The sequence below is a fragment of the Tamandua tetradactyla genome, chromosome 20 (genome assembly GCF_023851605.1).
Source record: "Tamandua tetradactyla isolate mTamTet1 chromosome 20, mTamTet1.pri, whole genome shotgun sequence".
NCBI classification, from domain to species: domain Eukaryota; kingdom Metazoa; phylum Chordata; class Mammalia; order Pilosa; family Myrmecophagidae; genus Tamandua; species Tamandua tetradactyla.
Window position 1 is genome coordinate 21123715 of NC_135346.1, and position 51669 is coordinate 21175383.

The window sequence follows — 51669 nt, forward strand, 5'->3', positions numbered from 1 at the left end:
ACATTAGTGAATGAAGTTGGACAATTTCAGTTGGTAACAGAGACCCTCAGGAGATAGAAATAGGGTAGATATTGAGTAATTGGAGCAGAAGGGATACAGATTGTGCAACAGGACTGATTGTAAAAATTCATAAATGAATAGCACAATATTACCTAACTGTAATACAATAATGTTAGAACACTGAATGAAACTTAATGAGAATGATAGAGGGAGGAGGCCTGGGGGCACGAGTGAAATCAGAAGGAAAGATAGACGATAGAGACTGAGATGGTATAATCTAGGAATGCCTAGAGTGTATAATGATAGTGACTAAATGTACAAATTAAAAAATGTTTTTGCATGAGGAAGAAGAAAGGAATGTCAATACTCCAGGGTGTTGAAAATAGATGGTAATTAATATTTTAAAACTTTAACTTATGTGTGAGACTAAAGCAAAAAATGTTTATTTGGTACAAAATTTATATTTTGACTTGTGAATTCCTAATATAACTTATATGGACAGCTTAACTGAACACCATACTACGGAACCTTGAGTAGGGCATGAGATTTTGTAGGTTTGTACAGAGTGATGCCTCGATAAATCCCAGTGATTTAAACAGTGAATAAAAAGTTTTTGCAAAGTCCCCTTGGGGGAATGGTGAGAAAGGGGGAAAATTCAACTTCTCCAAGTGGAGAATTCTTGATATTCTCACAAGCAGTGGGGACAACCAAAGCAATAGTCTGAGCCCCCCAATCTTGGGGTTTGTTTATAAAAACAACCCCACAAAGGATCGGCTAAGCCTACTTAAAATTAGGCCCAAGAGTCACCCCCAAGAGAACCTCTTCTGTTGCTCAGATGTGGCCTCTCTTGCTCAGCCAACATGACAAGCAAACTCACTGCCCTCCCCCTCTCTACGTGGGACATGACTCCCGGGGGTGTGGATCTTCCTGGCAATTTGGGACAGAAATCCTAGAATGAGCTGGGACTCAGCATCAAGGGATTGAGAAAACCTTCTCAACCAAAAAGGAGAAGAGAGAAATGAGTGTCAATGGCTGAGAGATTCCAAACAGAGCCAAGAGGTTATCCTGGAGGTTATTCTTATGCATTAAATAGATATCACCTGTTTAGTTAAAGTGTAATGAGAGGCTGGAGGGAAGTGCCTGAAAATGTAGAGCTGTGTTCCAGTAGCCATTTTTCTTGATGATGATTGCATAATGATATAGCTTTCGCAATGTGACTGTGTGATTGTGAAAACCTTGTGTCTGATGCTCCTTTTATCTACCTTATCGACAGACGAGTAAAACATATGGATTAAAAATAAATAAATAATAGGGGGAACAAATGTTAAAATAAATCTGGTAGATTGAAATGCTAGTGATCAATGAAAGGCAGGGGTAAAGGGTATGGTATGTATGATTTTTTTCTGTTTTCTTTTTATTTCTTTTTCTGAATTGATGCAAATGTTCTAAGAAATTATCATGATGATGAATATATGATTATGTGATGAAATTGTGAGTTATTGATTATATAACAAGAATGGAATGATCATATGGTAAGAATGTTTGTGTTTGTATGTGTATATGTTTCATAAGTAAATTTTTAAAAGGCAAAATAATATTGAAGGAAAAAAATTGCATTTAAAAAATACTGCTCTAGAAACGAGGACTAATTAGACCAGAGGAGGAGGGAGTGTCTACGAGAGACACTAAGGTCAAGTAGGCTATGGCATTCCCTAACAGTACACGAGAGGGTCCATTTGCAGCTATCTTTTATTCAACTTCTCTCCTATGTGGCAGTCTTCGTAATTCTTGGAAATCATACTCAATTCTGTTCCTGTAAGCATGATGTATGAAATGTTTATTACAAAAGTGATAAAAAATAAACATGTTCTATATACATACCGGAAGTCCTTAGAAAGTATCTCTTCCTGGCCGTCACACAAAATATTAGCATCTTAGGTTGACCAGAATGATTTTTCAAATTTACCTAAAGTGTAGTCTCCTTTAGTATGTTATTCAATGTGTATGTAAATAGGTTGCTCTTGTGGGCTGTAAAATACTAGTGACTCAGCAAATGGCTACTGAAGCAGTTTCCACATCCTGATATAGTAAAAAATTATAATTAAATGTTTTTATATGCTTGTGATTTGCCATTTCTTTTAAATTCTTTACTGGAAACATTTCTAAGAATTGTGTTAGTTAAGAGATGTACTTACTGTGCACTCTTTCGTACTACAGGAAAAAAAATTAGCACCACGCTTTTTTTAAGTGGAAAAACCTAAATACCACAAAAACTGTTTGAACAAAAATTAACTTGATAAAAATATTCTGCACTCTTCGTCTGTGCTTTCCCACTGAGATCATCCAGATTTCTTTTCCAGAGGGACTTATATTTGAGTTTTGAGTTTTTAACTGAATTATCTATTCCTTGTTTCCAAGAATCAATGCCAACACACAAATCTCACCTCTTTGAGTACACATTTTAAAAGAAAAAAAGTCTGCAAAAGTTTGTTTGAATAGATTAAACTTTCCTCATATTAGAATGCTAAAATCCAGTGATTATTAAATCATACTTTATTTTATATTTGAAGGTAGACATCACAATACTATCTCCCATTTATGTACTGCATTTTAAACTGTAAAGAAATGATTGGTGATATGTTCCGCATCAGAATGAAATTTTTTATTCATTCTTTAGACGTTTCAAACACGTTAGTTCACTATTTTAATAAAACGCACTAACACATGTTAGGCAGAATGGAGCCACATTTGGAACATAAAATACCATCCCAAGTCTCCATGTGAGGGAAAAAGCAATATTGTTTAATCTAACTAACTGTTTTACTTTCTTTAGCTGCTCGAGCAAATGCCATGCAACAGGTTAGCTTAAATGACAGGAATTTATTAGCTCACAGTTTTGAGGCTAAGGGAAATTCCAGATCAAAGCACCATCACCTTGATGCTTTCTTCCTGGAGGCTGGCGTTCTGGGGATGGCTGCTGGTGACCTCTGGCCATTGGCTCCTGTGTCACAAACCAATGCACATGTCGGTCTCTCCTGACTTCTCCATCTTTTTCTGGATTCCGTTGTGAATTTGTCTTGTTTCCTGTGGCTTTCTTTATAAGCAGAGTTTCATTCTGCTTATAAAGGAGTCCAGTAATAGGATTACAACCCATCCTAATGGAGGTGGGCCATACTTTAACGGAAGTAACCTCATCAAAAGGTCCTACTTTACTATGGGTACACACCCACAGGAATGGATTAACTTTAATAACATGCTTTTTCCGTGATAATTACCGCTAAGACACCACATTAGCCTGCCTGTGTTTAACTTCCGTAAGATTAACAGCAAATAAAAATAATTTTAAAAACTTATTAGTTCAAAAGAACAATAATGAATTCCCATTCATGCATCTGGAGGTCAGCAGATTGAGGCTGAGATCAGCTGTGCTTGGCTTCAATAAGCAGGTTGTGTCCTGTGCTGCTCCACATATCTTTTTCATTATTCTTGGGTTAGTGGGCTACACAGCAAATGTTCATAACATGAAGATAGCAGAAGAGCAAGAAGACACATTCAATTATGCAAGCACAATTCAAGTCTCAATTTGCTTCCTTCTGCTCATATTCTGTTGGCCAAAACAACTCACATGGCCAAGCCCAAAGTCAAGAGGTGGGGAATACACTAAACCCAATGTTAGGTCTAAGCAAATCATGTTGTGATTAAACTCAACATGAATGACAGAGAACAAAAACTTTCATAGAATTGAGGGGAAAAGTGACTAGCTTTAAATAAGTGTGTAAGTGTGTGCTGCTTTGAAGATGTTATGTACCCCAGAAAAGACCATGTTATTTTAATCCATTCCTGTGGGGGCAGAACAATTGTGGGTGGGACCATTTTGTTAGGTTGTTTCAACTGAAATGTGACCCACTCAATTCAAGGTGGGTCTTAATTCTTTTTACTGGAGTCCTTTATGAGAGAATGAAGGACAGGAAAAATATGAGAGAGCTGAGAGAGAGAAACACCCCAGAGATGCTAAGAGAGGACCCACAGAAGCTCAGACAGGAGAGCACTGGACCTGATACCTGAAGGCAACTGAACCAAGGGTGAAAGAGCAGCAGACGCTGGCCATATGCCTTCCCACGGAACAGAGGTATCCCAGATGCCAGCAGCCTTTCTTCAGAGTCTAGGTATTATCCTGTTAATGCCTTAATTGGGACATTTCCACAGTCTAAGAACTGTACATTTTAAGTTAATAAAACCCCATTGTGAAGGCCAAACCATTTCCGGTGTATCACATTTTGACAACTTTAGCAAACCAAACCATTGTGTATGTGTATATATGAAAAAGAAAGAGATTGCACAAAATGTAGCCAAGTTGGTGAATTTAGGTGAAGGGAACATGGTCATTTATTTTTGTTTATTTTGTTAAATAAAAGCAAATTCAGATTTAGGGAAGGAAGGCTTTATTCAAAAAGAGCACTGCAATATAAGGAGAACACTCTGACCACAGAATCTGCAAACACCTCAAAATCAAACCCTCAAAAAGCTTCAATTATTTTTTTTAAGGGAGAAGTAAACAGGGTTAGCAGAAACTTTGTGCGAGAGTTGGGCAGTCAGGTAGAGTCAGCAGATGGCATAATCAAGGTGCTTTAGCAGGACAGTTTTTCCTGAGCTGTCCAACTGGTTGGCCAATTCTCAGAATGAGCCATTTAAGTGGGGATGTTTTGCATTTTAGGGGCAAGCTAAAGTTTTAGGGTCTATGGGGAGAAAAGAAAACTGACTAAAATTTGGTTAAGACGAATCAGTGGTTAATAGGCAATTGTGAGCATAACTCTTCTGAAGGATTGAAATATTTCAGAGCAAGATTTCTAAAAGTTTAAAAGCTGGTACTTAGATATAATTTTGGAATGGATTTTTGTACTGCCAATGCTTCATGATATCCCACCAGCTGTGGCTTGTCCCTCTTTCCAGTATCTAGGTTTTGAGAAAGACCCTGATATTACAATTTAAGAGTTTCTAGATTTATTCTGTGTGCATCTAATTCTGCCTCCAGTGGAAAGAATAAAATCTTAAAAAAAAAAAACCCGCAATTTTTAAACGCCCCAAGGTTTTCAGGGGAAAAAAAAACATTTTAGAATTTAACCTTATCAATGTGATACTAATCATATCCCGGGAGCTAACCAAGCAGAATAAAATTCAGCAGAATTCAGTTGAAGTGCGGCATTTCTTGTACTTCAACCTGTAAATACATAAACAGTAACTTATGAATTTTTTGGAAATCGATTGCACTGAAGCATTCTAAGGTATGAGAAGCTTCTGTATGTGTGAATCCCTAAGAGAAATATCTCATTTAAAAAAATAAAAGTTCAAGATAGCTTTTTTGATGATGCTAAGTGACAACAGTGTGTCCTATTTCTATTTTCTCTACCAAAGTTATCAAAACTCGTCTTTATAGACATATATTGACCAAGGATAAACTTTCTTTTTCTTACTTATAAAGAGCTACTCTGGACTGATATTCAGACTATATAAAAAAATCACATAACAATAAAAAAGACAAACACTCAATGTAAAAAATGGTCAATAGAATTGAACAAAAAGCTACTAAGAAAGGAAATCCAAATGACTAAAATTATACTAAATATTGCCTTACCTCATCAATAACTAATGATCAGAGAAATGCAAATTAAAACCAGAATAGGATATCAATACAAACTTGCCAGAATGGCTAAAATTAAAAAAACTAATGTGCCAGTTTGAAAGTCTTGTGTCCTCCAGAAAAGCCAATATTCTTTAATCCTGATTCAATATTGTTGGGTGGTATGCTGGTTTGAAGGTATTATGTACCCCAGAAGAGCCATGTTTTAATCCTGACCCACTCATGTGGGGGCAGCCATTTCTTTTAATCCTGATTCAATACTGTAGGGTGGAAACTTTTGGTTAGATTATTTCCATGGAGATGTGGCATGCCCAATTGTGGGTGTGACCTTTTGATTAGATGGAGATGTGACTCCACCTATTCCAGGTGGGTCTTAACTAGTTTTCTGGAGTCCTCTAAAAGAGGAAACAGTTTGGGGAGAATTCAGAGCTGAGCAGAGTCGATTAAGACGTCTGGATATTGAGACAGAAATAGCCTAGGTGCTAAGCAAGGACTCATAGAAATAGCCAGAACCTGAAGAGAAGAAATTTCTTGCCCCAGCAGATGCTAAGAGATGAAACCCAGACTTTTGTTCTGGACCTGCTAAGAGAATGCCCACAGATGCTTAGAGATGAAACCACTGGCATCAGAAGCTGGAAGCAATGGAACCAGTAAGAAGAACCAGCAGATGCCAGCCATGTGCCTTCCCAGATCACCCTTCCTTGAGCTAAGGTATTTTCTCTCTGGATGTCTTAGTTAGGACATATTTATGTCCTTAGAACTATAAACTTGTAACTTATTAAATTCCCTTTTTAAAAACCATTCTATTTCTGGTATATTGCATTCTGGCAGCTTAACAAACTAATACAGGTGGGATATTTTTATTAAGTTGTTTCGATGGAGATCTGTCCGACCCAGCTGTGGGTGGGATCTTTTGATTGGGTAGTTTCCATGGAGATGTGTCTCCACCCATTCAAGGTGGGGTCACTTATTGGAGTCCTTTAAGAGGAAACCATTTTGGAAAAAGCTTTAGAGCTGACACAGAGGGAGACTTTTGGAGATGCAGAAAGAAAATGCCCCTAGGGAATTCATTTTGAAATGAGGAACCAGGAGAGAAAGCTAGCAGACATTGCCATGTGCCTTCCCAGCTGACAAAGAAGCCCTGAAAGTCATCAGCCCTTTCCTGAGTCAAGGTGTCTTTCACTGGATGCCTTAGTTTGGACATTTTTAGGGCCTTAGAACTGTATACTTGTAATCTAACAAACTCCCTTTATAAAAGCTGTTCAATTTCTGATATATTGCATTCCAGCAGTGTTTCATACCTAATAATGCTATGGATTGGAAAGAATTTGAACAACTAGAAGTCATGCTGTTATTGAGAGTGTAACTTGGTAAAACCTCTTAAAAAGCACTTTGGCAATATCAGATAAAACTGAGAACAAACACACCCTGTGACATCTATACTACTGCAAGGTATATATAACACCCCAAATGTGCACGCACGTGTCGATAATATGCAGCTATGAACAACAAGAGCAATAAAAGGGGTTAATAAATTTTGATGCATTCGTACAGAGAAAGATAAAAGCAGTCCCTGAGAATTAGGAACTGGCTTGATACAGTTATACCATGGTGTTCTGTTGCACACACACAAAATGATTTCATGAACATGTACATTAAATGAGACCACTCTGTGACTGCAATGGATCAAGAGAAAAACAAGACCACTCTGTAATCTTGTCTGAATACAGTAAAAAAAGGACATTGTCCAATCCACAAAAATGGCCAAACATTACTCTACTGGTTAATATAAATGAATGATTGCTGCGTATTTGCCAATCCCATCTTTAGCCTCACACTGTTCTGGAAACCTTCTGCTTAAGAATGATAAGACATTCAATTATATAATTAACTGTGCTTCCTGACACTATCCAGTCTAGAACAAATCTCTGTTTCCTTAAACCTTCCCCAAATTACCTAACACAAGGCCAAATAATACAAGTCCTTTATAATATCCTGTTAATGAGATACCCCATGGTTCCCTGTGGTGTGTGGTCTCCCAGTTTCAATGAGTCAGTAAATCCAAATTAGTTCAATGACAAGTTCCTAATGGCCTTTGATAAAGGCATTGACAATACACTGGAATTCTATGCAGCAATGGACATGAATGAACTAAAACTAAATACAATAATGTGGATGAATCTCAAATTAAGCTAAATAATGAGAGAAAGAAGGTAGATATAAAGAATACCTATTATTAGGTAGATATAAGTTATTCACTACATTGTAAATCTCTCTTTACTATGTGCTAATACTGCTTTGCTACCTAGAGACTATAAACAAAAAATATTGTTATAGAATAAGTCACTTTGTTGTTATACTCCCTCTAAAGAATTGAGTTTGTTAGTGTCTGCTTTTTTAAAGCTGATCCAAATGTTTAATAAAGAATAATCTATCAAATTAGAGTTTTAGATGAAAAAAAATGAACAAAAATGTTAATGGCTTAGAGGGACCTATTTTTTTAAGGACAAATCTAAAAATAGATGGTAACAGTATTTTTGTGGGTTTACTAATGTCTGTTGATAAGAATTCCTTCACTGTGCTTGGATCATATCAAGACAACATGGTCATTCTTTTTTTTTATAACATTTTTAAAAATTGTATAATATAACATATATACAAAGCAAAGAAGGAAAAAAGCAATAGTTTTCAAAGCACTCTTCACCAAATAGTTACAGGTCAGATCCCAGAGTCTGTCATAGGCTACCATACCATCATCTCAGATTTCTCCGTCTAGCTGTTCCAGAACATTGGAGGCTAGAAGGAATGAATATTTTTTTAAATCATTACAATTGACTTTTTTTCTCTTTTGTGAAAAAAAAAAAGTATATACAAAAAAGCAATAAATTTCAAAGCACATCACAACAATTAGTTGTAGTACAGATTTCAGAATTTGGTATGGGTTACAATCCCACAATTTTAGTTTTTACTTCTAGCTACTTTAAGATACTAGAGGCTAAAAGCAATATCAATATAATGATTCAGCAGTCATACTCGTTTGTTAAACCCTACCTTCTCCGTGTAACTCCACCATCAACTTTTATCTTTCTCACACTCTTTAGGGGTATTTGAGCTTTGCCCATTCTAACTTTTTCATGTTGGAAAGGGTTGTCAATAATATGGGGTAAGGAGATGGATCTAGCTGACGTTCTGGAGAGGCTGGGCCCTCTATGTTTCAGGACTTATCTTGTCCAGGGACCCATTTGGAGGTTGTAGGGGTTTCCGGAAAGTTACCCTAGTGCATGGAACCTTTGTAGAATCTTATATATTGCTCTAGATGTTCTTTAGGATTGGCTGAAATGGTTTTGATTGGGGTTTCGCAAGTTCTGCTAGGTAGCAATGTCTAATTGAAGCTTGCATAAGAGTGACCTCCAGAATAGCCTCTCGACTCTATTTGAACTCTCTCAGCCACTGATACCTTGTTTGTTATACTTTTTTTCCCCTTTTGGTCAGGATAGCATTGTTGATGGTACCAGGGCCAGACTCATCCCTGGGGGTCATCTCCCACGCCACCAGGGAGACTTTCAACCCTGGACGTCGTGTCCCGCACAGCAGGGTGGGCAATGATCTCACTTGCTGAGTTGGGCTTTGAGAGAGTGAGGTCACATCTGAGCAACATATGAGGTCCTCCAGAAGTAACTTAGGCATACCTGTAGGTAGGCTAAGCTTCTCCACCACATACATAAGCTTCACAAGGGTAGGCCTCGAGATCAAGGGCTTGGCCTATAATGATATGGGTGTCTGTAATGTTTGACACAGTATCAGGGGTTTCCCTGGTGGCAAAGTTTAATGGTTTCACATTTTTTCTCCCAAGCCTCAAGGGTCTTTGCCAACTTTTTGATTATCTGCTTAATATGTTCTAGGATGTATACAGGCATTACATTAAGCTATACTGGATTAAAGGACCCCATTCTTATTCTGGGGTCCCCGTGTTTCGATTGTTAAAATGAGTTATCCAGACAGGTTGCGTTAGATTATATGCTACAGAAAATTTAGTTTCTGGACAAAATAAACCTTTCTTCCTTTGGTTTCAAAGAGTAGGAAAGGTTCTAAAATATAGACATGTCTTCCTTACCCCTGTGTTCTGAATTGCCTTAATCCCGACCTGATTGGCTTCATTCTTATTTCTAAATACTAGGTTATACATATATAAAAGAGCTCTCGAAATCCAGAAATAATAATTACCACTCTGTACTAAATGTGACTGCTATGAGAGCTTAGAATTTAGGCCCCTGTTTTCTTATAAGCATTTTCTAAAGGAGAGCATACAATAGTTGCTCTCTTTTTTTCTGGCTTATTTTGCCTCACCAAATGTCCCACACGTTCATTCACAATGTTGCATGCCTCAAAACTTCATTCCTTTTGTAGCAGCACAGTATTCGATCATATGTATACACCATCGTTTGCCAATCTACTTCTCAGTCAGTGCATCCTTCAGCCACCTGCATTCATCAAGCATCATGTATAATGTCCAAAGCCCACAGTTCATCAACACTCTCAATTTTAGATAATTTCATTGTTACCAAGAGAAAGATAACCAATAAACACACCCTCACTAAATAGGAAATCTAAACGTCCACTTAACTCTTGTCCTCCCCCCATTATTTACCCCTGGTGTTGCTGTGGTACTGCTGATGTTTCCCCGTTCAACATAGCCCATAGCATGCAATAGCAGTTTTCCCCCTATACCCTGAACTTAAACACTCTTTGTACAAGAATCATAAACATGGTCATTCTTATATGGTAAAGCTGAGCATGCACTGAGCTGCCATCATCAGGTGACTTGGACTGTGACCCCTGTGAACGGACAACCCTGCTGGCCTGGCAGAATTCAGCACACTGGAAGATCTGGGAGGAATTCTTTGAATTTAGGACAGAGTTCACGGGTTTTGTCAACTGTCAATGGAATGGTCTGGTTCCCTTTTTTGCCACGACAGCATCACTTTATGAAGTTGTTGGTTCTGTGATGGGGATGCTTAGTGTTCTGTTGTCTCTTGTACTGTTGCTGTGGAATATAGATACAATGTCTGTCTTATGGTCAACGCAAAATGCTGTGTGGGGGGTAGACTGTGGGAGCCCAGGGATCAGGAATGCCCTCTCATAGAGAAAAGGATGGACCCTTGACCACATAGCGACCCATGTGACCAGCACCCGTATGTCAAAGGTCACTGAGCCTAATCACTGTTAGTAATCAACTTTCACAATACTCAGCTGAGACTTCTTTGTGGCCAGGTCTCGCAAGCCTCTGCTATATAAGGCATTCCCCCTTCCTCTTCTTTTTTGCAGACCACTGATTTCCATTTCCCAACTGGCCCCCACCATTAACAGCCATCTCCTGTTAATACATACCAAATTAAACGCATGGGGAACGTTAAAAAAGAAAAAGAATATCTAGTATACATTTTATATAGTTTTTAAAAGAGGCAAAACTGAACTGTTAAGGGAGTTAAGGGAGGTACACTTAAACCACAGTTAAGTCAGATGTTAAGACATTGATGGAGATTGAGGGATTTGTTAACTCCTTCATATCAGTATGTCATTAATGTTATATACACTTTCTATTTTCATTCACCTCCCTTCCCCCTTTGAAAATATGGTTTAGACTTCTTTTAAGTGGCAGTAATTGTTTGCATAACATCTAGTATATACACTGCTGAGTACAAAGGGAAATCAACAAATGCTTTTGATGATGAGCATGGGATAGGGTGTCAAAGATACCTTCTAGTTTCTATACTGTCACGGGGTAGCTATGTGGCCTGAGCAAGTGACTTCATTTCTTTAAGACCCTAGTTTTTCCATCTTGTAAAAAAAAAAAAGGCAGTGTGAGTGAGATTGGACCTCATCTTTCTGAAGTAACTTATATCATTAAATGGTCTGTGATCGAAAAGGAAACTCTTAACATGTATTTCCTGTATTTCTATTTATGTGAGTAGTCTATTAGTTTTTCAAATATATGTGAGTAGTCTATTTTTTTTCTCTCTACATAACCAAACATTTATTTCACTTGATTTATCCATTGTATTATCTGGGAAGCAGAGTAATATACTGATGAGGACCATAAACTGGAGTTAGACAAAATTAAGTTTCATTTCAGATATTTACCAGTTAGGAGATTTTCAGGGAGTGACCTATCTCTGAAGTCTCAGTTTCCTCATCTGTAAAAAGAAGTAATAATAATGGTGTGTACCTCATAGGGTTGTTGTATGGATCAAATGAGATACTGCATGTAAATCACTTATCACAGTGCCCACACACAGAAATCACATCCAAAAAAATATTACTGCCATCAGAAACCAGCTGCCTCCTAAGCCCTGGAGCATTCTGGGGCAGAGAATGGATTTGTGCAAATCAAGAGACCAGTTGGCCAAGTCCCCTATCAGTATATACCCACTGGGCCCCACGTAACACAGGATGAAGTCTCCCTGTCTCTCCTTACTTTTCTTACCCAACACCTTCTCAAAGCACCCCCACACACACACCCCCACACATTTGGCTCGTGTTTCAGAAGACATTGCAGAGCTTTTTGCCTCTCACGGGGTCTCTGGGCGGACAGTAGAGTGTGCAGATGGAGTTTACTTCATCGCTTTTCACCCACTGCTGCAGCAGCCCCAGCCGGCTTGCAGATAAGATGACTTCAGCTTGAGCGAGTATCCTCATTGGCTTCTCAATTCCCAAGGACTTTTTTCTGAAAGGGAATTACGAGGCGAGTGTGCCGTTACTTTGGCAACAAACTTTCAACCTCTACCTAAGTCTCCGGAATGAGAACATATCTATTAATACTTTCGATAGACTGGGGAGTTGAATTGCTCAACGCAGATTGTCTAAGTGCAAAACACTTTGCGGAGCTGGGCTAAGCCGCTGGTGGCGCTGCGGCAAGAGTCTAGGAAAGCAGAGGGCAGTGGCTGCAGGAACCTGTTGCGGAAAAGTGAAAGCATATCCACAAACAGCCGGCGGCGGCCGCGCCGAGGGCACTTGAGAGACCCGATGGCGGTGGCGCGCAGGAAATTATTGCAAAGCAGGCAAGTGGGGTCTCTTCTCCTTCTTCTGTGCCTATCAGTGGGGGATGCGGCAACCATCCGGTATTCGGTGGCGGAGGAGATGGAGAGCGGTTCATTTGTGGCCAATGTGGCTAAGGACCTGGGGCTGGAGGTCGGGAAGCTGGCTGCGCGCGGGGCGCGGCTCGTGTCGGAGGGCAACAGACTGCACTTCCGGCTCCACCGCAAAACCGGGGACCTGTTCGTGAAGGAGAAACTGGATCGGGAGTCACTCTGCGGTAAAGCCGACCCGTGCGTCCTGCAATTTGAAATCGTCCTGGTGGAGCCGCTGCAGTCCTTCCGGGCTGAGGTCAGGGTATTTGATATCAATGACAATGCCCCCGTTTTCCTAAACAAGGAGCCGCTTTTAAAAATCCCGGAGAGCACCCCGCTGGGCTCTCGTTTTCCTCTGCAGGGCGCCCAGGACCTGGACGTGGGCCTCAACGGTCTCCAGAACTACACGCTGAGCGCCAACGCTTTTTTCCACCTGCACACCCGCTTCCGCAGCCACGGGCCCAAATATGCCGAGCTGGTGCTAGATAAACTCCTGGACAGAGAGGAGCAGCCTGAAGTCAACTTGACAATTACTGCGGTGGACGGCGGGTCCCCGCCCAAGTCCGGCGCCGCCCACATCCGCGTGCTGGTTCTGGACGTCAACGACCACGTGCCCCAGTTCTCGCGACTCGTGTACCGCGCCCAGGTCCCCGAGGACAGCGCCAGCGGTTCTCTGGTGGCTACGGTAACTGCCACGGACCTAGATGAGGGCACCAACAAGGAGATTACCTACTCTTTAGCGGAAAACCCAGATGCAGTTGTCCAGACGTTTCAGATTGATGCTCACACCGGGGAGGTTCGGCTCCGAGGGCCCCTGGATTTTGAAGCGGTTGAAACATACGACATTGACGTTCGAGCTACTGACGGAGGAGGTCTCTCCGCCCACAGCAAAGTCCTGGTGGAAGTGGTGGATGTGAACGACAATCCCCCTGAAGTGATGGTCTCCTCCGTCTCCAGCCCCCTCCCTGAGGACTCCCCTCTCCAGACTGTCGTGGCCCTTTTCACCGTCAGAGACCGTGACATTCGAGTGGGAGGAAAAATCACCTGTTTCCTCAGAGGGGACCTTCCCTTTGCCGTCAGACCTACCTTCCGGAATTCTTACTCACTGGTCACTGACAGAGGCCTGGATCGGGAGGAAGTTTCAGCCTACAACATCACCCTTGTTGCCATGGATACCGGACCACCCCACCTATCCACTGAGACTGTGATAGAGGTGTTAATATCTGACATTAATGACAATCCCCCGGTGTTTCCGGAAGATTCCTATGTCTTGACTGTTAGGGAAAACAACAGCCCAGCGGTTTTTATTGGCAAAGTCCATGCAGAGGATCTAGATTTGGGGGAGAATGCCCAAGTAACATATTCTCTGCTGCCTCCCAAAAGTGGAGATCTATCAGTCTTTGCTTACATCTCTATAAATTCAGATAATGGGAAGCTCTATGCGCTGAGAACCATGGATTATGAGGCCATCCAAGATTTTCAGTTTGTGGTGAGGGCAACTGATGGGGGCTTCCTGTCACTGAGTAGCCAAGTTACTGTCAGAGTGGTTGTCCTGGATGACAATGACAACCGTCCAATGATTTTGTACCCACTGCAGAACGGCACCTTGCCCTGCAATGACCTGGTGCCCAGGTCTGCAGAGGTCGGCTATTTGGTAACTAAGGTGGTGGCTGTGGATGGCGATTCAGGTCAGAATTCTTGGCTTTCATACCACCTACTTAAGTCCACTGACCCTGGTTTATTCTCTGTTCAAAGACAAAATGGGGAAATCCGTACGTTGAGGCAGATATCTGAGAGAGATCCTATGATGCAGAAACTGATCATTCTTGTTCAGGATCATGGTCAACCAGCCCTCTCCACTACTGCCTCACTCAACATCCTGCTGGTAGATGGCTTTTCAGAGCCCTACCTACAATTCCCGGATCCCTCTAAGCATCCTAGAAGGGTGAACACATCCACTAAATATTTGGTCATTTCTCTGGCTGTGCTTTCCTTTCTCTTTCTCTTCTCTGTCACAGTGATCTTCATTGTACACATCTACCAGAAGATTAAATACAGAGAAAAGTTCAGAATTCAAGAACATTTCTACGATGACTGTAATTTCCCTAACAACCTGGTACAAGTAGGAGGTAATGGATCCTTGTCCCAGCCTTGTCCGTATGAAATGTGCTCAGCCACCGGCACTGGTGCTAGTGAGTTTCGGTTTCTTAAGCGCTTTATGCCCAACTTCCCCTTCCCCCAGGGCACTGGAGAGGTAAAAACAGAGGCTGGTTCTAATTTACCTCCAGATTCTGATAGGAACAGCTCTCGGGGGCCGGAGGGCCATGCCCGGATACCTGATGAGTATATGTAAATTATATTAAAAACCAGAAGTGAGAGAAGTCCAATCTTATGACTAATTTGCAAGGATGTCTCACCCTTATTGAAATAAAAATGGTAGTGGATTGTAGCTTCAGTGGAGACAAAAGGATGCCTAGGTCAGTGAAAATGGGAAATCCAGAGTGATGCTTGGCCTACTTATTACAAAACAGTTATTCTGATCTCCAGAGCATATATCTGTAATCCTTTTTATGGTTGGGAGCCTACTTAAAGAAATGTCACCATCTATAAAGGGCGTATGTGGCAGAGGTAAGAACTCCTGTTTTTCCTTTTTTTCTGTGCTAGGCAAGTAATGTCTCCTGTAGAAGTTCATTAGTTCTCACCCTGAAATGCTTAGTTTCATAGAGATATCTTTTTATATTGCCTTTAAATTATTTGCCAGTAGCAAGTTATATATGCAAAGGTAAGAAAATGAGCCTCCAGTTTTGACAAATCAGGAAGCAGTTAGGTTTGACTAACAGAAATATAGTTTAATTTTATCATTATTCAGAAATTTCTAGACTTTATCCTTTGATGGTTCATGTTTGAGTGGAGATCAACTTTGAATGAATACCTTGTTATGTCAATATTCCTAATGATGGGAATGCCTGGTAAATGGTGATCCTCAGAGATAATCATGTTGGGAAGCAGAGTAAAAAAAAAAAAAAAAGGAAGGACTTGTTTGCATATCTGAGGAAGGGCAGGTATAAGGCTGAAAATATTTAGTTCAGGAAAGCTCTCCAAAATTAAGTTAGATGTAAATTTCTTGATGGTTGTTTGGGCCTTAGACAAGTCTCATGTCCTTCTCTTTCATGCCCAGATGTCTGCCCTTGTTTTATCAGGAAGTACTTGTTTGAATGTGGGGGATAAATGGTGGTTGAGGATAAAAATAAATTAGGCTTGCTGTAGTTATCAAGTGCTATAGACTCTCAAACAACTACAAAACAAAAAAGTATTAAAGGAAAAAGAGTTCATACCAATGAAGTGGCCTTAAGAAAAGACACATTTTCAGGTCATATGAGATTTGATTTTAAGCCATTTTCCCCTCTGTGCATTCTGATGATGACATGGAAACTGAGAAAAAGAGGTATTTCCTGGAAAAATTACTCATACAATTAAATGCAGAAGGGAAACAAGTTAGGCTTCTTTTGATCATGACTGTTTTTCCTTTAGAAGGTATTTTAGGTCCTCATTTTAACATTGAAGAAACCAATATAAAAGCATTAACATTTCAGGGATGCTATCAATGCTACTAACCATGCCTTAAAAGTTGAAGTTTGCTTTAATGAGGCTATATTGATATGCCTTATTTTATATGAATGTGTGTAATATTTGTTGATATAAGCCTCATTCTTGGTATTTATGATTGATCAGTAATGGGAAATCCTTCACCACCTTGTTGACTACCTGGTGGCCAGGAGAATGCTTTAAAAATTTAGTGCTAAGTTAGTTTTGAAGTATTGGAGATGGTTTGGGCAGAATTTGTGTAACCTATGGCTACCTTCAATATTTGCCTTAATATTTTGAGAATAGATGAGGTAATTGCAGAATATCAGCGAATTATCTTTCTCACTTATGTTGCATATTTTTCATAAACTGAACTATAATCCTGCTCATTCGAAGTAAAGTTTTCTTACTCAAAATATAGAAATATGTTCTAGTGCATTTGGACATGTTAACCAAATAGGGTTGGTTAAGCCTTGCTGAAATCAGAGGCTTCAGTTGAGAAAGGACATAGAATTAATGGGTAAGTAGTAATCAGTTAATCAAACATTAGCTAAAGACCACTAGATTAACTGTATTTGATTACATTACATAGTTTGTTGCTTAACTGTATTTGATTATATTTAGTGATGTGATCATGATTAATAGAGCATAACTTGATGTCAAGGACAAGGAAAGAAAATGGTGTAGAGCAGTAATTTTCAGACTTTGAATTTCAAACAGCAGTAAAATTCACATACATTCACAGCCACACACACACAGTTAGAAAATGGAGAGGCGGTGTAGGTTTTGCAACCTTTTGTTTTTCCATGTATTGGTATTAAATCAAAACAAAATAAAATCTATCATTTTCTATCACCATTATTTCATACAGGAAATACATTTTAATACAAAATGCAAGATAATATTCTCATAAAGGCAACTGCTTTTTAAATTAAAATATATTTAGTTTTATGAAAATTTTATTTTGCCACTTTTTTCTCATAATTACTTTAGATCAGTGAAAATTTATCACAGATTTGGGGTCCACTGGATTAAATGATGATTTAATCTTATTTTTGTACAGACTTCAAATTCCCAAGCAAATTCCAGTTGTAGTTGATGATTAAAAACTAACACCTCTGTATCAATTCTCTGAATATGAAGTAAGCCATTTGTATTTGAAGACAACTCGGTATACCATCTGAGATTATGTGCAGGTCTCCAATAGCAAATTAAATTGAGAACTGGAATGAATTAGGACGATTACTTTACCTGCAAAATGTCAAGTAATGTTACAACTGCTCAGATTTAGTCAAAGCTGTAACCCAAGTGCCTAGAATGTCTTATCTGAAAGACCCTGATAAATATTTTTAAAATTAAAACCATGGGTGGGCCACGGTGGCTCAGTGGCAGAGTTCTCGCCTGCCATGCTGGAGACCCCGGTTCAATTCCCGGTGCCTGCCCATGTGAAAAAACTATGTAGCTGATTTGGGCAAATTGCTTCAATTACCTATTTAAGTTGAATATGTAAATTTATATTTCTACTGGAAGTTTTATTGCTAGAGGATTTAATATCTTTTTAAACTTTTTATTATGAGATAACTTTAGACTTATAGAAGAACTGCAGAATAGCTACCCTGCAGCCTTTATTCAAACTTCATCAGTTTTCCTGTTCCAGGATCCACCCAGGACCCCAGCTTCTACTTAGTATTTCCCTGACACTCATGGCATTGAGACCTTTGAAGTTATTTTGTAAAATGTTCTTCAATTTGGGATTGTCTTTGTTTTCTCATCATTAGATTGAGATTATGCATTATTGGGAAAACACATTAGAAATGATGTTGTCTCTTCATTGCATCTTATCAGTACATGATGGCAATACATCATGTTATTGGTGATGCTAAATTTCATCATTAGGCTAGGTATCTTCCAGGTTTCTCCACTGTGCTGTTTTTCCCTTTGTAATTAATAAATACTTGGAGAGAGATACTTTGAAACTAAGCAAATATATTTCAACTTAAACTTTTGTCCACAAACTTTAGTATTCGTTCCTGTGGCAAATACTACTGTGGCATTCTAATGGTGATTTTTAATTTCCTTCATTCCGTGTACAGTTATTAGAATTCTTCTATAAGGACGACTTGCCACTTGTATTTGTTTATTTATTTAGTAAGTTAATTACATATGGACTCGTGGATATTTATTTTGTATTTGGATTATAATCCAATAATGTCATTATGTATTTTGTTGTTCGCTAAACCCTATTATCTGAGATGAAGAGCAAGTTTTTAAAACTGCAATTATCCATATAGAACACATTTTTATCAAAAGTAGCATTTCTTTGTAATCCTGTATGTTAGATTATTTTAAGCAAGCATAAATTTCTTTAATCTTGTTAAGGTTATTCACAATAAAGGTTTCAACTTAAAATGAAAATTATACTCACTTGATTTTAAATTTCAATTACAGTTATAAAACTATAAAATATATATTAAACCATGAAAATTTAAAATTTATTATGTAGACATGTTTATATGTTTATAAACTATGTATAATAGAGATGTCATTTAAAATAGATTTATATACTGATTTATAAGAAATGGAACTGGTCTGTTTGGTTTTATGGAATTCTCCTAAAAATAAATAAATAAATAGTTCTCTGTCATGTCTGGTTTTTTTTTTGGCTTGTTTCATTTTCTGCTTAAAAATGAATTTGCCTAATTCCTGGAAGCAGAATTTATCCATATAATTCTCCCATATAAATGTCTACTTTCTATAAAGTTGAGTATCATTAGTCAGAGTAAGTGACTGATCAGACATCACCCCAACCAAATATTTGACCTATTCCTAAATTTATGCAACTTTTAAATTACTTTAAAGTATTGGTTGCATTTATTTAACATTGAAATGAAATGTTTAAAAGTAAAAATAACTAGGGTTTTCTGGTTGAAAATGGAATAGAGACATAAAATAGTAAAGAGGACCAAAACCCTGTGGTTTTTGAGCTACGAAAGATGAGAAGCTGGCATTGACACACATTAGTGTGGCTCTTATGAGCTATCAGAAGCAAATTTTCTCCATGAAAGATGGAGAATTAAAGCCAACCTTATTGCTTAGAGCCAGCAGCTCGGACTGGTCTCTCTTGTTTATGAAAGGAGGTTGAAAAACCACAGAGAAGAGGTTCATGAAGCTATATGTGAAAGGTTGTTGCAGGCCTACAGAAGTTGAAAGACACAGATACAACATCGAGACTATATACTGAACCTTGCAGCCAACAAGCAAGATGGAATCATATCTACTATTTACGGTATCACATTTGGCAGGAAGCCCAAATCACAAATATAGGGCATGATTCTAGAACATGTGCAGGAGGTCTGGGAAATGAATATAGCCAGGGACAGGAAGAAAAAGAAGACATTTTTATAAGTACCATTCAAAACAAAACCATTTAAGATGCTTACAGAGATGAATTAAGTTGTTACATTTACAAAAAGGACAATGATTTATGCAACAAACAAAAATATGAGCCAGAAATAAAACAAAAATGGATATGAAATGAGCCAATTAGACATTTCAGAAGTGAAACACTCTGTGTTAGAAAACTTCAGCAGATGGGATAAATTGGTATATAACTAAGGAATTCATCAATAACAGAATAAAAAGATAAAAATTATGAGTAGTTAAAAAATGTTGTAGTTATCTATTATAACAAACCATTCCAAAACTTAATGGCGTAAAACATCTGGTCTACTGTGCTCACACTCTGTATGTAAGGGCTTCAGACAAGGCACAATGGGGATGGACTGTCTCTCCTGTATGACACCTGAGGTCTCAGCCAGATAGAAAGGCTCAAGGGCTGGGGATGACATGGTGACTATTGGCTTGTATCATCCCGAGGTGACTTCATTCACATGATTAATGCTGGAGGTCAACCATAACACTTGCATGTGACCTCTCTTTGTGGCCTGTGCTTCATTACAGCATGGTGACTGGGGTCCAAGAGCAAGCATCAACTTTATATTTTTTATCAGCCAAGAAGTCAGGTATCAAATTCGAGGGGAAGAAACAAAAGCCCTATTTCTTGAAAAGAGGAGTGTCAAAAATTTTTGGACCATGTGTTAAAACTGCCACAGAATACATGGAAGATAGATTACAAAACTCTAACATAGGCCTGATAGTAGTTCCAGAAGAAGAGAATGAAGGGAATGGCAGAGAAAAGATATATTGGTTCTGGTTCTCACAAGATGGCAAATTAGCATGGGTTTCACATACCCTACTCCAAGGTCAGTCCTGGAGGAACTATAGAACAAAACATTACGGAATCTCCAAAATAATGGAACAGTCCTAAGGAACTCCTGGGGAAGTGTGTTAAGGCAAAATCTCCCACCTTCGTCTTTGGACAATCAATGTCTCTCTGCTCACTGGAAATCAGTGGAAACAGTTTAGATTGCTGACGCGGTTGTCAGCAGAGGTAAAAATCAAAGCAATTAAGAACTCTGTTTGGGTCAAGAATTGCATTGCATAGTTGGGGATTGACTAGTCTTGGGCATTCACACCCACTCACCTCTGATGAAACCCCGTAGCTGGTGCATTTTAATTTATGGTAGCTCCTTTATGAAATGAAGTGAACAGAAGGTGTCATCCTGACCTGTAGAATTGCTTGATGAGGGGGCAAAAAATTGGAGTGATTAACTAAGGTTCTTTGGTTCTGGGATTTCCACCCTAGAGCTCATTCTTTTCCCTCTCCCTGATCTTATCCTGGCTAACAAAGACTAGATCTGACCCATAGCTGTTCCCAGTATGCATTATCAGGAAGAATAGCTGATAACATTGGCTCAAGAGAATAAGATATCTGAAAGCATACTTACTTGAAAAACAAAATAACAAACTATTAGTATCAGAAACTATTCTAGTTCACAAGCTGCCAGAATGCAATATACCAGAAATGGAACGACTTTTAAAAAGGGGAATTTATTAAGTTGCAAGTTTACATGTTCTAAGGCTATGAAAATGTCCAAATTAAAGCAACGCTATAGAAATGTCCAATCTAAGTCATCCAGGGAGAAACACCTTGGTTCAAGCAGGCCACTGAAGTTTAGGGTTTCTCTCTCAATTGGAAAGGCACATGGTGAACATGGTGACATCTGCTAACTTTCTCTCTAGGTTTCTTATTTCATGAAGCTCCCCCAGGGGTGTTTTCCTTCTTCATCTCCAAAGGTGTCTGGCTGCCTGGGCTCAGTGGCTCCTTCCAAAATGTTCCCTCGTAAAGGGCACCAGTAAGCAACACCACCTTGAATGGGTGGAGAGACCTCTTCATGGAAACTATTTAATCAAAAGTTATGACCCGCAATTGGGTGGGTCACATCTCCTTGGAAACAATCAGAAAGGTCCTGCCCAGGATTACTGAATGAGGATTAAGGGACATGGCTTTTCTGGGGTATACAAGATTCATTCTGGCACATTCTACCCTTTGGACCCTCCAAAGTACATGTTCTTTCCAAATGAAAAATGCATTCATTCCATCACAATATCAGAAAGCCTTAAACCATTTCAGTAACAATACAAATGCAATACAAACTCAGAAACAGTAAAAAATCTCATCAAAGTGAAATACAGTCAAGGCCTGTCCTAAGGCAAAATTCTCCTCTGGCTCTGGACTTGTAAAACTTAGAACAACTTTTTGCTGCCAACATACAAAGGAGGGACAGTTATAGGATAAATAACCCCATTTCCATAGGGAAAAATTGGAAGGAACCCAGGATCCACTGGACCCAAGCAGTCTAAAAAACCTGCAGGGCAAACTCCATTAGATTTCAAAGTCTGAGAGTCATTTATCTTCGGGACTTGTGTATTGCAAACTGGAGGGAAGATGATCTTTGTTTTAAAATAGCAGATAAGTTCCGGGTCAAGATGGCGGCTTAACAACGTGCATGTTTTAGTTCGTCCTCCAGAACAACTACTAAATAACCAGAAACAGTACAGAACAGCTCCTGGGGCCACGTCAGTGACCAGACACACAGCGTACCCCAGTCTGGACCAGCTGGACTGGCTGCGAGCACCCCCCAGAACCGTGAGTTCCCAAAGCTGTGGCGGCCAGCGCCCCTCCCCCACAGGCCTCTTCCAAGAGGGGAAAGGAAAGGACTTTACCAGCAGCAGGGACTGGGCACAATCAAGCACCAATTGTGGAACTAATCAACAAATTCTGACTACTAAAAATAGGCCCTCAGCTTAGGTGAACCTGATCAAAGCAGAGGTTGCTCATTTTTACCCCGGCACCAAGGGGGCAGGATTGACAGAAAAAGGGGGAAAAAAAGAAGGAAACAGAGGTTTTTGTGGCTGTGTATCTACAAAGGCTTGACTGCCTCTGGATACAGCAGCAGGACTTTTCAGGCTGCAACTGCCCCAGGCATAGGCAGAAGTGAAATTTTTGGGGGGCTTGTCTGGAGCCTGTGCCTTCTCCAGGGGAGGGGTAAAGCCCAACTCAGGCATAATCCCTCCCTCAAGGAATTCACACACCAGGGCTTGGTAATTTCAAGCCATTAAAACCAGCCTACAGCCTCTCCTCTGTCTCCACCATGCCCCCAGCAGGGAGAGTCTGCCAAAGTTAAAGGTACCACATCATCTTATGCTGGTGGGACCTGCAGTCAGACAAGCACCACACACAGGGCAGGATAAGAAAAACAGAGTCCAGAGATTTCACAGGAAAGTCTTTCAACCTGCTGGGTCTCACCCTCAGGGAACACCGACACAGGTGACTCTTTCCTTCTGATAGGAGGCCAGTTTGGCCTGGGAAAATCTGGCTGGGGTATATAATACCTAAGTAGAACATCCTAAGTGTGGGGTGGGGGGGAAGGCACCACACAAGCAGGGCAAGAAACAAGAAAACAAGAACTGAAAAATTCTCCTCTGTTAAACAAAACTTAAGCTAAAGGTCCAGATAAAGCTGAACAGAATGTCAAAGAACAGATAGACAACAAATTCATCCAGCAAGAAAACCCTAGATAAAAGAAGTGAAAGAAATCTCCAGAATAAACTAATTAAGGTAATTAAATGCCTAGACGCCAGCAAAAAAACAAATCACACTAGGAAAATTGAAGCTATGGCCCAGTCAAAGGAACAAATCAACAATTCAAATGACATACAGGAGCTGAAACAATTAATTCAGAATGTACGGACAGACATGGAAAACTTCATCAAAAACCCAATCAATGAATTGAGGGAGGATATAAAGAAGGCAAGGAAAGAACAAAAAGAAGAAACTGAAAGTCTGAAAAAACAAATCACAGAACTTATGGGAATGAAAGACACAGAAGAAGAGATGGAAAAACCAACGGAAACCTACAATGGTAGGTTTCAAGAGACAGAACATAGGATTTCAAAACTGGAGGACAGAACATCTGAAATCCAACAAGAAACAGAAACTATAGGAAAAAAAAAGGAAAAATATGAGCAGGGACTAAGGGAATTGAAAGACAATATGAAGCGCATGAATATATGTGTTGTGGGTGTCCCAGAAGGAGAAGTGAAGGGAAAAGGAGGAGAAAAATTAATGGAGGAAATTATCACTGAAAATTTCCCAACTCTCATGAAAGACTTAAAATTACAGATCCAAGAAGCACAGCGTACCCCAAAGAGAATAGATCCAAATAGACATATCCAAGACATTTAATAATCAGAATGTCAGAGGTCAAAGAGAAAGAGAGGATCTTGAAAGCAGCAAGAGAAAAGCAATCCATCACATTCAAGGGAAGCCCAATAAGACTATGCACAGCTCTCTCAGCAGAAACCATGGAGGCAAGAAAACAGTGGGATAATATATTTGAATTATTAAAAGAGAAAAACTGCCAACCAAGACTTCTATATCCAGCAAAACTGTCCTTCAAAAATGAGGGAGAAATTAAAACATTTTCAGACAAAAATTCACTGAGAGAATTTGTGACCAAGAGACCAGCTCTGCAAGAAATACTAAAGGGAACACTAGAGACAGATACGAAGACAGGAGAGAGATGTGGAGAAGAGTGTAGAAAGGAAGACTATGAGTAAAGGTAAAAAGAAGGAAAATTAGATATGACATATAAAATCCAGAAGGCAAAATAGTAGAAGAAAGTACTACCCATGCAGTAATAACACTGAATGTTATGGATTAGACTCTCCAATCAAAAGACATAGTCTGGCAGAATGGATTAAAAAACAGGACCCATCTATATGCTGTCTCTACTCAAAGGACATGAGGCCAAGGACACAAATGGACGTTTACACACCAATGTTTATAGCAGCATTATTTACAATTACCAAGAGATGGAAACAGCCAAAATGTCCATCAACAGACAGTTGACTAAACAAACTGTGACATTTACATAAGATGGAATATTATGCAGCTGTAAAACAGAATAAAGTTATGAAGTATGTAACAACATGAATGGACCTTAAGGACATTATGCTGAGAATATCAAGAATTCAACTACCCCAAGTTGAATTCTTGATATTCTCACAAGCAGTGTGGATGACCAAAGCTATAGGCTGAGCCCCCAGTCTTGGGGTTTGTTCATATGAAACTTAACCCCACAAAGGATAGTTCAAGTCTACTTAAAATTTAGGCCTAAGAGTCATCCCCAAGAGAGCCTCTTTTGTTGCTCAGATGTGGCCTCTGAGCAGTCTTACCACCCTCCCCCTCTCTGCGTGGGACATAACTCCCAGGGGTGTGGACCTTCCTGGCAACGTGGGACAGAGATTCTGGAATGAGCTGAGACTCAACATCAAGGGACTAAGAAAAACCCTAGAATGAGCTGAGAATTAACATCAAGGGATTGAGAGAATCTTCTCGAACAAAGGGGGAAGAGTGAAATGAGACTAAGTGTCAATGGCTGAGAGATTCCAAACAGTTGAGAGGTTATCCTGGAGGTTATTCTTATGCATTAAGTAGATATCACCTTGTTGTTCAAGACGTAGTGGAGAGGCTGGAGGGAACTGCCTGAAAATGTAGAGCTGTGTTCCAGTAGCCATGTTTCTTGATGATGATTGAACAATGATATAACTTTCACAATGAGACTCTGTGAATGTGAAACCTTGTGTCTGATGCTCCTTTTAGCTACTATATCAACAGAAGAGTAGAACATAGGGAATAAAAATAAATAATAGGGGGAACAAATGTTAAAATAAATTTAGTTTGAAATGCTAGTAGTAAATGAAAGCGAGGGGTAAGGGGTATGGTATGTATAATCTTTTTTTTCTCTGTTATCGTTTTATTTCTTTTTCTGTTGTCTTTTTATTTCTTTTTCTAAATCGATGCAAATGTTCTAAGAAATGATGAATATGCAACTATGTGATGATATTAAGAATTACTGATTGTATATGTAGAACGGAATGATATCTTAATGTTTTGTTAATTTTTTTAATTAATAAAAAAAGTTAAAAAATAGCAGATAATCTGGCAAAACTGACTAGTAGCTTTGGCTGGAAGGTAAATTTTAAGAGCCATGAACTTAGATATTTAGCACAAGAGATTTCCAAATTAAATGTGGAAAGTGCAGCCTGGTTTCTCTTTGTAGTTTATAGTGAAAAGCAACAGGAAAGAGATTGCTGAGCACTGAACTCTTTGGCGTAAAGAAACCAGAAACTGGTGGTCTGAAAAACTCTGGGCTTCCAGAAGGGGAGATCCAACAGAATAATGAGGATTTAAACAAACATGAAAGCAGTCAGATACTACAGAAAAAGCCAGGATTGGAGATGGAGTTACCCAGGAAGAACTTTGGAAACTACTTTTGTCTGATGGGCACAATCTGAGCATATTGCATAGAAAGCCAGCAAAAGTGTTGTGGGAGCTGTACAAAAGGAACTGCTGCCAGTCTGGACTAAAAGTCTCAGAAAAGAGATGAAGTGAAAGTAAAATGTCTTCAGAGGCAGAACCATGGAGTTAGTCTGAAAAATCAAGAAACCAAGACATCAGAACTGATAAACCAAGAATTTAAAATAAGCATAATAAACTTAAAGAAAGAAATAAACTATTTGAAAGAAGAACTGTAATAATGAAATGGAAATATTAGGCATTAAAATATACTTATTCAAATAAGGTATAAAATACATGGGATAATTAACAGAAAGGATAAAGCTGAAGAATTAATTAGTGAATCAGAGATAACATACAATACTCAAAAAAATAGGTGCCCCAGAAAAAAAGAAAAGTTAAAATAGAAAAATTTCTGAAGAAATAATTGGACAAGAATTAAAGAATGATGAAAGGCCTCTGATTGAAAGGGCCCTTAGAATGTAAAAGAGGAGAGAGAAGAAAAACCATACCTAGACAGATTGTGATGAAACTTGAGTGTCAAAGACAAAGAGAAAGAGCATATTATATACAAAGAAATAAGAATCAAACTGACAAGGGCTTCTCACTGGCAACTCTGAATGCTGGAAGCTTCTTCCACAAGATCGGATCAGGATTAAAACATGGCTTTTCTAGGGCACATGATCCTTTCAAGCCAGCACATTCCACCCTCTGGACCCTAAGTGTTCTAGTTTGCTAGCTGCTGGAATGCAATATACCAGAAACGGAATGGCTTTTAAAAGGGGGAATTTAATGAGTTACTAGTTCACAGTGTTAAGGCCAAGAAAATGTCCCAATTAAAACAAGTCTATAGAAATGTCCAATCTAAGGCATCCATCCAGGGAAAGATACCTTGGTTCAAGAAGGCCAGTGAAGTTCAGGGTTTCTCTCTCAAGTGAGAAGGCACATGGCAAACACAGTCAGGGCTTCTCTCTCACCTGGAAAGGCACATGCCAAATACAGCATCATCTGCTAGCTTTCTCTCCTGGCTTCTAGTTTCATGAAGCTCCCCGGGAGGCATTTTCCTTCTTCATCTCCAAAGGTCACTGGCTGGTGGACTCTCTGCTTTGTGGTACTACGGCATTCTCTGCTCTCTCTGAATCTCCCATTCTCCAAAATGTTTCCTCTTTTATAGGACTCCAATAAACCAATCAAGACCCACTTAAATGGGTGAAAACATGTCGTCACCTAATCCAGTTTAACAACCACTCTCGATTACATCACAGCTCCAGGGAGATGATCTAATTACAGTTTCAAACATAACAATTGAATAGGGATTAGAAGAAATGGCTGCCTTTACAAAATGGGATTAGGATTAAAGCATGGTTTATAAACCAAGTCTTTTATAGGACTCCAATAAACCAATCAAGACCCACTCAAATGGGTGAAGACATGTCATCACCTAATCCAGTTTAACAACCATTCTTGACTAAATCACATCATCCAGGGAAATGATCTGATTACAGTTTCAAACATACAGTATTGAATAGGGATTATTCTACCTTTATAAAATGAGATTTTGATTAAAACATGGATTTTCTAGGGGACATACTTCAAACCAGCACACTAAGAAAGACATGTTTTTCCCATATACAAAATACATTCATTCCATCACAATATCACAAAAGCCTTAAACCATTTCAGTAACAATACAAATACAATACAAGGTTGAAACCAGTACAAAGTCTCATCAAAGTCAGCTACAGGCATGGACAGTCCTAAGGCAAAAATTCTCCTCTGGCTCTGGACCTGTATAACTCAGAACAAGCTATTTGCTGCCAACACACAAAAGAGGGACAGTCATAGGATAAATATCCCCCATTTCCATAGAGAGAAATTAGAAGGAACACAGGGGTCACTGGGCCCAAGAAGTCTCGAAAACTTGCAGGGCAAACTCCATTAGATTTCAAAGTCTGAGAGTCATTTATCTTCGGGGCTTTAGAAAGCAGTAGTCCCACCTTTTCCAAGGGCCTATGCAGCAGCCCGCCTTTCTCCAAATGCAACCTTGGGGGACATTGGGGAAGCCACCTTTATCTTAGGTCCTCCCTCTTCAAGCATTGGGGCCACACCCAGGCTCTCTGCCATCTCTGGGACACATACTCAACCCTTTCATCACCTAATCCAGTTTAACAACCATTCTTGTGCTGGCAGCCAGGCTCTCCCTAGTCCCCAAGGGATGTGCTTCACCTCCTCCAAAGGCCTGAGGCAGCACAACTCTTCCATTGCAATGAGGTAGAAAGCCCATTCTCTGCCTTCGGGGCAAACTCACCCTCTCCAAGTTCTTGGGTGGGTCCACTCTTCTGGCCCATGGTTTCTTGACTTCAGACTTTAGCTTCCATAGTTCTGCCTCTGAGGTCATTTTTCCTCCAATGTGTCCCTTCTCTGTCCCTCTCAGTCCAGACTGGCAATAGTTCTATTTATACAGTTCCTGCAACACTCTTCTTGCCTTTCTATGCAGTAGCCTCAGATCATGCCCATCAGACAGAAGGAGTTTCCACAAATCCTTCCTAGATAACTCCATCTCCAATGCTGACCTTTTCTGAAATGGCTGACTGGTTCCACATTTGGTTGAATCCTCACATGCACTATTCTCTGGAGTCTCCCTTCCTGGAAGCCCAGAATTTTCAAGACCCATCAATTTCTGGTTTCTTTATACTCAAGAGTTCAGTTCTCAGCTTATCTCTTTCCTGTCACATTTCACTATAAGCTGCAAGGAGAAAGCAGGCTGCACTTTCCATATTTAATTTGGAAATCTCCTGTGCTAAATATCCAAGTTCATGGCTTTTAAAATCTACCTTCCAGCCAAAGTCACTAGTCAATTTTGCCAGATTATCTGCCATTTTAAAACAAGGATCACCTTCTTTCCAGTTTGCCATAACACATGCCTCATTTCTGTCTAGAGCCTCATCAGAGGTATGCTTAGAGGTCACATTTCTACTAACAGTCTTTTCAAAGACCTTTATCAAGCTCCTCATGACCCTTCTAGAATCTTCCCCCTATCTATCTAAAAGGCCGTTCCAATGTGTTTGGTATTTGCAAACCAGAGCAGCACCCCATTTCTCTGGTACCCAAATCTGTTCTAGTTTGCAAGTTTCCGGAGTGCAATATACCAGAACTGGAATGGCTTTTAAAAAGGGGAATTTAATAAATTACAAGTTTACATTTCTAAGGCCATGGAAATGTCCCAATTAAAGCAAGTCTTTAAAAATGTCCAAATTAAGGCACCAACAAAAGGTTACCTTCACTCAAGAAAGGCCAACAAAGTTCAGGGTTTCTCTCTCAACTGTAAAGGCACATTGCGACATCTTTAGCTTTCTCTCCAGGCTTCTTGTTTCATGACGCTCACCCCAGGGTCATTTTCCTTCTTCATCTCCAACGGTCTCTGGCTGTGTGGGCTCTCTTGGCTCTGTCTCTCTCCAAAATGCTTCCGATTTTAAAGAATTTTAAAGATTAGGTCTTGATTCTAAACTAATCATGACCCACCTGGAATGGGTGGAATCACATCTCCCTCTAATCAAACATTAATACCCACAATTTGCATGAGTTACATCTCTGTGGAGTTGATCTAATCAAACCTCCAACCTATAGTACTGATTAAAAGAAATGGCTGCTGCCACAAGATTGGATCAGGATTAAATGTGGTGTTTCTAAGGCACATTATCCTTTCAACCAGCAATGAGGGTTCCTATTTCTTCACATCCTTGCCAATACTTATTTTCCATATTTTAATAGCAGCCATCCTAATAGGTATGAGATGGTATCTCACTGTGATTTTGATTTCTATTTTCCTAATTGCCAATTATGTTGATCATCTTTTCATATACTGATTGGTCATTTCTCTTCTTTCAAAAATGTCTATTTAAGTCCTTTTTCCATTTTTAATTGAGCTGTTTGTCTTTTTATTGTTGAGTTGTAGGTATTCTTTACATATGCATCAGATATATGGCTTGCAACTTTTTCTCCCATTCTGTATGTTGTCTTTCCACTTTCTTGATAATGTCCTTGATGTGCAAAAGTTTTAAATTTTGATGAAGACCCATTTACTTACTTTGTTTTGTTGCTTGTGATTGGATAGTCTAAGAAACTATCGCCTGATAAAAAGTCCTGGAAATATTTCCCTATATTCTTTTGTAGGAGTTTTATAGTTTTAATTTTGATGGTAGTTTATTGCTACATTTTGAATTGATTTTTATGTATGTTATGAGGCATGGATCCACTTTACTCTTTTGCTTGTGGATATTGTTTTGCCTGCACCATTTGTTGAAGAGACTATTCCTTCCCTATTGAGTGAACTTGTCAAAAATAAATTGCCAAAGATGTAAGGATTTATTTATGAACTCTCAACTCTATTCCACTGGTCTGCATGTCTGTCCTTGTGCCAGTACCATCCTGTTTTTATTAGTGCAGCTTTGTAATAAGTTTTAAAACTGGGAAGTGTAAATCCTTCAAACTTGATCTTCTTTTTCAAGATGGTTTCAGCTATTTGGTGACCCTTACCCTTCCATACGAATTGATAATTGACTTTTCCATTTCTGCAAAGAATGCTGTTGGAATTTGATGGCAATTGCATTGAATCTGTAAGTCACTTTGGGTATAGAACAGTACTTTTAATAATAAAAATAGAATTCAAGACATATACACAAGGGAAAAAAGTGCAATAAGATTTAATAATAATGAAATTATATGTACCTAGTATAGCTTCAAGATACACAAAGGAACAACTGATAGATACTAGAACAAATAAATACATGAGCAATTAATATGGAGATTTAAAAACACTCCTTTGAGAAAAAGAGGTAAAAATAAATATAATTATCTGTAAATTTATTTTTAAAAAAGCACACGTGGAATGATTCCCCAGATTGGCCACACCTACTATTTAGGGTTTACATTTTAATTGTATTCTTCCATGGAGTTGTGACATACCCATTTGTGGGTGTGGCTTTTTGACTATATGGAGATGTGACTCCACCCATTCAGGGTGGGTTTTGATTAATTTACTAGAGTACTTTAAGAAGGGATGTTTTGAAGAATACTCAGATGCAGATACTTAGAGAACAGTTGTTTCAGAGCCGACAGAGACACAGATGTTTAGAGATGCTTGGAGTGCTAGCAGAGAGAGCAGATGCCTAGACATGGGCAGAGCCCAGCAGACGTCACCATGTGCCTTTCCATAAGATGCTAAGCCAGCCAGAACCCACAGTTGTGTTCCAGAGGAGCTAAGTGAAGGTTCAGAGATGCTTAGAGAGGAAATCACAGGGATTAGAAGTCAAAAGCAACAGAGCCCAGGAGAAAGGGACCAGCAGATGCCAGCCATATACCTTCCCAGGTGACAGAAGTGTTCTGGATGGCATCAGCCTTTCTTGAGTGAAGATAACCTCTCATTGGTGCCTTAATTTGGACATTTTCATGGACTTAGAACTGTAAACTTGTAACTTAGTAAATTCCCTTTTTAAAAGCCATTCCATTCATGGTATATTGCATTCTGGCAGCTCAACAAACATACGTTTGTCAAACTTTCAATAAACTATAAATTCCTAACTTATATCAGTTGTTCCAGAAAACTGAAAATGAGGAAAGTCTGCTAAACTCATATTATGAAGGTTATATTACCTTGATTATCAAGTTTAAAAATAAAGTTTGATAAAAAGAGCAATAGAAGGCCCAATCAGCAACCAGCAGGCTGGGCGTGGCGGGACGAGCGTTACGTGGCTGTGGTGATGTTTGGATTGGCTGGTCAGTTAACTTTTGTGGAATAATTGGTGCTCGGTGGTTTAAGCAAAGGATAAAACACTAGAGTTCGGGGCTGACCTTAATCAAGACGTATTTGTCTGTTGAGTTTTTGTCATTTATCTACTTTCTCACGGTTCTAGAGGAAATCAGAGGAAATTCGAAAGGATTGTCATGCCGGAAGATTTAGTTGGGCCCTTGTCTTCAAGGAGATTACGAGCTATTTAAAGGAAAAGCAGTGTGACAAAGAGTGCTACATTACGTGATTCCCATTATAAGTGATGTAAAAATTAAGAGAGATAGATTAATTGGGATTGAAGATAAAGAAGGTTTCTTGGAGGGAAAAAAAGGACATTTAAATTGGGCCTTGAAAGATAGGTAAAATTAAGCCAAAGGAAAGGAAGCAGAAAGATCAGGCTGGTAAGAATTAAGACATTAACTTGAAGTAGTTATCTAGGTGACCAAATTATGGAAGAATCTCAGAAGGCAGGTAGAAATTTTTATTCTTGATAGGAGAGGAATTCTCGTCTATTGGAAAAAGGCCTGATTTTGAATTTCAATTTTGGCACTATCCAGTTTTAGGTTCTTCAGCAACAATCCCTTTTCACTTCTATTTGCTTAGACTGGAAAAAAAAAAGATTAAAATAATGAAATGCAGTAACGTATGTGGCTGTGCTCAGCACATGTCTCTCAAATTTCCTTCCTGCCAAGTAAAAAATGAGTAAGCTAGGGAACTACTAAAATTTTGTTTTTGTTTTTCAGCAGATGATGAAAACAGTTTTTAAAGGTTAATTTTCTAGTCAGGGCCTCTTTAGGCTAGATATGGGACTCAAGGTATTGTGCGGAAAATTTCCCTTTCTGTTCCCACATTTTTATGCAGAGGAAATCAAGTTAGAGTGGGTTACTCCCTTCCTTTTGGTGAGGTTGGAGAAATGCCTTTTTTATTCTTTTTCATACCAACTGACATAGCTACCTCTTTCCCTACCAGCCAGCCTCTTTAGTCACTGCTCATGCACTTGTACTCCTGCAAAAGGTGATTTTCTGCTGTCCTGTGCCCTCTTCTTTTAGTAAGATTATACTGGATGAATTAGAGTGGAAATAGACTTCTTAACTTTCCAATATGGTAGCTATTAACAACTAGCTATTTAAAGTTTAATTAATTAAAATTAAAAATTAAGTTCTTAAGTCACCCTAGTTACATTCCAAGTACTCAATAGACATATGTGGCTAGGGGCCATCATATTGGCCAGCACCAGTAAAGAACATTACCATCACAGACAATTCTTTCAGACAGCACTGGATTAATGATATTAATTAAAATTTCTTGAGACTTCCGGAGAAGATGGCGGCTTAGTAAGACGCGTGGGTCTTAGTTCCTCCTCCAGAACAGCAACTAAAGAAACAGAAACGATACAAAACAGCTCCCGGAGCCATGACAGAGGCCAAAAAGACAGCGTACCCCATTCTGGAACGGCTCAATGGGCAGGGAGAATCCGCTGCGTCACCGAGTGGCGCACGCTTCCCCGGGCAGGGGCGGCTGGCGACCGGGGTCCCTTCCACACACGTGGCTTCCCGGTTAGACTGGGAACGTTGGATAGCAGGGCCCTCCTGCCACGCTTGGAGTCTCAGGCCGGCTGGGTAATTTGGACCGGCACTCCCCCAAGCCTCGGTGGCCGGCGACCCCCCCTCCACACGTGGTTTCCCGGGCCAACTACGAGATTTGGATTGGCATTCCCCAAGCTGCTTCGGCTGGCGACCCGCCCCCACAGCGAGAGTTTTCCAAAGTTAAAGGAGCCACAGCAGCTTTTACTGGTGGGACCCGCAGACAGATGAGCGCCACGACTGCCACCTACTGGGCAGGATAAGAAAAACAGAACCCAGAGATTTCACAGAAAAATCTTTCAACCAGCTGGGTCCCACACCCAGGGAAATCTGATTAAATGCCCAGACACCAGCAGAAAATAACGGAAAATTGAAGCTCGGAAAATTGAAGATATGGCCCAGTCAAAGGAACAAACCAATAGTTCAAATGAGATACAGGAGCTGAGACAACTAATGCTGAATATACGAACCGAAATAGAAAACCTCTTCAAAAAACCAAATCAATAAATTGAGGGAGGACATGCAGAAGACATGGGCTGAACAAAAAGAAGAAATAGAAAATCTGAAAAAACAAATCACAGAACTTATGGGAGTGAAGGACAAAGCAGAAAAGATGGAAAAAACAATGGATACCTACAATGGTAGATTTAAAGAGACAGAAGCTACAATTAGTGAACTGGAGGATGGAACATCTGAATTCCAAAAAGAAACAGAAACTATAGGGAAAAGAATGGAAAAACTTGAGCAGGGGATCAGGGAACTGAATGACAATATGAAGCGCACAAATATACGTGTTGTGGGTGTCCCAGAAGGAGAAGAGAAGGGAAAAGGAGGAGAAAAACTAATGGAAGAAATTATCACTGAAAATTTCCCAACTCTTATGAAAGACCTAAAATTACAGATCCAAGAAGTGCAGCACACCCCAAAGAGAATAGACCCAAATAGGCGTTCTCCAAGACACTTACTAGTTAGAATGTCAGAGGTCAAAGAGAAAGAGAGGATCTTGAAAGCAGCAAGAGAAAAACAATCCATCACATACAAGGGAAACCCAATAAGACTATGTGTAGATTTCTCAGCAGAAACCATGGAAGCTAGAAGACAGTGGGATGATATATTTAAATTACTAAAAGAGAAAAACTGCCAACCAAGACTCCTATATCCAGCAAAATTGTCCTTCAAAAATGAGGGAGAAATTAAAAAATTCTCAGACAAAAAGTCACTGAGAGAATTTGTGACCAAGAGACCAGCTCTGCAAGAAATACTAAAGGGAGCACTAGAGTCAGATATGAAAAGACAGAAGAGAGAGGTATGGAGAAAAGTGTAGAAAGAAGGAAAATCAGATATGATATATATAATACAAAAGGCAAAATGGTAGAGGAAAATATTATCCAAACAGTAATAACACTAAATGTTAATGGACTGAATTCCCCAATCAAAAGACATAGACTGGCAGAATGGATTAAAAAACAGGATCCTTCTATATGCTGTCTACAGGAAACACATCTTAGACCCAAAGATAAACATAGGTTGAAAGTGAAAGGTTGGGAAAGATATTTCATGCAAATAACAGCCAGAAGAGAGCAGGAGTGGCTATACTAATATTCAACAAATTAGACTTCAAATGTAAAACAGTTAAAAGAGACAAAGAAGGACACTATATACTAATAAAAGGAACAATTAAACAAGAAGACATAACAATCATAAATATTTATGCACCGAACCAGAATGCCCCAAAATACGTGAGGAATACACTGCAAACACTGAAAAGGGAAATAGACACATATACCATAATAGTTGGAGACTTCAATTCACCACTCTCATCAATGGACAGAACATCTAGACAGAGGATCAATAAAGAAATAGAGAATCTGAATATTACTATAAATGAGCTAGACTTAACAGACATTTATAGGACATTACATCCCACAACAGCAGGATACAGCTTTTTCTCAAGTGCTCATGGATCATTCTCAAAGATAGACCATATGCTGGGTCACAAAGCAAGTCTTAACAAATTTAAAAAGATTGAAATCATACACAACACTTTCTCGGATCATAAAGGAATGAAGTTGGAACTCAATAATAGGTGGAGTGCCAGAAAATTCACAAATACGTGGAGGTTCAACAACACACTCTTAAACAACAAGTGGGTCAAAGAAGAAATTGCAAGAGAAATTAGCAAATACCTCGAGGCGAATGAAAATGAAAACACAACATATCAAAACTTATGGGATGCAGCAAAGGCAGTGCTAAGTGGGAAATTTATTGCCCTAAATGCCTATATCAGAAAAGAAGAAAAGGCAAAAATGCAGGAATTAACTGTCCACTTGGAAGAACTGGAGAAAGAACAGCAAACTAATCCCAAAGCAAGCAAAAGGAAAGAAATAAAAAAGATTAGAGCAGAAATAAATGAAATTGAAAACATGAAAACAATAGAGAAAATCAATAAGACCAGAAGTTGGTTCTATGAGAAAATCAATAAGATTGATGGGCCCTTAGCAAGATTGACAAAAAGAAGAAGAGAGAGGATGCAAATAAATAAGATCAGAAATGGAAGAGGAGACATAACTACTGACCTCACAGAAATAAAGGAGGTAATAACAGGATACTATGAACAACTTTACGCTAATAAATACAACAATTTAGATGAAATGGACGGGTTCCTGGAAAGACATGAACAACCAACTTTAACTCAAGAAGAAACAGATGACCTCAGCAAACCAATGACAAGTAAAGAAATTGAATTAGTCATTCAAAAGCTTCCTAAAAAGAAAAGTCCAGGACCAGACTGCTTCACAGGTGAATTCTATCAAACATTCCAGAAAGAATTAGTACCAACTCTCCTCAAACTCTTCAAAAAAATTGAAGTGGAGGGAAACCTACCTAATTCATTCTATGAAGCCAACATCACCCTCATACCAAAACCAGGCAAAGATATTACAAAAAAGAAAACTACAGACCAATCTCTCTAATGAATATAGATGCAAAAATCCTCAATAAAATTCTAGCAAATTGTATCCAACAACACATTAAAAGAATTATACATCATGACCAAGTAGGATTCATCCCAGGTATGCAAGGATGGTTCAACATAAGAAAATCAATTAATGTAATACACCATATCAACAAATCAAAGCAGAAAAATCACATGATCATCTCAATTGATGCAGAGAAGGCATTTGACAAGATTCAACATCCTTTCCTGTTGAAAACACTTCAAAAGATAGGAATACAAGGGAACTTCCTTAAAATGATAGAGGGAATATATGAAAAACCCACAGCTAATATCATCCTCAATGGGGAAAAATTGAAAACTTTCCCCCTAAGATCAGGAACAAGACAAGGATGTCCACTATCACCACTATTATTCAACATCGTGTTGGAGGTTCTAGCCAGAGCAATTAGACAAGAATAAGAAATACAAGGCATCAAAACTGGAAAGGAAGAAGTTAAACTATCACTGTTTGCAGACGATATACTATACGTCGAAAACCTGGAAAAATCCACAACAAAACTACTAGAGCTAATAAACGAGTACAACAAAGTAGCAGGTTACAAGATCAACATTCAAAAATCTGTAGTATTTCTATACACTAGTAATGAAGAAGCTGAGGGGGAAATCAAGAAATGAATCCCATTTACAATTGCAACTAAAAGAATAAAATACCTAGGAATAAATTTAACTAAAGAGACAAAAAACCTATATAAAGAACACCACAAAAAAACTGTTAAAAGAAATCACAGAAGACCTAAATAGATGGAAGGGCATACCGTGTTCATGGATTGGAAGACTAAATATAGTTAAGATGTCAATCCTACCTAAATTGATTTACAGATTCAATGCAATACCAATCAAAATCCCAACAACTTATTTTTCAGAAATAGAAAAACCAATAAGCAAATTTATCTGGAAGGGCAGGGTGCCCCGAATTGCTAAAAACATCTTGAGGAAAAAAAACGAAGCTGGAGGTCTTGCACTGCCTGACTTTAAGGTATATTATGAAGCCACAGTGGTCAAAACAGCATGGTATTGGCATAAAGATAGATATATCGACCAATGGAATTGAATAGAGTGCTCAGATATAGACCCTCTCATCTATGGACATTTGATCTTTGATAAGGCAGTCAAGCCAACTCACCTGGGACAGAGCAGTCTCTTCAATAAATGGTGCCTAGAGAACTGGATATCCATATGTAAAAGAATGAAAGAAGACCCGCATCTCACACCCTATACAAAAGTTAACTCAAAATGGATCACAGATCTAAACATTAGGTCTAAGACCATAAAACAGTTAGAGGAAAATGTTGGGAGATATCTTATGAAACTTACAATTGGAGGCGGTTTTATGGACCTTAAACCTAAAGCAAGAGCACTGAAGAAGGAAATAAATAAATGGGAGCTCTCAAAATTAAACACTTTTGTGCATCAAAGAAATTCATCAAGAAAGTTGAAAGACAGCCTACACAATGGGAGATAATATTTGGAAATGACATATCAGATAAAGGTCTAGTATTCAGAATTTATAAAGAGATTGTTCAACTCAACAACAAAAAGACAGCCAACCCAATTACAAAATGGGAAAAAGACTTGAACAGACACCTACCAGAAGAGGAAATCCAAATGGCCAAAAGGCACATGAAGAGATGCTCAATGTTCCTGGCCATTAGAGAAATGCAAATCAAAACCACAATGAGATATCATCTCACACCCACCAGAATGGCCATTATCAACAAAACAGAAAATGACAAGTGCTGGAGAGGATGCGGAGAAAGAGGCACACTTATCCACTGTTGGTGGGAATGTCAAATGGTGCAACCACTGTGGAAGGCAGTTTGGTGGTTCCTCAAAAAACTGAATATAGAATTGCCATACAACCCAGCAATACCATTGCTGGGTATCTACTCAAAGGACTTAAGGGCAAAGACACAAACAGACATTTGCACACCAATGTTTATAGCAGCGTTATTTACAATTGCAAAGAGATGGAAACAGCCAAAATGTCCATCAACAGAAGAGTGGCTAAACAAACTGTGGTATATACATACGATGAAATATTATGTAGCTTTAAGACAGGATAAACTTATGAAGCATGTAATAACATGGATGGACCTAGAGAACATTATGCTGAGTGAGTCTAGCCAAAAACTAAAGGACAAATACTGTATGGTCCCACTGATGTGAACCGACATTCGAGAATAAACTTGGAATATGTCATTGGTAACAGAGTCCAGCAGGAGTTAGAAACAGGGTAAGATAATGGGTAATTGGAGGTGAAGGGATATAGACTGTGCAACAGGACTAGATACAAAAACTCAAAAATGGACAGCACAATAATACCTAATTGTAAAGTAATCATGTAAAAACACTGAATGAAGCTGCATCTGAGCTATAGGTTGTTTTTTTTTTTACTATTAGTATTACTTTTATTTTTTTCTCTATATTAACATTCTATATCTTTTCTGTTGTGTTGCTAGTTCTTCTAAACCGATGCAAATGTACTAAGAAACGATGTGCATCTATGTGATGATGTTGAGAATTACTGATTGCATGTGTAGAATGGTATGATTTCTAAATGTTGGGTTAGTTTCTTTTTTTCCGTTAATTAATAAAAAAAAGAAAATCAATCATATTACTGAACTTAGTAACAAAAAAATCATAAAATGAAATTTTTTTAAAGTATAGCACTTATTAATAGCATCCAAAATATGAAGTACTCTGAAAATAACACTAACGAAAGATGTGCATGATCTCCAAAATTAAAGATTTTGTTAAGAAAATTTTAAATATCTGAAAAAACTGAGAAATATATCGTATGCAAGGATCAGAACTCTTGATATTAATTCCTCTTGAATTTATCTACAGATTCAGTGCAATGTCCGTGCTCATCATTGTTCAACATATTATCATGTTCAACAAGACTAAATGTTTCTAAATATTTAGAAATGCAAAGGGCCAAGAATAGTTAAGGCACTCTTGAATGCGAAAACAAAGTGAGAGGACTTGCTCCACCAGCAATAAAGTATTATTTACATAAGGCTGCAGTGATTAATACAGTGTGCTACTGGTAGAGGGAAAAATAAATTAATGGAACAGTATTTAGGGTCCCAAAACATATTCATATATGTAGAATCAGAGAGCAAAGTCATGGATAAAGGCAGTTATTTCCTTTAAAACGGTGTTGGGGAAATTGGTTATCCATATAAAAATGAAATTGGACTCCCTACTTCATACCATAGCAAAAAATCAATTCTAGGTTAATTAGAAATCTACATATGGAAAACAAAATATAAATACTTAGAAGATAACAGAGGACATATCTTCATAACTTCAAGGGAGAATATCTTAAACAGGACACAAAAAACAAACCAAGGAAAAGATTGGTAAATTTTACTACCTTATAATTAAGAACCTCAGAATGGAAAAGATATTTGCACCATGTATAAACAACGACACATTAGTATCCAGAGAATAGAAACAGTATTTATGAATCATTGATAAAAGGCAGACAATCTAATAAAAATAGTCAAAGGTGTTTAAGAGATACTTATTAAAAGAGGAAATCCAAAAGGATGATTAAAAAGACCTCAACTTCTTTAGTAACAGGAAAATATGGATTTAAACAAAACGAAGTACTACTACACATGCAAAGATTGGCAACTATTAAAATAACAAGGGTTACAGTGGACATGGAAGAAAGGAGTTCTTATAAACTGTGGATCCAAGTGTAATCTGGCTGGAAAAAAACAAGAACAGCTAGAACATGTTTGGCTTAATCTAGGACAGAAGACGAAACGCATATAAAACTACAATGCAGCAATTCCACTTATAGGTTATTTTAGTTTGCCAAAGCTGCTGGAATGCAATATACCAAAAATGTAATGACCATTAAAAAGGGAATTTATTAAGTTGCAAGTTTACAGGTCTAAGGCCATAAAAATATCCAAACTAAGGCATCCGGAAAAAGATACTTTAACTCCAAAGAAAGGGTTAATGCAGTTTGGGATTTCTCTCTCAGCTGGGAAGGCACAGGGAGAAGTCTGCTAGCTTTGTCTCATTTCCCAAGACATCCCGGTGGGCATTTTCCTTCTATCGCCAAAGTGCTCTGGCTGTGTGGGCTCTGTTGACACTGAAGCTTTTATCAAAGTGGTTCTCTCTTGAAGGGCTCCACCGCACCTTGAATGGGTGGAGACACATCTCCATGGAAACCATGTAATCACAATTGGGTGGGTCACATTTCCATGGAAACAATAAAAAAGATCCCACCCTGCAATACTGAATGAGGATTTTAAAACATGGCTTTTCTGGGGTACTCGACCATTTCAAACCAGCACATGGGTGTAACACTACTGAAAACTGTGTGTCAAACAGATGACACGAAGAAGCATACTGCATCTATAACTGTACCATTCGTATAGTTCAAAACTGGAAAGAACCCAAGTGTCTATCTTTAATAGAACAGACAAAAAAAATTAATATAATCATACAACGTATGATTCATTAAGTAGTAATGAAAATGAATGAACTACAGCTGCAGATACTAAGTCTGAATCTTATAAATATAATTTTGAGTAAAATGAGCAAGGAACAAGTATACAGTAGAATTCCTTTTAAAAGGTCAACAGAGGCAAGAACTAAAATATATTGTTTAGGAGTGTATACATACAGGAAAATTGCAAAGAAAAATAAAGATGTCACTTTCACAAGATTTAGAATAGTGGTTAAATTTAGAGAGGTAGGGGTGGAATTGTGATTGGGGAGGGATGAAAGGGAGTGTCGTTATTACTGGCAAATTTTCATTTCTTGACCTAGATCGTGATTACAGAGGTGTTACTTAATAGATATCTGCTAAACTGCCCATGTATTTTTAAGCACTTTTCAGTGATTGTTATATTTTTCACTAAAAGTAAACATTTTTGAAACGGGCAAAATATATGAAAGGGAGTTTATAGAAAACGAAACCTGAATGGTCAACAAACATGAAAAGATGTCCAATGTCACTAATTATTAGGAATATGTAAAATAAAAGCAAAATGGCAAGTCTGACATATTGCCAAAAATGTGAATCAGACCCTCATCACTGTTGGTGGTGACAATATTGAGCTTTACCAGAATCCCTGTGATCCTGTAAAACAGGGACAGTTAAATTCCCACCCTATCCCCTACTCCTTCTGCTCAGGAAATGGCTTACTCAAAGAAACACCATTCTCTGTATGACTTAAATAAAACTCATAGATGTTCCCTTTTTTATCGATGACAAGGCCAGACATAGTCCCTCCGAATCTCCATTCTTTGCCTCACGAATGATTAGCTGAACATGGTCATTATTCAAACTTTGGTTAGGTTTCGCTACTTCCCCCAGGCCTCTGAATTTTGTTCCACCCTCAGCCTGAGCCAGCTTACAACCACTCCTTAACAGCTCCTCCTGGGAACAGGCTGGTCTCAGGGTAAACACTGTCTAATCTATTCTCACACCATTCTTTCATCCCATTGCCCAATATTTGGTTCTTTCTAGCCTTATTTATTCGTTCCTATAAAATAAAAAACATTTTTACTTAATCCTTGAAACTTGCAAATATCAAGGTCAGCATTCTCTTTACTGCAATAGTCCACCTCCCCCTACTGCAACAGAATCTTTCCTGCCTCTTGCAATAATCCTTTCAAATGAAGTCTCTTCTTACCTAAATTCTGATTTTTTTTAAATTTGACAGGGAGAAAGTGAATTAAAACTTCTCTTAGAATGCAAGCCCTGTGAGAGCAGAGACTCCATCTGTTTTGTTCAATGTATATCTAATAAATCTAAATCACCTTTACCACCCCTCCTAGCATTTCTCCTTTTATTTACCCTAGAGAAACTCATGTACGTGCCTGGAGAGGCATATGCAAAAAAATATTGACTGCAATATTATTTATAACATCAAAAACTGGAAACAATTCATCATGGAAAGAGTAGAATGCCATATAGCAGTTGGGGTGAGTGAAGTAGAGTTGCATGTATTAATATATATATATATAATATATTGTCAATGGGGAGGATAAAAACAAGTTCAGATGAACACATTTGATCTGTAACACTTTTAAAAAACATGCAAAATTACTGTCATTTAAAATTACATATATGTGGATTTAAATGAATTTAAAAACATGTATGAATATGATGAACAACAATTAATTTTACCTCTGTAGAAAAAGGGAGATAATATTCTCTCAAGGGGCTTTGTTTCATTTCTTAAAATAAAAGACATGGGGGCAGGCAATAGTGGCGCAGTGGCATAGTTCTCGCCTGTCATGCTGGAGACCTGGGTTTGATTTCCTACGCCTACGCATGCAAAAATAAATAATAAATAAATAAATAAATAAAAAAGCAAGTAATGAAAGATGTTAAGATTTCATAAAGTTCGGTGGTTGCTACTCAATACATTGCTATAGTATTTTCTACACATACATACAAATTTAAAACATTTTAAAGAGTGAAATGTATATTAACACAATGTCAAATAATTTGACATTTCCGTTGAATTGGCTGAAATGCACACGGTTTTTAATATTGCCTACAGGTTTCCAAAAACCTAGATTTTGCTCAAAAAACTTTCTTAGTCAAAGTGCTTTCCAGTGAAAAAGACTACTTTAAAATAAAACAAATTAAGGTTTGAGACTTTTAAATTGAATAACTTTAAATGATTTGTGTGTAGACCCTTTTGAGTGATGGCCAGTACTTCAACTACTGTTTTCAGGAACTAAGCTTTATGGTGTTAATGCGAATTGATCATAAAATGAATCATTCAGCCCTCAATTTTAATTAAATCATGTATAACACCAAAAATAAGCTTTTAATAAAAACATACCTTAAAATGATGAATTATTTTGGAATCGTAATAAGCCTTAGAGATCATTATACTATATTAGTTTTAGGGTCCCTTCTGTATATTCACAGAGGACTTCTCTCCAGGACTAGATACATTTATTGATGTTTTTTGGTGCCAAATTAAAATGATACCATAGTCAAATATGTCTCTCTGAACACACTGATCATGAGCTTTTGAAGAAATTCTTCCATTTGCTTAATGTTGTAGTTTTTATTTAAAATATGCATTATGTGAACTAGCTCACATTTCAATAATCTCAAAACACTCTCAAGAAATTCTGGAAAGAGCAGTCCATCTGTGAACTCACTGCACTCCCAGTAAATTCTACACAGACACACTGGACATCTATTAAGTTGCCAAACAGAATTTGCATCATTTTAGAAATCACTCAGGGGCTGAGTTTTATTTGGTTATTACTTCTAACACATGGTTTAGTTTTAATGTATAAGTCTCTCTATGTAACTCACCGAACTATACATAAATGCAAAATGTTTACCGGACAAAATGCTGCATGAACACAAAGACCTCCAACTGCCATATAATATAGATTTCATTGACCTAATGGACATAAATATGAAAGGAATTTGAAAAAAAATTAGTCGAAAGAAAGTTTTTACAAATATGCACATTCATCCCTCTCAAGAGTCACTAAACACTTGGGGAATCATAAAGAAACATCTTATTTCCCTCCAAAATTAACTTTCCTGAATTTGCTAATTCATACAGAGAAATTAAAACATATATACACGAATGAATTAACTGGGTGATGTAGCTTCTAACTCAGGGCATTTTGATCTCATTCAGAAAAGTGCTTCAATTTAATTTACACAGGCAAGCAGGGCTCAACTTTCCAATGCACGTACTTTCAAAGATATTTATACTACTTTAAGTTTTATTCAGGCTTTTTTCTTTTCTTTCTTTCTTTTTTTTTTTTTAACACCAAAGCACCGTGGTTCCAGCATGTGAAAAGAATATTCACAACAGCTGAATAAAGAATACTCGAAAATAGTCAAAGAGTTCCCACCCCGAGAATGTGGCGGAAATTGCAAAGAAATGTTACAGCCTAAAGGGAGAATATCAAAATAAAGTTTCCTAAACCCCCTTCTCTCCTCTCCATCTCCACATCTTTTCAGTTCGGATTTATTTATACAATAAACCACACCTCCGCTTACGGAAGTCGGAAGCCGATGGCGTTTCAAAAACAACGTCTGTAGCAGCCGATTTTTCTCAGCATCTCTCGCGGAAAATGTTTCCAAATAGTTCCAATTTAGTTCAGTGACAAGGACAGCTAATCTTAGACCTCAGCTGACCGTGCCGCACCGGGAAATACGACATCGCAGAAGCAGAGCCGGCCACGCACTCGGCGGCTTCAGACCGAGCTGACCAGAAATAGCCCTGGTAAGCGCTTCCGGTTTCGGCCCTCACAGCCATCCTACCAAGAGGAAGCGGAAGTGAGGCCGGTAAACCGCTCGGGATTCCAATCGCCTAGTAGAACCGACTTTCTCCGATTTGCGTTTAGGATTTGAAAGGTGCAAAGGCTCCGAGACGAGGCGACAGTTATAATAAGTATGCCTGCTTATACTAAGAAGAGTGACAGTCTAGATTACCATTAGTTGCCACAGGCTTTGGAGTGAGACTAAAAACCTTTATGAATGATACTTGCTAGCACTGTATCTCTTCCCAGTGTAGGGGGGAGACTCAGAAAAGCTCCATTAAAGGAAGAAAGGGGGAAGACCTATGGATGCTAATGACAACATCCTGTTTGTGTAGAAAATTCACAGTGCAAGCAGCCACTTCCATTTGGTGCTTCTGTTCCTTCGTCTAGGAAGTTATGAACTTCACCGGAAAATCTGAAAGAAAAAAATAAAATTAAGACTTCTGTGTTCAAAGAAACTCGCTATGCTATGCATATTGCTCTTTCCCCATGAAATGCAGGTTTTGTCTCTTCTGTGCCTGCCTGTACTTGTCATTTATACAGAAAACCTTCTTTGACCTGTCTGACTAGATAAAAAATCTGTTATGCGCTCTCATAGAACCAATTTTTACTTGTAGCATTTAGTCCAGTGGCAATCTTACATTCATTTGTGGGATGATTTGATGAATGTCTTTCTTCATCAGACCAAGCACCAAGAGGCTAGATTTTGCTTACTATTTGTATTCTCCAGGGACTATTTCGGTCTCTAATACGAGTTAGTACTCAAAAAAATAAAAGAATTCTTTTTTTGTTGTTGTTAAGTAAGTGAACAGGAAAACACTGAAACTTACTTCTACAGGGAGGCCAGAGGACAGGGGCTACAGTTTATTGTAAAACCTAAATAGAGTTGAAAATGAGTTTGTAAACAAGAATTCAGAGGTAGGAAAGTTATATTCTTTATCAGTTATATCCCTATAGGCTAGATTTCTATAAATAGAACATAGTTGTCTTTTTCTATATGGATATCCAAATGTGAGACTGAACTATGGGATGGGAAATAGACAGAATAAAAAATGAGTAAGGAGGAGTCCCTGCCATCTAACTGGTCTAGTGGGAGAACATTAATTAGACTGCTTCATTCAGACACTCTGCCTTTCATTCAAGAATTTGTATTCTTTGGGGGATTGTTAAGAAAATGTTTATCACTTATGTATGGGGAACATCCTTTTATTTTTTAGAGGAAATAAATGTGCATCTCACATCATATTTAACTGTTCAAAACATCTCTAGTAAGGAACACTTATCCAGGAACTGTGTTAGCTATTAATGAATGGATGGCCCATGCTGTCATGGTGCTTACAATAATTTAGGAGAGAATATGTCAAACAAATATAGAAATATAAAGAGATACAATATTCTTCAGTGGAGTCAGGGAAGACCTACTTAAGAAAATTGACACTTAATCTCCTTCTAGCTGCTTTAAGATGCTGGAGACTAAAAGAAATATCAATTTAATGATTCAGCAGTCATATTCGTTTGTTAAACCCTATCTTCTCTGTATAACTCCAGACATTTAATCTAGAAATGCAAGGAAAAGCCAAGGTTAACCAACATTGAGAAACAGAGAAAACATCACATGGAAAAAAATAGACAAAAAAGGAGCTTGGAAAGCCTGATGAAAACAGAGAAGGCAACTGTGGCTGGAGCTCAAATTTTAAAAGGCATGGCATAAAAAATGAAGCTAGAAAAGTAGAGAAGGGTTGGGACATGAAGGAGCTTTTAGTCCATCCTGAGAATTTCGAATTTTTATTACCAAAGCAATGAAAAGTCACTGCAGGGATTTCAGCAGGGGAGTGACAGCATTTTCTATTAGTTTTTACAAGGTTACTCTGATTGCTCTGTGGAGCATTGGCTGAGGAGGGAGTAGGGGTGGATGTGAAAAAACAGGAGATCATTACAATATAGTCAGTAGCAAATGATGAAATTCTGGTTGAAGGTATTGTGAGTGAATGCAAATAGAAGTGAAATAATTTGCCGTTATTTAGAGAAACAATGCACCGAACTTGGTGATGGATTGGATAAGGTGGTGAGAGAGATGGAGATGTCAAAAATAACTCTGCTTCCAGTAGCAAGACTGCTTCTCCAGAAGCCCAAAGATCCTCCTTCAGATTTTTGAAAACTGAATCCTTTTCTCCAGATTGTGGCAAGTCATATGAAGTTCATTATGATAGTACAGAAAGGGAATGTGCATGGGTGAATACTGAACCTTGAAAGAATCTATCCTAGATAGGCTTTTTAAAAAATTCAAGTCTTAACATTTCTTTGAAAAACCATTCTACACTCACAAGTGGGAAAGTGGAAAAGTTTTGAGACTTTCCAGCATATCTACAACATGAATATGACATTAAAGAAACTTCTTGATTTGAAAGAATTAGATGCATGACAGGATGGATAGTCTCCTATGTATGAAAAACATATTTCTTTAAATATGTCTCCATACACCTTTGATCCCATTGCCTTCTTTTAAGAGTTTATTACCCATTTTACAAATAAGTAAATTTAGTCTTGAAGAAGTTAGGTATTTTAAATATTAAGAACAAATGGGACTCGCAAGCAGTGGGGACATCCAAATCAATAGGCCAACCTCTTGAACTTGGGGTTCGCCCCTATGAAACTTATTCCTGCAAGGGGTAGGCTAAGCCTACTTAAAATTAGGCTGAAGAGTCACCCCCAAAGAACCTATTTTGTTGTTCAGATGTGGCTTTTCTGTCTAAGCCAGTGTAGCAGGTGATTTCATTGCCCTCTCCCCTACATGGGACATGACTCCCAGGGGTTTAAATCTCCCTGGCAACGTGGGATAGAAATCCCAGGATGAGCTGGAACCTGGCATGAAGAAATTTATAAAGTTTTCTTGACCGAAAGGGGGAAGAGAGACATGAGACAAAATAAAGTTTCAGTGGCTGAGAGATTTCAGACAGAGTTGAGAGATTATCTTGGAGGTTATTCTTATGCATTGTATAGCTATCCCTTTTTAGTTTATGGTGTACTGGAGTGGCTGGAGGGGAGTATCTGAAACTGTTGAGCTGTATTCCAGTAGCCTTGATTCTTGAAGACGATTATATAAAGATATAACTTTTACAATGTGATTGTGTGAGTCTGGAAACCTTGTGTCTAATGCTTCTTTTATTCAAGGTATGAACAGATGAGTAAAAAAATGGATAAAAATAAATAATCGGGGACAAAGGGTAAAATAAATTGGTACATAAAAATACTAGTTGTCAATGACAGGGAGGTTAGGAGTATGGTATATATGAGTTTTTTCTTTTAATTACTTTTTCTGGAGTGATGCAGATGTCGTAAAAAATGATCATGGTGATGAATACACAACTATGTGATGATATTGTGAGCCACTGATTGTACATCATGTATGGAATGTATATGTGTGAAGATTTATCAATAAAAATATTTTTTAAAGAATGAATGAGGAAACTTAGGAATAGAAGTTAAGAATTTTGCCATGATGACACTGCTAGTATATAGCAATCACTGTAATATAATTCCGTGAGAGAGAAGATAGAACCAAGAAAGTAAGAGTAGAGTTATAAGAAGAGCTGAATTGAGGAATTCCAATGTGTAAAAGGTAAATAAAGGATCCCTAAGAGGATTGGAAAGAATCAGTACAGAGGGGGAAAATTTTTAAAGAGTGTGGTGCAACCAGCCAGGAGAAGGGAGTGTTTCAAAAAGGGGGGGATAGTAAATGATGTTCAAATGAGATAAAGATTGAAAAGGATGCACTGGATTTGTCAATCTGAAAGTGAATTGATGACATTGGCAAGAGTATTTTTAGTGTGGAATTGTATAAGGTTGAGGAGAAAATGAGGGATTTCAGAAGTATTGTTAGTACTTATATAAAATTTCAAGAATCTTGAATATATGGGAAATTCATAGAGATGAGGTGGTGGCTGAAGGAAGATGTGTGGTCCTGGTAAGATCTTTAGATGTAAAATAAGATCGAATGATTCAATGAAAAGAGATAGGATGAATATGAAGGAATGAACATACATCTTACTTAACAAGGATGAAACCAATAAGTGAAACTTTCATAATATGCTTCAAGTTTTTATATTTCTACATAAAAATGTGCTGTATTTTCCAATGAATTAAAGAATAAAGATGATAGGATATAATGTAGGAGTACTTTAGACTTACCTCTGATTGTAGGGGTAAACCAGACTATGTAGACAATGGCCTGTATTCACAGTATTGCCACTAATGATAATTAGTGTGTATGAAATGCTTATGATGTTCCAGGCCCTGGGCTAAGCATTTCAGAAGTATTGTTTCATTTAATTCTCCCAACTTCATGAACTGAGTATTAGATATGTGAGCCAAATTTTAAATTGGAACAAAGGACCTATCCCGAGCCTTTTAGTTGTCACCTACATAACTTCATACAAGTTTCTGTTGTTGGCTAGCTGAAAGATTGCATCCTACTTTAGGCCATACTTTTCCCATCCTTTGAGAAAATCTTATTTTCTGTGAAATCATAAATACTTCATCTGCATTGGAGAATCATTTCAATAGTTTTGTTTTAAAGTCGGTACCGCAAAATTTAACTTAGCTGAAGCCTCACTCCTTCTGGGAATACTTCCTGATAACTCATTTACATTCTTATTTAAATATCCCTTTTCAGTCCTTATGGTGCCTGAGCAAATTTCTATCTTGGCATTTACCTCACCGTACAGTAATTGTTGCTTAACTTGTGTCATCTTTCTAGGCTGGAACTTCCTGAGGTGTAGGAACCAAGCTTTATTCAACTTTAGTCCCCAGTGACTTTCATAGTGCTTGAATATAATCTGTGCAATAAAGGCCTCCTGACAAATTAATAAATTCAGCCAATGTGTTGCCAAATGACAGGCCTGACAGAAATGGGAAAAAATCTAATTCATGTTACTCTCTAGGGAAGTGACATCGTGATAGTAAAACCATTTACTAATCAACAGTTGCTTTTGTTCACATTAGACAAACCAGAAATCAGAGAGTAAATAAAACTATCAAGAGGTAGGAATTCTGCCACTAAAGGCATGACTAGGAGCAGATTTTGGTTTGTCCAGGATAGCTTGGTACTCGCCAGGTTTTCACATCAGACGCCTGGTGGCGCTACAGGCTTAAAAGTAGGAGAAAGAGCCCAGTATTTGCTTCAGACTCCATCTTAGAAAAGACAAAATTCTGAAAAGGTGGTGGGAATGGAGGCGGGTTGGAAGACGTCGGTAGCGAGCTCACATTTTAGAGCTTTCTTCAAATAAATAGGCACTAGACTAATAAGATGTCATCTCTCTTAAAGGACTTCCGATAGCCTTTTAAAATTAAGGACAACAAGGAATATACAGAAAATCGTGCGAGAGAAAATCATGCTAGAGAAAAAACCAGTGGTGAGTTTTCGTTTTCCTCTTGGGCATAGCGCAAGCGACCCAGGAAAAGCAAGCTGCTATTAATGACCAGAGTTTCAGGAGACTTGGCGCTAGCAGACGAAAGGGGCATCAGCTAGCTGTGGGACGTTAGGCAGGAGCACGGTGGATCCCAAGAAATCAAAGAATATTTTCGGTCAACCCACAGAAGTGCTTTTGCTCCCGAATGAACATGGAGGGCTCAGCATTTCCAAGTATGAGCTCTTAACTTCTTTTTTGTTTAAGAAAATCTGCCAGTCAGAGATGTAACTGTTTCTTCTGAAAATTGTAGACATGCATGAGATTTGGGAGAATTTTCAATCATGGAAGCTACACAATCAGTTTAAATTTCCATTTTTGCAATAACATAGGATGCAATACTGGGGCGAGTAATTTGCCCATTCAGAGAAAAAAAATCGCTGGGTGAAGAACAATAAAAGGTAAGTTCAATTTTCACAGAAGCAAATGGTGGTTATCAACTCTAGTCTGGAAACACCTGGGTCCAGATTGCGACAATCAGTGACAGCCTTTGCGGTGCATGCCCTTCAACAGCTTGGTTGTCGAACTCCTAAAAGATCTTGTCCTGGTAAATAATTAAGAGAATGGCTTACTGAATTATCCAACCTCCGGAGAGCCGTTGGCCGCATTTTAAGTACCACCAGTGACTGTGCACCATAAATATCAGCTTCAGGAGAATTGCCAATTTCCGTGCTACACTGCAAATACCCAGGCCATTCACAGTGGGAATATTTTCAGAAATGTATTATCTTTCTTCATGTGAAGGATGTTGGATGACAAACCCTTTGGAGGGCAATTCTGTAGAATTGGTCATGTTGACTCTTAGCTCATTCTGGAATATTTCATGAGACAGACTACAGCTCTTTAAGGATTATAATAGCAGCATTGGGGTGGGGGTGGGATGTCAAAAGAAACTCTCTTGGTCCATTCCTCCAAAATTTTCTTTCCACTAATTGTTAAAAATATCACGTTTTGCCAAACTAATGTAGGAATAGAGAGAAGAGAGCTAAGCGCAGCATCACTTTAGCATCAATGTAATTAGGTTCCTAGAAGCTCGAAACGAGACAATAGGTAGAGAGAGCTACTGCCTTTGGCACACTTGCTTTGGGAAAATGCCACCTTTCTGAATATCGTTATTTTATGAATCTATCTTCAGTAGTGTTTTCTCTTCAAGCACATAGTTAATTGCTCATTTACAGTCATCATTTATCGATGGCTGTTATTTGTCTTTTTATTTACCATGCAGACTTCTCTGTTTAGAAGCTAGTAGCCTATTTCCTCTTTAAAGGTTAGTACAAAAAAGGAATACTTTTTTTTTCCTCTCAGGCCTAGTTTCCTTTGATCTTCCTCAAAGGTAAGGTAAAAGTTTCCTCTATAACTTAATGAATACCTTGTCCTAGCAGATATCCTGAATCTTGAAAGGAAACTCATCCCAATTTAAT

At 38.3% G+C, this 51669-nt stretch overlaps 1 protein-coding gene across 1 annotated transcript; it reads left to right on the forward strand.

Annotated features, from left to right (window-relative positions):
- Window positions 1–12637: 12637 nt before the first annotated feature.
- Window positions 12638–51033, forward strand: PCDHB1 (protocadherin beta 1). The gene is made up of 2 exons (XM_077137215.1): window positions 12638–15393; window positions 50107–51033. The coding sequence occupies exon 1, from the start codon at window positions 12662–12664 to the stop codon at window positions 15116–15118; it is 2457 nt and encodes an 818-aa protein (XP_076993330.1). The 5' UTR covers window positions 12638–12661; the 3' UTR covers window positions 15119–15393; window positions 50107–51033.
- Window positions 51034–51669: the final 636 nt, after the last annotated feature.

Excerpts from the sequence above, each read along its gene's own strand:
- PCDHB1 (XM_077137215.1), top strand. The coding sequence starts at position 12,662 with ATGGCGGTGGCGCGCAGGAAATTATTGCAAAGCAGGCAAGTGGGGTCT.